The sequence below is a fragment of the Zea mays genome, chromosome 4 (assembly GCF_902167145.1).
Source record: "Zea mays cultivar B73 chromosome 4, Zm-B73-REFERENCE-NAM-5.0, whole genome shotgun sequence".
Taxonomy (NCBI): Eukaryota; Viridiplantae; Streptophyta; class Magnoliopsida; order Poales; family Poaceae; genus Zea; species Zea mays.
Genome location: NC_050099.1, coordinates 39,890,688 through 39,962,776, shown reverse-complemented (window position 1 = coordinate 39,962,776; position 72,089 = coordinate 39,890,688). Strand labels below are relative to the sequence as shown.

Below are 72,089 nucleotides of genomic sequence, written 5' to 3'. Positions count from 1 at the left end.
TAGCGGAAGACTTATTACAAAATAAAGATAAATATAAAATGAACTAAGGATCGTCGGCGCCAATGTCGACTGAGAAACGCCACCTAGATCAGATCAAACTCCTTAGTGTTAGACGGCTCCTCTTCGACCACCTGTTCTTCTCCTGTGGGGGGGGGTGTGAGACAGCAAGAGTGAGCTCACATACGTTCATAGCTCAACAAGTTGTGGGGAATAATGTGGCATGAACTCACAAAGGTGGGAGTTCATGAAGTGTAAGGCTGATCAATGAAATAAAGGCTGAAGCTGAGCATTGCTTTTATAAGTTGGTCAAAATTTTATTAGCAATTACTAAGTGTAAGTAAATACCAAACCTTAATAATAATAAAGTAATAATAAAATAATCCCAAATGCGATGCAAATGTCAAATTAAATTTAAGTTCCATAATTAATCATGTGAGGGTCCGAGCCGCTCATGACCGTGAGCACGGCTAGTATACCAGTTTTACACTCTGCAGAGGTTGCGCATCTTTACCCACAAGTCATGTTACCCATCTGCCAAGAGATGGCCAATCCCATACACCTCTACCGAGGAGGCGAGGCAGGGTAACACTACGAGGCCTTTACAAAGTTCCACTAGCTTCAGAAATCCCGCTACAGTTTATAAGAAGCTCCAATGCAGGGTTCTTGCCTGACCGCCATCGCAGCAAAATCAACCCAAGGACCTCCCTACACTGACCACTCCCCTACTGCCCTTGCCCCTTTCGGGTAAGGAAGACCTCCACTAGCTTTCCTAGTTAATCAGCCAAGGGCGTCCCATTATACCCTTGTGGTAGCACTGTTTTCCCGGGTGGTCGCTCCATGTTCCCATTAACATAATGATCTTAACATGAGCAGTAATAGTAAAAAGATAATAAAAGAGTAATCATGAATAGTGTATCTTTATACCCAAATCCACATAAAGCAATAGCAGGTACTACCCAAAAGTGTTTCAGTGGTGAACAAGGTATAAAGATAACCAAAACTGGGGTAACCTATTGGGTCCCATCAAAATTAACCTATGCAGATCATTATAATTAATAAGAACATGAATGGGAAAAAGTAAGTGATCAAGGGCACAACTTGCCTTCAATGAGCTCCTGCTCAGCTACTTCTACTTGCTGAACCTCAGAATCCACAGTGGCTTGCTCGTCTACTCGCATCAACACAATACATACATAGTATAGCATAAATTAACAACACATCAAACATGTAAATAAAATATACAGTAAAAATATACACATTAAAATGAGATCATAGGAACTAGAATCACTAGATTTGGAGTTATAGGTTTCAAGTTATGAATTTCCTAAGGTTTAATGTGATTAAAATAGGATTAAATGATAAATAATTTTTCTTACTGTTTTCATGCCAAAACAGAGCCACTATATGATAGAGAACATTATTACAAAATTTTAGAAACTGGAATGGCTCAATTTGGACTAAAAATGGATTTTCTATGATTTATACAAGTTCTAGGGTTTATTTTCATATTAAAAATCCAATTTCTAATTCATTTAATTGATTTAAAACAGTTCTGGATCGGGCCTCAATTATAGGTAAGTTCAGGGGCTAACCCGCAAGATCTCCAAGACACAGCGCTCCACTGGTCTGGACTGCGGGTTGTTTTTAAATAAACAGAGGGGCTCTTATGCAAAAGTGCACCGCGAAGGGTTATGGATGTTTTCTGGCCGTCGGATCGAGCGGCAATGCGCAAGATTAGAACGGTGAGCTGATGAATCGGTATACGACAAGAGCCCCTAGATTTGAATCCGACGCTCAGGATTTAATGAAGCCCAAAGGACCGATCTCCATCCGATTCCGATCGGACGATCTACAGCCCTTCCCCCAATCGATACGCCAACACCTAATCCAGACCGCACACAAGCAGATCGACGGTCCACGGTCGTTCTTCTTCTTCCCTCTCCCAGCAACTCATCTTCCCCGACGACACCCCTCCACCGCCGACGAACACGTGACGACGGTGATGGCCAATCGGGCCCGCTACTGCACTAAACCCTAATTAAAAGGTCCTACACGTTCGTAAGGGTAAAGCGAGCCAGTTGGAAGCTATCTCACCGGTGACTAGGCGTTGGTTGAAGCTGCTCACGTACCGCGCGGGTTTGCGGCCACGAACAAGCAACGGCGAGGAATTGCCGCTGAGCCGATGATCCCCGATCTCCTTGGTTGACACCGCTGCGAGCGCAACCCCACGTCGAAGCTCCCGAGTCCAACACCGGCGTCGAGTCACCGCCCAGGCCGAGGATGGCGGGGCGGTCACCTCAAAACTATCCTAACGGGAACTCTTACACGCAGGGACTTGGCTCGGTGGTTCAGGGTATGGTCAGCGCGGTCGGGGAACCCTCCCATCATATAGGCGCAAGGACCGGTTAGTTGAGCCATCCCCGAGAGCAGCGCGCCGGGTGGTTACGGCGGCGACTGTTCCAGCGCGGAGGATTCGCAGCTCGCGGACGAATCCGACTGATGGGGTCCACTGACCAGAGACAATGCCAGGTGCCATACCGACTGAAACTGAACCACGGGACCCACCTGTCGGCGCATCGGATCCCCGCTACGGGCGAGTAGCGACTGACAGTCGGGCCCCATCCAACAGGTAATCGCGTGCAGGTGTAGTGGTTGGGCTGGCGCGCACGTGGGAAAAGTGATGGGCCAGGAATGGGGCAGTCGGCCCATGTAACTCTTTTATTCTTTTTCTTTTTATCTTTCCTTCTTACTTTCTTCATTTCTAAATTTGGTTTGAATACGAATTTTAAATTCGAACATTGTGCAAATTTTTATTCTCCAATCATATTGTGAAATGAAAATACAAATTTTGGAAATAATAGTATATTATTTATATTTTTATACCCTTTCTCTTCTCCCATTTTCGAAAACCCTAGTTTTAATTTAGGGTTTGATTTAACTTCTAGTATTTATTCTCTTATTATCCTTATTATTATTATTATTTTATTTAATGCACAAACATAAAAACTCCACATGATGCATTTTTTTATTTTGGTATCATTGGTTTTAATTAATCACTCTCAATTATATGTGTGCTCTTTTTATGATGCAAATATGGCACATAAAATGAGGAAATCCTCTATGTATTTCTTGTACACCATTTTGAGTATTACAAATCCTACCCCCCTTAAAAATAATCTCGTCCTCGAGATTTAGGAAAGTCTAGTGGAAAGATGGGAAAAATCTATGCGAAGCTCCTTTTCTCTCTCTCCCAAGTAGCTTCATCTTCTCCATGATGGTTCCATTGTACTTTACACATCTTTATAACCTTATTTCTCGGGACACTAGGACACTTCTTAAGTTAATACACATGGAATACATTATGCCCATCATATAGATTATCAGGTAGTTCAAGTTGATAGGCCATCTTTCCAACTCGCCTAAAAACTCAGAATGGTCCAATAAAGCAAGGGAACAATTTGCCCTTGACTTTAACTCTCCTCATTCCACGAAGTGGTGAAACTTTGAGGTACACATGATCTCCTTCCTCAAATTCTGGTGGTCTTCCTCTATTATCAGCGTAGCTCCTTTGCCTGGTTCGAGCTACCCTCAAATTCTCTCGAATCATACGAACTTGTTCTTCTGCCTCTAGAATAAGTTCAGGTCCAAAGAACTGTCTTCCTCTAGTCTGATCCAATGTAGAGAAATCCTGCATTTCCTGTCATACAGAGTCTCGAACGGTGACATCTTCAGACTGGTCTGGTAACTATTATTATATGAGAACTCAGCATAAGGTAGACTCTTGTCCCAACTACCACCATGCTTAAGGGCACAAGCTCTTAACATATCCTCAAGCACTTGGTTAGTCCTCTCAGTCTGCCCATCAGTCTGTGGATGGTAAGCCGAACTAAAATTCAATCTTGTATCCAAGGACTCGTGCAACTTCTTCCAATACCGAGAGGTGAACTGTGATCCTCGATCTGACACGATTTTCTTTGGCACACCATGCAGGCAGACAATCCGTGCCATGTACAACTCTGCCAACTTGGCTCCTGAATATGTGGTCTTCACTGGAATAAAGTGGGCTACTTTAGTTAGCCTGTCCACAATCACCCATATCGAATCATATCCAGCAGACGTGCGGGGTAATCCAACAATGAAGTCTATGCCAATCTCTTCCCATTTCCACTCAGGTATCTTCAGTGGATGCAGTAGTCCGGCTGGCCTCTGGTGTTCAGCCTTAACTCTTTGGCATACATCGCACATAGCCACATGTGCAGCCACATCTCTCTTTAGTCCATACCACCAATACTTTTGCTTCAAATCCTGATACATCTTAGTACTCCCAGGGTGGATAGAATAAACTGAGTCATGTGCTTCCTTCAATATAGTTTCCCGAAGACTATCAATTTCGGGAACACAGATCCGATTCTTGAACCAAATCGTGCCTTGCTTATCCTCTGTGAATTCTGGGCCTCTACCTTCTGTTATCAGATCCTTGATATCCTGGATTTTGGCATCACCAACCTGACCTTTACGAATTTCTTGCTCCAAGGTAGGTTCCAATTCAATAGTCACTCCTTCCGTATGTGTAACAATTCCCAAGTTGAGCCTCTCAAAATCTTTAGCTAATTCATCAGGTAGCTGGACAACGAAAGCGGAGTGAACATGCTCCTTCCGACTCAAGGCATCTGCAACCAAATTTGCCTTGCCTGGGTGATAGTGAATCTCCAAATCATAATCCTTAATGAGCTCCAACCAACGGCGTTGCCTAAGGTTGAGATCCTTCTGAATGAATATGTACTTCAAGCTCTTATGATCCGTGTATACTCGGCACTTAGTTCCCATGATGTAGTGTCTCCAAATCCTAAGTGCATGCACAACTGTTGCCAGCTCTAAATCATGAGTGGGGTAGTTCAATTCATGTTTCCGCAACTGACGAGACGCATAGGCGATGACATGTCCTTCTTGCATGAGCACATATCCCAATCCTTGGCCACATGCATCACAATAAATGTCAAATCCTTTCTGTAGATCTGGCATAGTCAACACTGGTGGTGACATCAATCTCTTCTTCAATTGATCAAAACTCTCTTGGCATTTCTCATCCCACTTGAATTCTCTTCTCTTCTCCATAAGTGAGGTCATGGGCTTAGCAAACTTAGAAATTCCTTCAATAAATCTCCGATAATATCCTGCGAGTCCCAAGAAACTCCGAATATCTGTAACTGTAGTGGGTATGCTCCACGCCACTATCTCCTTAACTTTAGCAGGATCCACTAATATTCCTCCATTAGAAATAATATGACCAAGAAATGGCACCTCGCCAATCCAAAACTCACACTTGCTAAACTTGGCATAAAGTTGATTATCTCGTAGCTTCTGTAGCACCAACCTTAGATGTTGTTCATGATCACTTTCATTCCTAGAATAGATCAGAATATCGTCGATAAACACCACGACGAATCTGTCCAAATACTCCATAAACACTTTGTTCATCAAATTCATGAAATAAGCCGGTGCATTGGTTAATCCAAATGACATGACAGTAAACTCATATAATCCATATCGGGTTGAGAAGGCCGTCTTAGGAATATCCGAGGGTCTAATCTTCATCTGATGGTATCCCGAGCGGAGATCAATCTTCGACACCTCTCATCTGAATAAATCCTCAATACAGGGTAATGGACACTTGTTCTTCACCGTGACATCATTGAGTGATCTATAGTCCACACACATCCGTTGCGATCCATCCTTCTTCTGTACAAATAGAACTGGCGCTCCACAAGGTGAAGAATCCGAATGAATGTACCCAGCCTCTTGTAACTCTGTTAACTGCTTCTTAAGTTCCTTTAGTTCATCTAAGGACATCCTATATGGCCGTTTAGAAATAGGGGCGGTTCCAGGTAGAAGATCAATGACAAACTCAACTTCCCTATATGGTGGCATCCCTGGTAACTCCCCTGGAAAGACATCCGAAAAATCTTTAACTGCATGGATGTTGTCACCCACAAACTTCTCATCTACTAGGAATGCTACTAGTCTGATGGTGGTAGTTACTGCAACTTCAACTTCAAAGCTTTGTCCTTTGGAACTGGTGAGTTCTACGGTTCCTTTAGCACAATGTATGAACTGCCTTTACCTTTCTTAATCCATGACATACCAAGGATCACGTCTATAGTGCTCTCTTCTAACACTATAGGGGTAGCCCATCTAGGTTAGAAACACAGGGTAAGAAAGAAAGAATTGTAGACAAGGTGAGTAATTACAAGAAATGTTACTATGGGGGATTTATTAGCTAAGTAGATTAGTGTGTTATCCACTAAAGCTAATACATTACCTTATGGTGGTACATGCTAAGATGTCCAATATATAATACTTCAATCAATCAAAGAAGCAAATCAGGCATTTATCATCAGCACAATCAACCAATCATTTTTAAGTAAAGAAAATAGTTTTAAATTTTGTCTTAGGTTCCCTATCTCTTAGAAAGATCATAGTGGATAGAGAAGGTAAGAATGATCAGAGTTGAACAATAGAAGGTAAGACAGGATCAAGATGAGATAAGTATAGAATAAGTCAGAGTAAGGTAAGTATAGAATGAATCAGAATGAGATAAGTAGGTAAGGGTTGTCCATTTCTATCTAGGTTTCGTCCTACAGTCAACATTTCCTCTGATACCACTTCTGTAACACCCGGTTTTAAAGGACAAAGCCGGGTGCATCTCATACATGCGCCAAAGAAGACAACATATATAATAACAGAGTGTATAGAGATAAATGTCATAAACATCAGAGTATTTATTACATAGCGGAAGACTTATTACAAAATAAAGATAAATATAAAATGAACTAAGGATCGTCGGCGCCAATGTCGACTGAGAAACGCCACCTAGATCAGATCAAACTCCTCAGTGTTAGACGGCTCCTCTTCGACCACCTGTTCTTCTCCTGTGGGGGGGGGGTGTGAGACAGCAAGAGTGAGCTCACATACGTTCATAGCTCAACAAGTTGTGGGGAATAATGTGGCATGAACTCACAAAGGTGGGAGTTCATGAAGTGTAAGGCTGATCAATGAAATAAAGGTTGAAGCTGAGCATTGCTTTTATAAGTTGGTCAAAATTTTATTAGCAATTACTAAGTGTAAGTAAATACCAAACCTTAATAATAATAAAGTAATAATAAAATAATCCCAAATGCGATGCAAATGTCAAATTAAATTTAAGTTCCATAATTAATCATGTGAGGGTCCGAGCCGCTCATGACCGTGAGCACGACTAGTATACCAGTTTTACACTCTGCAGAGGTTGCGCATCTTTACCCACAAGTCATGTTACCCATCTGCCAAGAGATGGCCAATCCCATACACCTCTACCGAGGAGGCGAGGCAGGGTAACACTACGAGGCCTTTACAAAGTTCCACTAGCTTCAGAAATCCCGCTACAGTTTATAGGAAGCTCCAATGCAGGGTTCTTGCCTGACCGCCATCGCAGCAAAATCAACCCAAGGACCTCCCTACACTGACCACTCCCCTACTGCCCTTGCCCCTTTCGGGTAAGGAAGACCTCCACTAGCTTTCCTAGTTAATCAGCCAAGGGCGTCCCATTATACCCTTGTGGTAGCACTGTTTTCCCGGGTGGTCGCTCCATGTTCCCATTAACATAATGATCTTAACATGAGCAGTAATAGTAAAAAGATAATAAAAGAGTAATCATGAATAGTGTATCTTTATACCCAAATCCACATAAAGCAATAGCAGGTACTACCCAAAAGTGTTTCAGTGGTGAACAAGGTATAAAGATAACCAAAACTGGGGTAACCTATTGGGTCCCATCAAAATTAACCTATGCAGATCATTATAATTAATAAGAACATGAATGGGAAAAAGTAAGTGATCAAGGGCACAACTTGCCTTCAATGAGCTCCTGCTCAGCTACTTCTACTTGCTGAACCTCAGAATCCACAGTGGCTTGCTCGTCTACTCGCATCAACACAATACATACATAGTATAGCATAAATTAACAACACATCAAACATGTAAATAAAATATACAGTAAAAATATACACATTAAAATGAGATCATAGGAACTAGAATCACTAGATTTGGAGTTATAGGTTTCAAGTTATGAATTTCCTAAGGTTTAATGTGATTAAAATAGGATTAAATGATAAATAATTTTTCTTACTGTTTTCATGCCAAAACAGAGCCACTATATGATAGAGAACATTATTACAAAATTTTAGAAACTGGAATGGCTCAATTTGGACTAAAAATGGATTTTCTATGATTTATACAAGTTCTAGGGTTTATTTTCATATTAAAAATCCAATTTCTAATTCATTTAATTGATTTAAAACAGTTCTGGATCGGGCCTCAATTATAGGTAAGTTCAGGGGCTAACCCGCAAGATCTCCAAGACACAGCGCTCCACTGGTCTGGACTGCGGGTTGTTTTTAAATAAACAGAGGGGCTCTTATGCAAAAGTGCACCGCGAAGGGTTATGGATGTTTTCTGGCCGTCGGATCGAGCGACAACGCGCAAGATTAGAACGGTGAGCTGATGAATCGGTATACGACAAGAGCCCCTAGATTTGAATCCGACGCTCAGGATTTAATGAAGCCCAAAGGACCGATCTCCATCCGATTCCGATCGGACGATCTACAGCCCTTCCCCCAATCGATACGCCAACACCTAATCCAGACCGCACACAAGCAGATCGACGGTCCACGGTCGTTCTTCTTCTTCCCTCTCCCAGCAACTCATCTTCCCCGACGACACCCCTCCACCGCCGACGAACACGTGACGACGGTGATGGCCAATCGGGCCCGCTACTGCACTAAACCCTAATTAAAAGGTCCTACACGTTCGTAAGGGTAAAGCGAGCCAGTTGGAAGCTATCTCACCGGTGACTAGGCGTTGGTTGAAGCTGCTCACGTACCGCGCGGGTTTGCGGCCACGAACAAGCAACGGCGAGGAATTGCCGCTGAGCCGATGATCCCCGATCTCCTTGGTTGACACCGCTGCGAGCGCAACCCCACGTCGAAGCTCCCGAGTCCAACACCGGCGTCGAGTCACCGCCCAGGCCGAGGATGGCGGGGCGGTCACCTCAAAACTATCCTAACGGGAACTCTTACACGCAGGGACTTGGCTCGGTGGTTCAGGGTATGGTCAGCGCGGTCGGGGAACCCTCCCATCATATAGGCGCAAGGACCGGTTAGTTGAGCCATCCCCGAGAGCAGCGCGCCGGGTGGTTACGGCGGCGACTGTTCCAGCGCGGAGGATTCGCAGCTCGCGGACGAATCCGACTGATGGGGTCCACTGACCAGAGACAATGCCAGGTGCCATACCGACTGAAACCGAACCACGGGACCCACCTGTCGGCGCATCGGATCCCCGCTACGGGCGAGTAGCGACTGACAGTCGGGCCCCATCCAACAGGTAATCGCGTGCAGGTGTAGTGGTTGGGCTGGCGCGCACGTGGGAAAAGTGATGGGCCAGGAATGGGGCAGTCGGCCCATGTAACTCTTTTATTCTTTTTCTTTTTATCTTTCCTTCTTACTTTCTTCATTTCTAAATTTGGTTTGAATACGAATTTTAAATTCGAACATTGTGCAAATTTTTATTCTCCAATCATATTGTGAAATGAAAATACAAATTTTGGAAATAATAGTATATTATTTATATTTTTATACCCTTTCTCTTCTCCCATTTTCGAAAACCCTAGTTTTAATTTAGGGTTTGATTTAACTTCTAGTATTTATTCTCTTATTATCCTTATTATTATTATTATTTTATTTAATGCACAAACATAAAAACTCCACATGATGCATTTTTTTATTTTGGTATCATTGGTTTTAATTAATCACTCTCAATTATATGTGTGCTCTTTTTATGATGCAAATATGGCACATAAAATGAGGAAATCCTCTATGTATTTCTTGTACACCATTTTGAGTATTACAAATCCTACCCCCCTTAAAAATAATCTCGTCCTCGAGATTTAGGAAAGTCTAGTGGAAAGATGGGAAAAATCTATGCGAAGCTCCTTTTCTCTCTCTCCCAAGTAGCTTCATCTTCTCCATGATGGTTCCATTGTACTTTACACATCTTTATAACCTTATTTCTCGGGACACTAGGACACTTCTTAAGTTAATACACATGGAATACATTATGCCCATCATATAGATTATCAGGTAGTTCAAGTTGATAGGCCATCTTTCCAACTCGCCTAAAAACTCAGAATGGTCCAATAAAGCAAGGGAACAATTTGCCCTTGACTTTAACTCTCCTCATTCCACGAAGTGGTGAAACTTTGAGGTACACATGATCTCCTTCCTCAAATTCTGGTGGTCTTCCTCTATTATCAGCGTAGCTCCTTTGCCTGGTTCGAGCTACCCTCAAATTCTCTCGAATCATACGAACTTGTTCTTCTGCCTCTAGAATAAGTTCAGGTCCAAAGAACTGTCTTCCTCTAGTCTGATCCAATGTAGAGAAATCCTGCATTTCCTGTCATACAGAGTCTCGAACGGTGACATCTTCAGACTGGTCTGGTAACTATTATTATATGAGAACTCAGCATAAGGTAGACTCTTGTCCCAACTACCACCATGCTTAAGGGCACAAGCTCTTAACATATCCTCAAGCACTTGGTTAGTCCTCTCAGTCTGCCCATCAGTCTGTGGATGGTAAGCCGAACTAAAATTCAATCTTGTATCCAAGGACTCGTGCAACTTCTTCCAATACCGAGAGGTGAACTGTGATCCTCGATCTGACACGATTTTCTTTGGCACACCATGCAGGCAGACAATCCGTGCCATGTACAACTCTGCCAACTTGGCTCCTGAATATGTGGTCTTCACTGGAATAAAGTGGGCTACTTTAGTTAGCCTGTCCACAATCACCCATATCGAATCTTATCCAGCAGACGTGCGGGGTAATCCAACAATGAAGTCTATGCCAATCTCTTCCCATTTCCACTCAGGTATCTTCAGTGGATGCAGTAGTCCGGCTGGCCTCTGGTGTTCAGCCTTAACTCTTTGGCATACATCGCACATAGCCACATGTGCAGCCACATCTCTCTTTAGTTCATACCACCAATACTTTTGCTTCAAATCCTGATACATCTTAGTACTCCCAGGGTGGATAGAATAAACTGAGTCATGTGCTTCCTTCAATATAGTTTCCCGAAGACTATCAATTTCGGGAACACAGATCCGATTCTTGAACCAAATCGTGCCTTGCTTATCCTCTGTGAATTCTGGGCCTCTACCTTCTGTTATCAGATCCTTGATATCCTGGATTTTGGCATCACCAACCTGACCTTTACGAATTTCTTGCTCCAAGGTAGGTTCCAATTCAATAGTCACTCCTTCCGTATGTGTAACAATTCCCAGGTTGAGCCTCTCAAAATCTTTAGCTAATTCATCAGGTAGCTGGACAACGAAAGCGGAGTGAACATGCTCCTTCCGACTCAAGGCATCTGCAACCAAATTTGCCTTGCCTGGGTGATAGTGAATCTCCAAATCATAATCCTTAATGAGCTCCAACCAACGGCGTTGCCTAAGGTTGAGATCCTTCTGAATGAATATGTACTTCAAGCTCTTATGATCCGTGTATACTCGGCACTTAGTTCCCATGATGTAGTGTCTCCAAATCCTAAGTGCATGCACAACTGTTGCCAGCTCTAAATCATGAGTGGGGTAGTTCAATTCATGTTTCCGCAACTGACGAGACGCATAGGCGATGACATGTCCTTCTTGCATGAGCACACATCCCAATCCTTGGCCACATGCATCACAATAAATGTCAAATCCTTTCTGTAGATCTGGCATAGTCAACACTGGTGGTGACATCAATCTCTTCTTCAATTGATCAAAACTCTCTTGGCATTTCTCATCCCACTTGAATTCTCTTCTCTTCTCCATAAGTGAGGTCATGGGCTTAGCAAACTTAGAAATTCCTTCAATAAATCTCCGATAATATCCTGCGAGTCCCAAGAAACTCCGAATATCTGTAACTGTAGTGGGTATGGTCCACGCCACTATCTCCTTAACTTTAGCAGGATCCACTAATATTCCTCCATTAGAAATAATATGACCAAGAAATGGCACCTCGCCAATCCAAAACTCACACTTGCTAAACTTGGCATAAAGTTGATTATCTCGTAGCTTCTGTAGCACCAACCTTAGATGTTGTTCATGATCACTTTCATTCCTAGAATAGATCAGAATATCGTCGATAAACACCACGACGAATCTGTCCAAATACTCCATAAACACTTTGTTCATCAAATTCATGAAATAAGCCGGTGCATTGGTTAATCCAAATGACATGACAGTAAACTCATATAATCCATATCGGGTTGAGAAGGCCGTCTTAGGAATATCCGAGGGTCTAATCTTCATCTGATGGTATCCCGAGCGGAGATCAATCTTCGACACCTCTCATCTGAATAAATCCTCAATACAGGGTAATGGACACTTGTTCTTCACCGTGACATCATTGAGTGATCTATAGTCCACACACATCCGTTGCGATCCATCCTTCTTCTGTACAAATAGAACTGGCGCTCCACAAGGTGAAGAATCCGAATGAATGTACCCAGCCTCTTGTAACTCTGTTAACTGCTTCTTAAGTTCCTTTAGTTCATCTAAGGACATCCTATATGGCCGTTTAGAAATAGGGGCGGTTCCAGGTAGAAGATCAATGACAAACTCAACTTCCCTATATGGTGGCATCCCTGGTAACTCCCCTGGAAAGACATCCGAAAAATCTTTAACTGCATGGATGTTGTCACCCACAAACTTCTCATCTACTAGGAATGCTACTAGTCTGATGGTGGTAGTTACTGCAACTTCAACTTCAAAGCTTTGTCCTTTGGAACTGGTGAGTTCTACGGTTCCTTTAGCACAATGTATGAACTGCCTTTACCTTTCTTAATCCATGACATACCAAGGATCACGTCTATAGTGCTCTCTTCTAACACTATAGGGGTAGCCCATCTAGGTTAGAAACACAGGGTAAGAAAGAAAGAATTGTAGACAAGGTGAGTAATTACAAGAAATGTTACTATGGGGGATTTATTAGCTAAGTAGATTAGTGTGTTATCCACTAAAGCTAATACATTACCTTATGGTGGTACATGCTAAGATGTCCAATATATAATACTTCAATCAATCAAAGAAGCAAATCAGGCATTTATCATCAGCACAATCAACCAATCATTTTTAAGTAAAGAAAATAGTTTTAAATTTTGTCTTAGGTTCCCTATCTCTTAGAAAGATCATAGTGGATAGAGAAGGTAAGAATGATCAGAGTTGAACAATAGAAGGTAAGACAGGATCAAGATGAGATAAGTATAGAATAAGTCAGAGTAAGGTAAGTATAGAATGAATCAGAATGAGATAAGTAGGTAAGGGTTGTCCATTTCTATCTAGGTTTCGTCCTACAGTCAACATTTCCTCTGATACCACTTCTGTAACACCCGGTTTTAAAGGACAAAGCCGGGTGCATCTCATACATGCGCCAAAGAAGACAACATATATAATAACAGAGTGTATAGAGATAAATGTCATAAACATCAGAGTATTTATTACATAGCGGAAGACTTATTACAAAATAAAGATAAATATAAAATGAACTAAGGATCGTCGGCGCCAATGTCGACTGAGAAACGCCACCTAGATCAGATCAAACTCCTCAGTGTTAGACGGCTCCTCTTCGACCACCTGTTCTTCTCCTGTGGGGGGGGTGTGAGACAGCAAGAGTGAGCTCACATACGTTCATAGCTCAACAAGTTGTGGGGAATAATGTGGCATGAACTCACAAAGGTGGGAGTTCATGAAGTGTAAGGCTGATCAATGAAATAAAGGTTGAAGCTGAGCATTGCTTTTATAAGTTGGTCAAAATTTTATTAGCAATTACTAAGTGTAAGTAAATACCAAACCTTAATAATAATAAAGTAATAATAAAATAATCCCAAATGCGATGCAAATGTCAAATTAAATTTAAGTTCCATAATTAATCATGTGAGGGTCCGAGCCGCTCATGACCGTGAGCACGACTAGTATACCAGTTTTACACTCTGCAGAGGTTGCGCATCTTTACCCACAAGTCATGTTACCCATCTGCCAAGAGATGGCCAATCCCATACACCTCTACCGAGGAGGCGAGGCAGGGTAACACTACGAGGCCTTTACAAAGTTCCACTAGCTTCAGAAATCCCGCTACAGTTTATAGGAAGCTCCAATGCAGGGTTCTTGCCTGACCGCCATCGCAGCAAAATCAACCCAAGGACCTCCCTACACTGACCACTCCCCTACTGCCCTTGCCCCTTTCGGGTAAGGAAGACCTCCACTAGCTTTCCTAGTTAATCAGCCAAGGGCGTCCCATTATACCCTTGTGGTAGCACTGTTTTCCCGGGTGGTCGCTCCATGTTCCCATTAACATAATGATCTTAACATGAGCAGTAATAGTAAAAAGATAATAAAAGAGTAATCATGAATAGTGTATCTTTATACCCAAATCCACATAAAGCAATAGCAGGTACTACCCAAAAGTGTTTCAGTGGTGAACAAGGTATAAAGATAACCAAAACTGGGGTAACCTATTAGGTCCCATCAAAATTAACCTATGCAGATCATTATAATTAATAAGAACATGAATGGGAAAAAGTAAGTGATCAAGGGCACAACTTGCCTTCAATGAGCTCCTGCTCAGCTACTTCTACTTGCTGAACCTCAGAATCCACAGTGGCTTGCTCGTCTACTCGCATCAACACAATACATACATAGTATAGCATAAATTAACAACACATCAAACATGTAAATAAAATATACAGTAAAAATATACACATTAAAATGAGATCATAGGAACTAGAATCACTAGATTTGGAGTTATAGGTTTCAAGTTATGAATTTCCTAAGGTTTAATGTGATTAAAATAGGATTAAATGATAAATAATTTTTCTTACTGTTTTCATGCCAAAACAGAGCCACTATATGATAGAGAACATTATTACAAAATTTTAGAAACTGGAATGGCTCAATTTGGACTAAAAATGGATTTTCTATGATTTATACAAGTTCTAGGGTTTATTTTCATATTAAAAATCCAATTTCTAATTCATTTAATTGATTTAAAACAGTTCTGGATCGGGCCTCAATTATAGGTAAGTTCAGGGGCTAACCCGCAAGATCTCCAAGACACAACGCTCCACTGGTCTGGACTGCGGGTTGTTTTTAAATAAACAGAGGGGCTCTTATGCAAAAGTGCACCGCGAAGGGTTATGGATGTTTTCTGGCCGTCGGATCGAGCGGCAACGCGCAAGATTAGAACGGTGAGCTGATGAATCGGTATACGACAAGAGCCCCTAGATTTGAATCCGACGCTCAGGATTTAATGAAGCCCAAAGGACCGATCTCCATCCGATTCCGATCGGACGATCTACAGCCCTTCCCCCAATCGATACGCCAACACCTAATCCAGACCGCACACAAGCAGATCGACGGTCCATGGTCGTTCTTCTTCTTCCCTCTCCCAGCAACTCATCTTCCCCGACGACACCCCTCCACCGCCGACGAACACGTGACGACGGTGATGGCCAATCGGGCCCGCTACTGCACTAAACCCTAATTAAAAGGTCCTACACGTTCGTAAGGGTAAAGCGAGCCAATTGGAAGCTATCTCACCGGTGACTAGGCGTTGGTTGAAGCTGCTCACGTACCGCGCGGGTTTGCGGCCACGAACAAGCAACGGCGAGGAATTGCCGCTGAGCCGATGATCCCCGATCTCCTTGGTTGACACCGCTGCGAGCGCAACCCCACGTCGAAGCTCCCGAGTCTAACACCGGCGTCGAGTCACCGCCCAGGCCGAGGATGGCGGGGCGGTCACCTCAAAACTATCCTAACGGGAACTCTTAGGGACTTGGCTCGGTGGTTCAGGGTATGGTCAGCGCGGTCGGGGAACCCTCCCATCATATAGGCGCAAGGACCGGTTAGTTGAGCCATCCCCGAGAGCAGCGCGCTGGGTGGTTACGGCGGCGACTGTTCCAGCGCGGAGGATTCGCAGCTCGCGGACGAATCCGACTGATGGGGTCCACTGACCAGAGACAATGCCAGGTGCCATACCGACTGAAACCGAACCACGGGACCCACCTGTCGGCGCATCGGATCCCCGCTACGGGCGAGTAGCGACTGACAGTCGGGCCCCATCCAACAGGTAATCGCGTGAAGGTGTAGTGGTTGGGCTGGCGCGCACGTGGGAAAAGTGATGGGCTAGGAATGGGGCAGTCGACCCATGTAACTCTTTTATTCCTTTTCTTTTTATCTTTCCTTCTTACTTTCTTCATTTCTAAATTTGGTTTGAATTCGAATTTTAAATTCGAACATTGTGCAAATTTTTATTCTCCAATCATATTGTGAAATGAAAATACAAATTTTGGAAATAATAGTATATTATTTATATTTTTATACCCTTTCTCTTCTCCCATTTTCGAAAACCCTAGTTTTAATTTAGGGTTTGATTTAACTTCTAGTATTTATTCTCTTATTATCCTTATTATTATTATTATTTTATTTAATGCACAAACATAAAAACTCCACATGATGCATTTTTTTTATTTTGGTATCATTGGTTTTAATTAATCACTCTCAATTATATGTGTGCTCTTTTTATGATGCAAATATGGCACATAAAATGAGGAAATCCTCTATGTATTTCTTGTACACCATTTTGAGTATTACACTGCGGCAACGTACTCGGCCTCAGCGGTGGATAGGGCAACAGAGGTTTGTTTCTTAGAACTCCATGACACCAGGGACCTTCCTAAGAATTGGCACGTCCCCGATGTACTCTTCCTATCGACCTTACATCCAGCGTAGTCGGAGTCTGAATATCCAATCAAGTCAAAGGTAGACCCCTTTGGATACCAGATCCCGAAACAAGGCGTAGCGACTAAATATCTAAGAATTCGCTTCACAACCACTAAGTGACACTCCTTAGGATTGGATTGAAATCTAGCACACATGCATACGCTAAGCATAATATCCGGTCTACTAGCACATAAATAAAGTAGAGACCCTATCATAGACCGATATGCTTTTTGATCAACGGACTTACCTCCTTTGTTGAGGTCGGTGTGTCCGTCAGTTCCCATCGGAGTCTTTGCGGGCTTGGCGTCCTTCATCCCAAACCTTTTGATCAAATCTTGTGTGTACTTCGTTTGGGAGATGAAGGTTCCATCCTTGAGTTGCCTCACTTGGAACCCAAGGAAGTAGCTTAACTCGCCCATCATCGACATCTCGAATTTCCGAGTCATCACCCTGCTAAACTCTTCACAAGACTTTTGGTTAGTAGAACCAAATATTATGTCATCGACATAAATTTGGCACACAAAAAGATCACCATCACAAGTCTTAGTAAAAAGAGTTGGATCGGCTTTCCCAACCTTGAAAGCATTAGCAATTAAAAAGTCTCTAAGGCATTCATACCATGCTCTTGGGGCTTGCTTAAGTCCATAGAGCGCCTTAGAGAGCTTACACACGTGGTCGGGGTACCGTTCATCCTCGAAGCCAGGGGGTTGCTCCACGTACACCTCCTCCTTGATTGGCCCGTTGAGGAAAGCGCTCTTCACATCCATTTGGAACAACCTGAAGGAATGGTGAGCGGCATATGCTAGCAAAATACGAATGGACTCTAGCCTAGCCACAGGAGCAAAAGTCTCCTCAAAGTCCAAACCTGCGACTTGGGCATAACCTTTTGCCACAAGTCGTGCCTTGTTCCTTGTCACCACTCCGTGCTCGTCTTGTTTGTTGCGGAACACCCACTTGGTTCCCACAACATTTTGCTTAGGACGAGGCACCAGTGTCCAAACTTCATTCCTCTTGAAGTTGTTGAGCTCCTCTTGCATTGCCAACACCCAGTCCGGATCTAGCAAGGCCTCTTCTACCCTGAAAGGCTCAATAGAAGAGACAAAGGAGTAATGCTCACAAAAATTAACTAATCGAGATCGAGTAGTTACTCCCTTGCTAATATCACCCAAAATTTGGTCGACGGGATGATCCCTTTGAATCATTGCTCGAACTTGGGTTGGAGGTGCCGGTTGAGCTTCTTCCTCCATTGCATGATCATCTTGTGATCCCCCTTGATCACATGCCTCCTGTTCATTGTCTTGAGTTGGGGGTTGCACCATTGTTGAGGAAGAAGGTTGATCTTGTTCATCTTGTTCTTGTGGCCGCACATCTCCAATCGCCATGGTGCGTATTGCGGTCGTTGGAACTTCTTCTTCATCTACATCATCAAAATCAACAACTTGCTCTCTTGGAGAGCCATTAGTCTCATCAAATACAACATCGCTAGAGACTTCAACCAAAACCGATGATTTGTTGAAGACTCTATACGCCTTTGTATTTGAGTCATAACCTAACAAAAACCCTTCTACAGCTTTGGGAGCAAATTTAGAAGTTCTACCTTTCTTCACAAGAATATAACACTTGCTCCCAAATACACGAAAATAAGACACAGTGGGTTTGTTACCAGTTAGCAGCTCATACGACGTCTTCTTGAGGAGGCGGTGAAGGTAGACCCTGTTGATGGCGTGGCAAGCCGTGTTCACGGCTTCCGACCAAAATCGCTCAGGGGTCTTGAACTCTCCAAGCATCGTCCTCGCCATATCAATGAGCGTCCTGTTCTTCCTCTCTACCACACCATTTTGTTGTGGTGTGTAGGGAGCGGAGAACTCGTGCTTGATCCCTTCCTCCTCAAGGAACTCCTCCACTTGAAGGTTCTTGAACTCGGACCCGTTGTCGCTCCTTATCTTTTTCACCTTGAGCTCAAACTCATTTTGAGCTCTCCTGAGGAAGCGCTTGAGGGTCCCCTGGGTTTCAGATTTATCCTGCAAAAAGAATACCCAAGTGAAGCGGGAAAAATCATCAACTATAACAAGACCATACTTACTTCCTCCTATACTTAGATAGGCGACGGGTCCGAAGAGGTCCATATGAAGCATCTCCAAGGGTCTTGTTGTGGTCATCACATTTTTGGTGTGATGAGAGCCTCCCACCTGTTTCCCTGCTTGACAAGCTGCACAAGGTCTATCTTTTTCGAATTGCACATTAGTTAAACCTATCACATGTTCTCCCTTTAGAAGCTTGTGAAGGTTCTTCATCCCCACATGTGCTAAGCGGCGATGCCACAGCCAGCCCATGCTAGTCTTAGCAATTAAGCATGCATCTAGACCGGCCTCCTCTTTTGCAAAATCAACTAAGTAAAGTTTGCCGTCTAATACACCCTTAAAAGCTAGTGAACCATCACTTCTTCTAAAGACAGACACATCTACATTTGTGAATAAATAGTTATATCCCATTTTGCATAATTGACTAATGGATAGCAAATTATATCCAAGAGACTCAACTAAAAACACATTAGAAATAGAGTGCTCATTTAATATTGCAATTTTGCCTAAGCCTTTCACCTTGCCTTGATTCCCATCACCGAATATGATTGAATCTTGGGGATCCTTGTTCTTGACATAGGAGGTGAACATCTTCTTCTCCCCAGTCATGTGGTTTGTGCATCCGCTGTCGATAATCCAGCTTGAACCCCCAGATGCATAAACCTGCAAGGCAAATTTAGGCTTGGGTCTTAGGTACCCAACTCATGTTGGGTCCTACAAGGTTAGCACAAATATCCTTAGGGACCCAAATGCAAGTTTTGTCTCCCTTGCATTTTGCCCCTAATTTTCTAGCAACTATCTTCCTATCCTTTCTACAAATAGCAAAGGAAGCATTTAAAGCATGATATATGGTAGAAGGTTCATTAATTTTCCTAGGAATATTAACACCATTTCTCCTAGGCACATTTCTACCATGCATACTGTTGGGGACTTGTTCTCAAATGCTAAGAGTTAAGAACAAGGCAACATAAAAAGTGTTAAGTGTTAAAGTCCTTCGTCCTTCGAAGCATTATGTCCCTTCGGGAAATAATGAGTTTCGGACGAAGGTCATAAGAGACATACCTTCGTAAACATAACAAGTAATGACGAAGGATTCATATAAAGCATGAAATATAATATAAGCATCATCATAGAATCATTTCTATTTTATTAACATGGAAAAATAGAAATGATTTCAAATTACAAATGTACCTTCGGTCCTGAGAGAAGGTAAAAAGTACAAGCGTGACGCAAAAGCAAATGCCCAGTCAGCGTGAACAGTACGGGGGTACTGTTCACCTATTTATAGGCACGGGATACAACCCATACAAAATTACATACATGCCCTTTACATTTGGTGATAATTCCATAGCAATCTATCGAGGTCTAAATGACCTTTTCATCTTTAAGTCGGTTCCCTTTTCTGCGAACATGCCGAAGCTTTCCTGCTTCACAGCTTCGGCACTGCCAACCTTCGTATCTTTTGAGGTTCTCCCTCTTTGATATATGTCCGAAGGTACCTGTTCACACATTACACTCTAGAAACACTGTTAAATCATGTTTTTGAGGACCTTCGGAAGCCGAAGGCCCCCAACAGTAGCCCCTCGCAATATTAATTTGTTTGAAATAATAAATTCAGATTGCGATATGAACGAAGGCTTTATGCCGAAGGTCCGAAAAAACACCTTCCCTTTGCTAGAATAGCAACATTCAATGACAAGTGGGGTCTTTCAACTTTCAACGCATCAAGCGTATAAATACGGCCATACCGCAAACTTATTTTGCACGCTTTCTGGCCAACCACTCCTGCTCACTCATCTTTTAGCTCTTGTGCACTGTGATCTGCTAAGTTTTTAGCTTTGAAGCTTCGGCTTTTAAAAACAGTTTTTTAGTGTTTCCGAAGATGTCTGAAGCTGCTAAGAAGGCTGCTGCTGAGATGAAGCTGAGTCTTGATGAAGAGAAGAACTTAGGGTTTCTTATAGCAATGTCGAAGACCAACACAGAAAAGATCACCAGGGAAATTCTGGAAGGGCTGTCTGAAGATACTGGTGACAGTGAAAGTTATGATGTGGACAGCGGTGGCGAAGACCCCGAAGATCGCCCCTGGCGACCAAGCCATTCAGTTTATGGTAAATCAACTATCAAAGAGAATCATCTTGTTAATATGAAAGGAAGGTATTTCCGGGACCTGTCCATTGTGAGGGCGGACGAAGGGGAAAAAACTTGTCCACACCCTGAAGAAAATGAAGTTGTGGTGTATCGAAGCTTTTTGAAAGCTGGATTGCGATTCCCCTTGAGCAGCTTCGTCGTGGAGGTGTTGAAAATCTTCGAAGTCTATCTTCATCAACTTACTCCCGAGGCAATTATAAGGCTAAATATCTTCGTGTGGGCCGCGAGAAGCCAAGGTCTGAAGCCTGACGCAAGAAGCTTCTGTAATGTTCATGAATTATTATATGAAACAAAGCCTTGGGGCAAAGAACAGTACCATAACAACTTTGGCTGCTACAGCTTCGTCTCTCGGTCCGGGGCAAGCTGTCCCGTACCAACCTTTCGGAAGAGATGGCCCGGGGATTGGATGACAGAATGGTTTTATGTGAAGAATGACTTATCAGCACGAGAAGACATCAAAGGTATAATTATGCGTCCTATTTGGCAAAGCTTCGGCCTTCGGAGGCCGAAGGTTGAAATGAACGAAGCCGCCGAAGAGTGCCAAAGAGCCTTCGGCGTTGTCTGCTCTTTTATAGGAACAAGGGACTTAGTACAAGAGCATATTGCCTTCAGGGTGTGGCCGCTTGCGGAGAAATGGGAAATGCCACAAGAAACCATTAAAGAGGCCGACGAAGGTGGACTTGTCAGGTTTAAGTACACTTTTAAATTTGGAGATAAATTTATTGAGCCAGATGATGAGTGGTTGAAAAGCATTGACAATTTAAGTGATGAGCTGCTTGGGACATACTCGAAGGCCGAAGATACTGCAATGTCAGCAGCCTTCGGAGGCCGAAAAAAGAAAAGGCTGAATCGGGTATTTGATGCCATCGGGTTTGTCTACCCTGACTATTGCTACCCCATTCGAAGGCAGAAGAGAAAAAATACAACCTCTGCAAAAGAAGAAACTGCAGCTGCTCCTAGCGAGCCAGAACCGAAAAGGAAGAAGATAAAGGTTCTTTCTTATCGACCGCGTTATATTGAACCAGCTTCGGTGCCTGAGTTTACCGGAGAGACTTCTTCGGCCACCGAAGCTGAAAAACCAGCCGAGCCAACTTTGCTGCCAGAAGTCACAGAAACAGCCGAAATACCAACGAAGACAAAATTGGAGCAATCAAAAATTTTGTTACCAGAAACGAAAGAGAAGGCCGAAGCGCCATTCACAGAAAAAATGGAAGAGGTAAAGGAAGCAAGCGAGGACTCCAAAACATCAGGAGTTTTGAGTCCTGTGGCAAACATTGAAACAGTAAGAAATCAAAAAGTGCCAGCAGTGACTCCGAAAAGAAGGAGAATGGCTAATGTGCTAGATGTGCTGGAAACGATCAAATCTTCAAGCACCCCTCCGAAGAAGGCTGCCGTCACTCCTGAAACAACAGTCGAAGCTTCGGGTTCTAAAGCTCCAGAGCAAGATACTGAAGCCGAAGCTGGGCCCTCAGAGCCCTCAAAGGCAAAAACCTTGGAAAGTGAGGCAGAAAAAATAACAAAGCCAACTTTTGCTGAAGGAACTGGTGTTGTTGCCCCCGAAGCATCCAAAATTCGCGATTATATTTTTCGTCATGCTTCGGGGAAAAAATTAACAGAAAAAGAAGAACAAGAGGCCCAACACTATGCCCAAAAGTTGAAATATCCAAAGGGGGCGTTGATATTTAATGGCAGTGGAGAAGAAGATTTCTTGTATTGCCTCCCCGACAGCAAGGAAATTTCTGTCTGTCGGGAGATGAGCAGAAGCTTCGGATTTCCAACTTTAGAAGACGGACTTTCGGTGCTGTCAAAGAACGATCTGGCTGACAGCCTAGCTTACAACAGTTTAAAGGTGCGACAAATGGAATTCTTATATTTTTGTTGAATTCAAAATTTTTCGTTTGTTTAAAACTATTGACACAGACATATTCCTGTCTGCAGGGCCTGATACTCAGCAATGCCCTCAGAGCACAGAAAGATGCTGAGGACGAAGGATGTACTATAGCCCTGAGCAACCTTCGTTCCGAAGTAATTGAACTGAGGAACGAAGGTCTCGAAAAAGACAAAATATTATACTCATTGATAGATAAAATAAAGGAGGACGAAGCTGCTTTCAAAAGTCAAGCTGAAGCTCAGAAACGCGAAATTGAAGACCTTCGGAAACAACTGGCCAGAGCCAAAGAAGAACGTATACTTGAAGAAACAAAGCGTGAACTCAGCGATCAATGGGCAGATCATCTAGAAGTGACTGTTGAAGAGCTTCGTTCGTCCAAAAAGAAATGCTACAATAAATCTGTAGATTGTGTTAAAAAATTAAAGGCTAGCTTCGCCAAGGTCGGCGCATTCTCAAGTGAAGAAAATTTTTTGAGGGGCAATCCCGAAAGTGTCATTGAATGGATTGACCACGAAGCTGAAGCCTTCGAAGAAATTTTAAATAGCCGAGGAGATATATGTGCCTTCTCTGGCGCCAGAGGGATTGCCACCATTTTAGAGAAGAAGGGCTGTGAGCATGTGAAAATTTTAGCACAGTCCGAAGCTGCTTTGTCCTTTGAAGACACAAAAGATCCTTCGGCCGAAGCTAGCATAATTGGTGGAAAGTTTTTTACTGATATCTGGGATAACGGTGGCCGAGAAATGGCAAGAGAAATTATTCAGAGAAGTGAAAAGGGCATCCATGATGCTAGAGAAGTGGCAGAAGTTGCCGAAGGGCAAATAGGTATTAATTAGTCGCACTTATTGTGTTGTAATTTTTATTTCAAACTTTACTCGCAGTTTGTAATAGTAATGCAAAAATATTCTGTTTCCTCAGAACCTACTGGATCGTCTATTGACCCTCACATCAAAGAGGATGACGAAATCAAACAAATGGCCGAAGCTATCATGGATAAAGTTGTTGAACAACTTCTAAATGAGGCTGCCGAAGTAGTATTAAGAGAAGACTAGATGTTATTAGAAAAAACATTTGAAGTGTGATCTATGTAATATTTTGTACATTTGAATGTAATATATAAGTCCCTTTTCATTATTCAATTCTTTACGATGCATGAAATTCTACATACATACCATTTTTGAGCCTTCGGCGAAAAAACACCTTCCCTTCTTTTCATGCTTCGTGAAGAAGACATTCTCCGAAGCTGTACAATTTCGATATTACTCTGATGAGGCTCATCCATGCTTCGTAAAAACATTCTCCGAAGCTGTATTCCGAAGATTATCATTGTATTTCCTCATGACTTTACACAATTTTCACTTTCTCAAAGCGTCCTTTCAAAGGTTGATACGGTGTCCCCTTCTTTTGCCATATGCAACATGATGTATGATGCTTATGCTATGCAAAATGGTGTGATGATGTTATGTTATGCAAATGACGTTTGTTCCGAAGATACACACAAAATATCTCTGTAAACTCTGCATTCCCTTAGGAACGTCTTTGGAGTTTCTTCGCCTTTTACTTAGGCGGTATCAGCGTTGACTTTTCGCTGTAAGCCTCCCTTAGGAGCTTCTTCGCCTTTTACTTAGGCGGTATCAGCGTTGACTTTTCGCTGTAAGCCTCCCTTAGGAGCTTCTTCGCCTTTTACTTAGGCGGTATCAGCGTTGACTTTTCGCTGTAAGCTCTGCATTCCCGTAGGAACGACTTTTGAGCAGAAAACTTACACTGCGCTCCCTTTGGAACGGCTTTTTGTGACTTCATCAACTTACTCTGCGTTCCTTAGAACGACTTTCTGTTGCTTCGAAGGATTTTTAATAATTCGAAGGTCCTCCTTGTTAGCTTCAGGGACTTAAGCCTGTGAAGAAAATGGGTTTTCCTCGTGGGAAACAACGAAATTATTACATGAAAACTAATAATGTTCTTTGTTTCACAGAAAATAAAACTGCATAGAAAAGACTGCTATCAAAGGTAGGATATGTGTCAATAAATGTGCTTCGACTCTGGCACAGTGCTGTTGACTGTGCGAGCTTCGGATTGTTCTCTGAAGTCCCTTTGGTGTGGGGCATATTGACTCCCTTCTGGCTGTTGACCCTGTTGCAGTGGAGGTGGAGGCGGAGGCTGCTGCCAGGAAGCTTGAGGTTGACTTGCCGAAGCTACAGAAGCTGCAGGGTGGTTGTCTATGTATTGTGGGATGTAAGGTGGATGATACGAAGCAGTGTGCATGACCTGCTTCGGCTGAGCTTGTTGAGATGCAGCTTCGGCTATTTCCTTTTGCTTCTGGATTGTAATATGGCACGTCCTGGTGGTATGGCCCTTGCTTTCTCCACAGAACAAGCAAAACAGTTTCCTTGGTTGATCTCCGAATCTTCCGCCGAAGCCCCTGGCGCCTCTGCCTCTTGGAGCTGGTGGCCGGAAGAAAGTTTGTTGTTGCCCCGAAGCCTGTGAGGAGCACTGCGGTCTGTTCTGCTGACTCCCCTTATCATCATTCTGAGTGGAGTTATGGATGGACCTGACATGCCTCGGATAGGATCTTCCTCCGAAGCCCCTGGTCATTTCAGAAAATCTGAAGGCCTCCTCCCTTCTTTGGCGAAAGTCATTGTCAGCACGAATGTACTCGTCCATCTTTTGGAGCAGCTTCTCCAGGGTCTGAGGAGGCTTCCTAGCAAAGTATTGAGCAGCAGGTCCAGGACGAAGCCCCTTGATCATGGCTTCGATGACAATTTCATTGGGCACCGTTGGTGCCTGCGCCCTCAAACGCAAGAACCTTCTGACATACGCCTGAAGGTATTCCTCATGATCCTGAGTGCACTGGAACAAGGCTTGAGCAGTGACCGGCTTCGTCTGAAATCCTTGAAAGCTGGTCAATAACATATCCTTCAGCTTCTGCCATGAAGTGATCGTTCCTGGCCGAAGGGAGGAATACCAGGTCTGAGCAACACTCCTGACGGCCATAACGAAAGACTTTGCCATTACTGCAGCATTGCCACCATACGAAGACACTGTTGCTTCGTAACTCATCAAGAACTGCTTCGGGTCCGAATGGCCATCGAACATGGGAAGCTGGGGTGGCTTATAGGACGGAGGCCAAGGTGTAGCCTGCAGCTCAGCGGACAGAGGAGAAGCATCGTTGAAAACAAAATTTCCATGATGGAAATTGTCATACCAGTCATCTTCATTGAAGAAGCCCTCCTGATGAAGGTCTTTTTGTTGAGGCCTTCGGTTCTGCTCATCGTGGGTAAGATGACGGACTTCTTCAGAAGCTTCGTCTATCTGCCTCTGCAGCTCAGCTAGCCTGGCCATCTTCTCCTTCTTCCTCTGCACCTGTTGATGTAGCATCTCCATGTCCCTGATCTCTTGGTCTAGTTCATCCTCCTGAATCGTCGGGCTGACAGCCTTCCTCTTCTGGTTTCGGGCCTCCCGAAGAGAGACGGTCTCCTGGTTGGGGTCCAGCGGTTGCAGTGCTGCAGCCCCAGTCGCTGAAGCTTTCTTCGGCGCCATAGCGAGGGTCTATAGCTTCCGAAGGTGTTCAAAAAAACTCGAAGTGGAAGTGAGTTCACCGGAGGTGGGCGCCAATGTTGGGGACTTGTTCTCAAATGCTAAGAGTTAAGAACAAGGCAACATAAAAAGTGTTAAGTGTTAAAGTCCTTCGTCCTTCGAAGCATTATGTCCCTTCGGGAAATAATGAGTTTCGGACGAAGGTCATAAGAGACATACCTTCGTAAACATAACAAGTAATGACGAAGGATTCATATAAAGCATGAAATATAATATAAGCATCATCATAGAATCATTTCTATTTTATTAACATGGAAAAATAGAAATGATTTCAAATTACAAATGTACCTTCGGTCCTGAGAGAAGGTAAAAAGTACAAGCGTGACGCAAAAGCAAATGCCCAGTCAGCGTGAACAGTACGGGGGTACTGTTCACCTATTTATAGGCACGGGATACAACCCATACAAAATTACATACATGCCCTTTACATTTGGTGATAATTCCATAGCAATCTATCGAGGTCTAAATGGCCTTTTCATCTTTAAGTCGGTTCCCTTTTCTGCGAACATGCCGAAGCTTTCCTGCTTCACAGCTTCGGCACTGCCAACCTTCGTATCTTTTGAGGTTCTCCCTCTTTGATATATGTCCGAAGGTACCTGTTCACACATTACACTCTAGAAACACTGTTAAATCATGTTTTTGAGGACCTTCGGAAGCCGAAGGCCCCCAACACATACAGGAAGAACTAGAAGCAAACATAGCATATGAATCATAAACATGTGAATCAAAAGCATCATAACTTCTATTTGCATTTCTAGCATGTCTCCTATCATGATACATAAAAGCACGGTTCTTTTTAGCACTACTAGCCATAGGGGCCTTCCCTTTCTCCTTGGCGGGGATGGGAGCCTTATGGCTTGTTGATTTCTTGGCTTCCCTCTTGAAACCAAGTCCATCCTTAATTGAGGGGTGTCTACCAATCGTGTAGGCATCCCTTGCAAATTTTAGCTTATCAAATTCGCTTTTGCTAGTCTTAAGTTGGGCATTAAGACTAGCCACTTCATCATTCAATTTAGAAATTGACACTAGGTGTTCACTACAAGCATCAACATTAAAATCTTTACACCTAGTGCAAACCACAACATGTTCTACACAAGATGTTGATTTATTAGCTATTTCTAACTTAGCATTCAAGTCATCGTTTATGCTTTTTAAACTAGAAATAGAGTCATGGCATGTAGACAATTCACAAGAAAGCATTTCATTCCTCTTTATTTCTAACGCAAGGGATTTTTGAGCTTCTACAAACTTATCATGTTCATCATATAAGAGATCCTCTTGCTTTTCTAGCAATATATTCTTATCATTCAAGGCATCAATCAATTCATTTATCTTATCCACCTTGGTTCTATCTAGACCCTTGAATAAACATGAATAATCTATTTCATCATCATCACTAGACTCATCCTCACTTGAAGAAGCATAAGTACTAGTGTTACGAACGCTTACCTTCTTCTCCCTTGCCATGAGGCAAGTGTGATGCTCGTTGGGAAAGAGGGATGACTTGTTGAAGGCAGTGGCGGCGAGTCCTTCGTTGTCGGAGTTGGACGACGAACAATCCGAGTCCCACTCCTTGCCAAGATGTGCCTCGCCTTTTGCCTTCTTATAGTTCTTATTCTTCTCCCTCTTGTTCTCTTGTTCCTGGTCACTATCATTGTCGGGACAGTTAGCAATAAAATGACCAACCTTACCACATTTGAAGCATGAGCGCTTCCCCTTTGTCTTGGTCTTGCTTGGCTGCCCCTTGCGACCTTTTAGCGCCGTCTTGAAGCGCTTGATGATGAGGGCCATCTCTTCATCATTGAGCCCGGCTGTCACACCCGGTTTTGGAAGGCAAACCGAATGCGAACTATGTACGTGCCAGGATCAGAACTCACGTACACAGCGATTACATAAATGAACATCATCGCACAATGCTCGAATAATAACATAAAAGAGTATTAACTTATTACATCACAGAGTCATAGACATCCACATAGTCATCGTCTTAACAGGTGAATCAAAGTGCTAGCGAAACGCAGTAAAGATAAGGCCTTCACAGGCAGCTGACTGGGGGGTTGCCGCCAACCCACACCTAGAATTCGTCGTAGTCTTGGAACTCCTGGAAGTCTCCTTCCACGGCTTCGCCTTCTCCTGAGCAGTGATTACAATGCGGACAACCTGGTGTTTTGTGGTAAAGCAAGGATGAGTACACATCAACGTACTCAGCAAATGTCCCGTTTGGCTGAAGTGGACTAGCTTTATGTGGGGTTAGGCTCAAGCAGTTGCTTTTAGTTGGTCAGGTATTTATCATTAGTAGAAGCCAGATTTTAGCATTAACCAACCCGTAAACCATTCCCTCATCGAGGAACATCATCATCATAGTCGAACCGAAAACCATAACATAATCTTTGTATCTCGAACCATCTGTATCTCTAATCAAAGAGGATCCCAAGGCTGCTCATAACCGTGAGCACGACTGATATACCAGTTTCACTACCCTCTGCAGAGGTTGCACACTTTACCCATGAGTCATGATTCCCTTTCTACCCGGGGAGAGCTAATCCCCATTGACCACTACCTAGGTGGTCCGGCAGGGCATCACTACGTAGCTTTTACAAAGATTCCCTAGAGATCATAGCTGCCCGTTAGGTTTCTCCAGTTTGATAAACACAGTACTCCTCCCCGCAGGAGAGTGACTAACAAAGAGCAAAACGAAAGAACCTCGGCACTCAGCCTTGGCAGAGCAAGCACTGTGCCTGGACCCCATCGACGGCACGACGGCTAAGCAACTACACCTCTAGTTCATCTAATTAATCAGCTAAGGGCATCCCATTTCACCCTCATGGTTGCACTGTTATCCCGGGTGGTCTCTCAACGAACAAGTCCTTACGGAGAGGTACTCAGGAAACCGCCTGAGCCCCCTAGAGTATCACAAGATCATCAACATCATCAGGATAACAGTATCATAAATAGTCACATCATGTTCATTGATTAAGTTAAGGCAATACAAGAGTGCTAACCATAACAACCCAGAAGGTCATCAAGGACAAAGTAAAGTGTAAAGCTAGTCAATCCTTAGGTTTCGAGTAAGTAATGCGGGGTAGTAAGTTATAAATGAATGGGACATAATGGGACAGAGGACACTTGCCTTCACCAAACTGCTGATCAGGGACTTCCTCTGCAACTTCCTCGGGAAACACAGACTGCTCGTTGTCTACGTAAAGTAATCATTCACACTATGCACTTGGGAAGATAACAAACAAAAGCAACATACAAAACATATGCAGCAAAGAGATCACAAGTTCATAGTAGAAAAGAGATAGGCACTCTGGTGTTCCCTAGGTCTGGGGTAGAGGACTATACAAAGTGATTCATTATCCACTAATCCGGTTTAAGTCAGTGGTGGGATTAAATCACTACATGGTTTTAAGTTCCTAAACTTAGGTGTTTAAGTCCATAAACTTAAGTACTCTAACTTTTATTAAAGTCTACCAACTTCTAATTATCTCAAATAGGGTTCCAATAGCCTTAATCCTATCCTAATGATTAATTATTAATTGGTACATGGAAACAGCAGGGAAACATTGTTTAAATAGATAGACAAAAACATCATGAGCATTTTGCAATTTGAAGCACCTAATTTGGAGTTCATATGACAAAGTTATGGATTTTACAAGTTTAGGGGTTTAAAATATACCCTAAATACCTATTTTGAATTAAATAAAAGGTCTGAGGACCTAACTGTAAGAAACCAGGGATGGCGGGTTTAAATTTCAGAAAACCGGGGGGTCTCTTTAAGAAAACGCGCGGGCGAAGGGGTATCGGGCTCCTACGGCCGTCAGATCTAAGGCGGACGGCCAGGATTAGATCCTGCGGGCGGGCGCGCGAGCGCGCGGCGGCCTGAGAGGCTGACAGACGGGGCCGGGCGGGCAGCGCGAGCACGCGGCTGACAGGCGGGGCCGGCAGGCAGAGCGAGCGCGCGGGCGGGCTGACAGGCGGGGCCGGCGGGCAGAGCGAGCGCGCGGGCGGGCTGACAGGCGGGGCCGGCGGGCAGAGCGAGCGCGCGGGCGGGCTGACAGGCGGGGCCCAAACGGCAGGGAGACGGGGTGTGGGGGAAGCGGGCCTGGGCCGCTGGATCTCCGGCGGACGGCCAGGATTAGGCTTGACCTAATTAAAACGGGACCGCCCGATCTAGGACGGACGGTGGGGATCGGGTGGCCGGCCTGGGCTTCTCCTACGGCTAGTTGGGGCGGCGGCGCTCGTCCCCGCGGCGGAGGACTCGCCGGAGACGAGGGGCGCGGGCGCTTGGCGGGTCTCTGGGGCGACCTGAGTGGTCGGGAAGGTTGGGGAGGGCACGGGGAATCCTCTGGTGGGGTCTGGGTCGGGGCAGGGGCACCGGAGGGGGGCGGTTCACGGCGGAGCAGCTCGGCGGCGGCATAAATCTACTCCGGCGAGGAATTAAACGCAGCAGAGAGCAAAACAAAGGCCGATAGGGGGCGGGAGAGGTTCTTTACCTCAAGGCGGGCTCCGGGGACTCCTCGGCGGCGGCAATGGCGCGACGGTGGCCCGGGGCGACGGTGGCGGACCTCCGCGGCTGCACGGGGAACGGCGGGTGAGCGCGGGCAGAGAGAAATAGGGAGGGGGAGAGGGAATTGGGGCGCGTCCCGGGTTGCGGACGCCGGGGCGAAGCTCACCGTGGCAACGGACACGGCGGAGCTCCAACGGCGGCCGGGAAACGAGCTCGGGACGGCGGGGATTTGTGGCGGCGGCGCTCTGGCGTGCGCGCAGCGAGGGAGAGGTGGAAGAGGGGTCTGCTGGTGCGCAAAAGAGGGAGGGGGAGAGGGCGAGTGGGGCTCTGGGCTCAAGTGGCCAGGGGTGGGGCGGTTGCGAGCTCCACGCGCGACGTGGGCGCGGAGAAGGCGGCCGCGCGCAGCTCGGGCGGCAGTTACGCGAGGACGACGGGGCTGACAAGCCGGGCCCGCGAGCAGAGAGAGAGGGGAAAGCGGGGGCGGGCACGCGGAATGCGGCCGCGCTGACAGGCGGGCCCGCCAGGGCAGAGAGAGAGCGGGGGGGGGGGGGGGGGGGAAGAGCGCGCGCGCGGGATGGGCCTAGCTGGGCCGAAAGGCTGAGGGGGCGGCGGGGTTGGGCTTCTTTCCTTTTTTCCTTTTATTCTGGAATTGTTTTCTCTTTTCTTTTTATTTTCTCTATTTGATTCAAATCCAAATAAGCCACAAATTCAAATTAGATTTTCCAAGAATTATGCACCAAGCAAAAGTGAAATCTAGGGTTCAACATGATGCAACAATTCATACTCCCTTAGGGTTTAACCTATTAAACTATAATTACAAATAAAATAAGCACTTTTCTCCTATAGAAATGAGAAAGAAAAGAATGAGGAAGGATGAGAAAAGGAAAGTAACACCTGAATTTGTGAATATGAGCAAAGAAATTTTATACCCCCAAATTCAGGGTGTTACAAACCTATCCCCCTTAAAAGAATCTCGCCCCGAGATTCAAGGTTGGTCAGCAAAGAGTTCAGGGTATTTGGCCTTCAGATCATCTTCTCGTTCCCAGGTTGCTTCTTCCTCAGAGTGGTGACCCCATCTGACTTTGCACATTCTGATGGTATTCCTCCGGGTGACTCTGTCTGCAAACTCCAGAATCTGCGTTGGCTTTTCTATGTATGTCAGATCCTCCTGGACCTCCAAACCCTCCACTGGCAACTGTTCTTCTGGTACTCGCAGACACTTCTTCAATTGCGACACATGGAACACATTGTGCACTGCTGACAAGCTCTCTGGTAGGTCAAGCTGGTAGGCCACTTCTCCACGCTTTGCTTGAATCTGATATGGTCCGACGTACCGGGGCGCTAACTTGCCTTTAACTCCGAACCTTCTGACTCCCCTGATAGGTGACACCTTCAGATAGACGTAGTCTCCCACTTCAAAACTCAGTTCCCTTCTCCTTCGGTCCGCATAGCTTCGCTGTCTTGACTGGGCTGTCTTCAGGTTCTCCCGAACCATTTTGATATTCTCTTCGGCTTCAAGCAAGATGTCGGGGCCAAACACCTGTCTCTCTCCAGGCTGGTCCCAATGCAGCGGAGTCCTACAACTCCGTCCATAGAGTGCCTGAAACGGCGACATCTTCAAGCTGGCCTGATAACTATTGTTGTAGGAGAATTCTGCATAAGGTAACCTTTTGTCCCATCCTGACTTGTCTTGCAACGCACAGGCTCTCAACATATCTTCTAGGATCTGATTAGTTCTTTCAGTCTGACCGTCAGTCTGCGGGTGATAAGCTGAGCTGAAGTTCAAATGTGTGCCCAAAGCTTCTTGTAGCTGTTGCCAAAAATGAGATGTGAACTGCGTTCCTCGATCTGACACTATCTTCTTCGGCACACCATGAAGGCAGACTATCCGTGACATGTATAACTCAGCTAACGTTGCTCCGGTGTATGTTGTCTTCACGGGTATGAAATGGGCCACCTTTGTTAAGCGGTCCACAACCACCCAGATGGAACATAGCCGGCCCGGGTACGAGGTAGGCCAACTATAAAATCCATCCCGATTTCATCCCACTTCCACTGAGGGATCCGCAATGGCTGCAACAATCCGGCAGGCCTCTGATGCTCTGCTTTGGTCCTCTGACAGCTATCGCAGATGGCGACATATTCTGCGATCTCTCTTTTCATGCCATACCACCAAAACCTCCTTTTTAAATCCTGGTACATCTTCTCGCTCCCTGGGTGTATGGAGTAGGCTGTCTCATGAGCTTCCTTGAGGATCAGTTCCCGAATAGGTTTGAGGTCGGGAACACACAATCGGTCCTTGAACCATATTACTCCCTCTTCATCCTCTCGAAAGTCTTTGCCTCTTCCTTCTAAGATCAGCTGCCAGATCTTGTTGATGTTTTCATCGTCCTTCTGCCCTTCTTTGATCTCCCGCTCTAGGGTGGGCTCTAATTCCACTGTTACTCCTTGCGTACTGTTCAGGAAACCGAGGCTCAGTCTGTCGAACTCTTTGGCTAACTCGTACGGCATCGGGTATGAGGCCAACATATTAACTTGACTCTTCCTGCTCAGAGCATCTGCAACAACATTGGCTTTGCCTGGGTGGTAATGTATCTCTAACTCATAGTCCTTGATCAATTCCAACCATCTTCGCTGCCTCATGTTTAACTCTGACTGGGTGAATATGTACTTCAGACTTTTATGATCTGTGTAGATGTCACACTTCTGCCCATACAGGTAATGTCTCCAGGTCTTTAAGGCATGAACCACTGCTGCCAACTCCAGGTCATGGGTGGGGTAATTTTTCTCATGGATCTTCAGCTGCCGAGATGAGTATGCTACAACTCTTCCTTCTTGCATTAGCACACATCCCAATCCGGTGTAAGAAGCGTCGCAATACACTAAGAATGACTTGTGAACATCAGGCAGGACTAACACAGGAGCTGTAGTCAATCTATTCTTCAGTTCTTCAAATGCTTCCTGACACTTTTGAGTCCATTTAAACTCAACTTTCTTCGCTAGTAACGCTGTCATTGGTCTAGCAATCTTTGAGAAGCCTTCAATGAAACACCTATAATATCCAGCCATTCCAATGAAGCTCTTGATCCCACGAACATCCTTCGGTGCTTTCCAGTTCAGGATATCTGCTACTTTCTTTGGATCCACTGCTAACCCATCTTGATTTATGATGTGACCCAGAAATAAGACTTCATGAATCCAGAACTCGCATTTGCCCAGCTTGGCATACAACTGATGCTCTCGAAGCCTTTGCAATACCATCTTCAAATGCTCTACATGATCTTCCTCACTTTGAGAGTATATGAGAATGTCATCGATGAACACTACCACAAACTTGTCTAGATAGTCCATGAACACGCTGTTCATCAGATACATAAAGAAGGCTGGCGCATTTGTCAATCCAAAGGACATAACTGTGAACTCATATAACCCATACTTGGTGATGAATGCTGTCTTCGGTATGTCCGAGGGTCGGATTCTGAGTTGATGGTAACCTGACCTCAGATCTATCTTCGAGAATACGCTGGCACCTCTGAGCTGGTCGAACAAATCTTCTATCCTTGGCAGGGGGTACTTGTTCTTGACAGTGACTTCATTCAAGGCTCTGTAGTCTATGCACATCCGTTTGGTACCATCTTTCTTCTCTACAAACAACACTGGAGCGGCCCAAGGCGAGGTGCTTGGCCTGATGTAACCCTTCTCTAACATCTCATCTATCTGCTTCTTGAGTTCCACCAATTCTGGTCCAGACACTCGATAGGCTCTTTTGGAGATGGGGGCGGTACCAGGGATAAGCTCTATGGCGAATTCAACCTTTCTCTCGGGTGGCATGCTCGTTAGCTCCTCGGGAAACACATCCGGAAAGTCTGACACAATCTTGATAGCCTCAAGCGGTTTGGCCTCCTTACTATCAACTGAAATCTGGTGACAGACTCCCTCTTCTGACTTAGGCATCCTTAGCTTGGCCACTACCTCTTCTCCTGTCGGGGACTTCAATGTTACGGTCCTCTTGTCACAACTAACATTTGCTTCATACTTCATTAACCAGTTCATTCCTAGAATAACATCTATCCCAGGGGTGTCTATTACTATTAAGTCACTGGGGAACCCTATCCCCCTTATTTCCACCATTATATTTGAGCATATTTTATCTGTTTGCACCTTGCCACCAACCGAATTAATCCTCATGGGCGGCATCATTGCCTCTACTGAGATGTTATGCAATTCTACCCATGTTGCAGTGACAAATGAATGAGTTGCACCAGTATCAAATAGCACTTTCGCGGGATGAGATTCGACTGAGAACATACCTACTGCCACATCTGGTGCATCCTGGATTGCTTCGGCCTCCAAGTGGTTCACCTTTCCGCGGTTGTACGCTTGGCTACGATTGCCTGCTGCTGGCTGCAGTACACCTTGCCTTGTTGGAGCATTGGGGTTGGCCTGCTGCTGAGCCATCTTCTTTGGGCACTGCATCGCCCAGTGGCCTTGATCTCCACAGTGGAAACATCCTATGCCTCCTCCTTGTGCTGGGGCTGCTTGGTTGCTCTGATTTGCTGCTGGGGCAGGAAGGCGAGGTGCCTGGTTGTTCTGCTTCTGATACTGATTACTTCCCTGCTGGCTGTGCTGGCGATACTGCTGCTGCTGCTGTGGGTACTGCCTCTGAAACTGCTGCTGATGCGGACGCTGATTCTGATTCTGATATCCCTGTGGGTGACCAGGTCTTCCTTGCTGAGATGAACTGCCTGAGAAACGTGGACGGCTGATGCCTCCGGACTGGGGTCCACTCATCTTGCGCTTCCGATCTTCCATATCCTTACGCTTCTTCTCAGTCATAACTGCCCTATCGATCAGGTGCTGGAAGGTTGGGAAGGTATGATTCATCAGCTGGTAATGCAGGGGATCCACCAAACCTCTCATGAACCTGTACTGCCTCTTAGCATCAGTGTTGACGTCTTCAGGTGCATAACGGGATAGCTGCAGAAACTTGTCTCTGTATTCACTAACGGACAGGGGTCCCTGTTTCAGAGCCAGAAACTCCTCCTTCTTCACGATCATCAGTCCCTCTGGCACATGGTACCTGCGGAAACTCTCGCTGAATTCCTCCCAGGTGATGGCTTCGGGGTCAGCATGGGTGGCGAGGTAGGACTCCCACCAGGACTGGGCTGCTCCCCTCAGCTGACGGGGGCCATACAGAACCTTCTCCCTGTCGTCACATTGGGCGGTGCGCAGCTCCCTTTCCACTGCGCGCAGCCAGTCTTCTGCATCCATGGGGTCAGCAGAATGGGCGAAGGTAGGAGGGTGCCCTCTCATGAACTCACCACGCTTATCTCGTGGCATCTGGGGCATCTGCACTTGCAATTGGGGTTGGGGTTGCTGTTGAGCCTGCTGCATGGCTGCCAGAGTCTGCCCAATGGCCTGCACTGCCTGGGTCTGCATCAAGAACATCTGCTCCACTGACATCGGGGGTGGTGGGGGAGGCTGCCTCTATTGTTCCTCCTGCTGGTCATGCTGCTCTTGCTGAGCACGCCTGTTGCATCGGCGCCTGTTGTCAGACATCTGTGGAAGACATTCATACATCAGCATTGATCTTACAATCCTTCAGCATAAGAAAAGAGAATACAGAGTTCTTCATGACACTGAGTGAACAAAGAGCTTCACTGATCCTCATTCATGATTCAACACAGCTTCTCAGATAAGAAAGGAAAGTAAGAGTAAAGGGTTTCCCAACTAAACAACTGACTTCATTAACATTACTAGCTAAGCCAAACTGCAGGGGAAACCCACATGTTGGCTACAGTCATTACAAAGATTCAAATCCAGCACAAGTTCATCATAACAAGCATGAAAGCAACTGATAAGCAAACTAAACTAAATGGAAGCAACTGATAAGCAAACTGACTACCTAAGACCGAGACATCTGACTTAAGAATTATTACAAACTCCGATGCTAACGATCTAAGGTTCTAGATCTATCCGGGTCTTACAGACAGGGGAACCATAAGTGTGGTGACCACGTGGCAGTGAGCGGTAAGGGTGCTGAGTCCCAACAGGTGCGGGAGAACCACCCTCCTGGTGATGGCGCTCTGCCAACTCAGCACGCAACTCCGCAATCTCCGTTCGAGCCCTGCTTAGCTCGTCCAGAGAGTGATCCAGCTCAGTGTTAAGCACTGCGACTAGGTTGACTGTGCTGCTCAACCTAGGATTAGCCTCACCAACAGGTGAGACAACCACACTCTCCATGCTGCCAGTAGGTCGGCGGGGGTAGTACCGAAGGTTAAGACCGTCGGCCACGCCACCGAACAAAGAACAGTACTGGGAGAGTGCCCGCCGCGCTGCATCCTGCATAGCCGCCTCTGCAGTGTCCCTCTCGGAGATGGAATAGTGCTCCGAAACGGCCTCCGCACCCCGGAGGTCATCCTCTGGACGGCGAACTAGGCAGGTAGCCTCCCAGCGGTCCGGGTACCTCCCGCGACTGTGCTGGTAGACTACACAACGATACTCGATCGACCAGGTGTGCCGGTCGAAAGCCTGGCGCAGCAAGGTGTCGAGTGCGTCGTGGAAGTGACAACCGCGAGCGGCGTCACGGGTGATGGGTCGGGCGACCCATCCTTCCGCCTCATGCGGCTCAGAGGACTCCGTGCTGTGGTCTGAGTCGTCGTCGTCGGGGTCTCCTCCAGGACCTCCTCCAGTAGCTCCTCCAACAGCCAGGGCATCCCGCGGTGGTGCAGGGGGCGCCTCCAGCTGGGCAACAGAGGAACGGGGCCTCACGGACTCCACCTCTTGCTGGGGTGGGGAGGAAGAGCCCTGCTGCTCTCTGTGCTGACGCCGACGCTCCTGCTCCTCACGCAGGCGGTGGTGTAGCCTCTCCAGGTGACTCGACTGACCGGACACGGTGCGGTGCAGAGGACGCTCCGCAAGTCGAGACGGCAGGAAAGGAATCACCGACTTACGTGCAGTGTGTCTAAGACGAGCCATCTACAAAAGACACCGTAAGCACAAGAGTAAGAACAGAACTAATATGACAAGTGAATAAACCATAGACAGAACAAGATAAAAATTTTAACAAGGTATAATATAATATATATATGTAGTAAAACATAGGGTTGGTCGAGGTGACCGACTTTTGAAGTAACAACAGAGGTCAAGGTGAGAGGGAAGGTCAATAGTCCTTAGTACGACCAGTGCTACTCTAGGTCAGCGGTCCTACAGTCAGCACGGCTTTGATACCACTTATGTCACACCCGGTTTTGGAAGGCAAACCGAATGCGAACTATGTACGTGCCAGGATCAGAACTCACGTACACAGCGATTACATAAATGAACATCATCGCACAATGCTCGAATAATAACATAAAAGAGTATTAACTTATTACATCACAGAGTCATAGACATCCACATAGTCATCGTCTTAACAGGTGAATCAAAGTGCTAGCGAAACACAGTAAAGATAAGGCCTTCACAGGCAGCTGACTGGGGGGTTGCCGCTAACCCACACCTAGAATTCGTCATAGTCTTGGAACTCCTGGAAGTCTCCTTCCACGGCTTCGCCTTCTCCTGAGCAGTGATTACAATGCGGACAACCTGGTGTTTTGTGGTAAAGCAAGGATGAGTACACATCAACGTACTCAGCAAATGTCCCGTTTGGCTGAAGTGGACTAGCTTTATGTGGGGTTAGGCTCAAGCAGTTGCTTTTAGTTGGTCAGGTATTTATCATTAGTAGAAGCCAGATTTTAGCATTAACCAACCCGTAAACCATTCCCTCATCGAGGAACATCATCATCATAGTCGAACCGAAAACCATAACATAATCCTTGTATCTCGAACCATCTGTATCTCTAATCAAAGAGGATCCCAAGGCTGCTCATAACCGTGAGCACGGCTGATATACCAGTTTCACTACCCTCTGCAGAGGTTGCACACTTTACCCATGAGTCATGATTCCCTTTCTACCCGGGGAGAGCTAATCCCCATTGACCACTACCTAGGTGGTCCGGCAGGGCATCACTACGTAGCTTTTACAAAGATTCCCTAGAGATCATAGCTGCCCGTTAGGTTTCTCCAGTTTGATAAACACAGTACTCCTCCCCGCAGGAGAGTGACTAACAAAGAGCAAAACGAAAGAACCTCGGCACTCAGCCTCGGCAGAGCAAGCACTGTGCCTGGACCCCATCGACGGCACGACGGCTAAACAACTACACCTCTAGTTCATCTAATTAATCAGCTAAGGGCATCCCATTTCACCCTCATGGTTGCACTGTTATCCCGGGTGGTCTCTCAACGAACAAGTCCTTACGGAGAGGTACTCAGGAAACAGCCTGAGCCCCCTAGAGTATCACAAGATCATCAACATCATCAGGATAACAGTATCATAAATAGTCACATCATGTTCATTGATTAAGTTAAGGCAATAGCAGAGTGCTAACCATAATAACCCAGAAGGTCATCAAGGACAAAGTAAAGTGTAAAGCTAGTCAATCCTTAGGTTTCGAGTAAGTAATGCGGGGTAGTAAGTTATAAATGAATGGGACATAATGGGACAGAGGACACTTGCCTTCACCAAACTGCTGATCAGGGACTTCCTCTGCAACTTCCTCGGGAAACACAGACTGCTCGTTGTCTACGTAAAGTAATCATTCACACTATGCACTTGGGAAGATAACAAACAAAAGCAACATACAAAACATATGCAGCAAAGAGATCACAAGTTCATAGTAGAAAAGAGATAGGCACTCTAGTGTTCCCTAGGTCTAGGGTAGAGGACTATACAAAGTGATTCATTATCCACTAATCCGGTTTAAGTCAGTGGTGGGATTAAATCACTACATGGTTTTAAGTTCCTAAACTTAGGTGTTTAAGTCCATAAACTTAAGTACTCTAACTTTTATTAAAGTCTACCAACTTCTAATTATCTCAAATAGGGTTCCAATAGCCTTAATCCTATCCTAATGATTAATTATTAATTGGTACATGGAAACAGCAGGGAAACATTGTTTAAATAGATAGACAAAAACATCATGAGCATTTTTCAATTTGAAGCACCTAATTTGGAGTTCATATGACAAAGTTATGGATTTTACAAGTTTAGGGGTTTAAAATATACCCTAAATACCTATTTTGAATTAAATAAAAGGTCTGAGGACCTAACTGTAAGAAACCAGGGACGGCGGGTTTAAATTTCAGAAAACCGGGGGTCTCTTTAAGAAAACGCGCGGGCGAAGGGGTATCGGGCTCCTACGGCCGTCAGATCTAAGGCGGACGGCCAGGATTAGATCCTGCGGGCGGGCGCGCGAGCGCGCGGCGGCCTGAGAGGCTGACAGGCGGGGCCGGGCGGGCAGCGCGAGCACGCGGCTGACAGGCGGGGCCGGCGGGCAGAGCGAGCGCGCGGGCGGGCTGACAGGCGGGGCCGGCGGGCAGAGCGAGCGCGCGGGCGGGCTGACAGGCGGGGCCGGCGGGCAGAGCGAGCGCGCGGGCGGGCTGACAGGCGGGGCCCAAACGGCAGGGAGACGGGGTGTGGGGAAGCGGGCCTGGGCCGCTGGATCTCCGGCGGACGGCCAGGATTAGGCTTGACCTAATTAAAACGGGACCGCCCGATCTGGGACGGACGGTGGGGATCGGGTGGCTGGCCTGGGCTTCTCCTACGGCTAGCTGGGGCGGCGGCGCTCGTCCCCGCGGCGGAGGACTCGCCGGAGACGAGGGGCGCGGGCGCTTGGCGGGTCTCTGGGGCGACCTGAGTGGTCGGGAAGGTTGGGGAGGGCACGGGGAATCCTCTGGTGGGGTCTGGGTCGGGGCAGGGGCACCGGAGGGGGGCGGTTCACGGTGGAGCAGCTCGGCGGCGGCATAAATCTACTCCGGCGAGGAATTAAACGCAGCAGAGAGCAAAACAAAGGCCGATAGGGGGCGGGAGAGGTTCTTTACCTCAAGGCGGGCTCCGGGGACTCCTCGGCGGCGGCAATGGCGCGACGGTGGCCCGGGGCGACGGTGGCGGACCTCCGCGGCTGCACGGGGAACGGCGGGTGAGCGCGGGCAGAGAGAAATAGGGAGGGGGAGAGGGAATTGGGGCGCGTCCCGGGTTGCGGACGCCGGGGCGAAGCTCACCGTGGCAACGGACACGGCGGAGCTCCAACGGCGGCCGGGAAACGAGCTCGGGACGGCGGGGATTTGTGGCGGCGGCGCTCTGGCGTGCGCGCAGCGAGGGAGAGGTGGAAGAGGGGTCTGCTGGTGCGCAAAAGAGGGAGGGGGAGAGGGCGAGTGGGGCTCTGGGCTCAAGTGGCCAGGGGTGGGGCGGTTGCGAGCTCCACGCGCGACGTGGGCGCGGAGAAGGCGGCCGCGCGCAGCTCGGGCGGCAGTTACGCGAGGACGACGGGGCTGACAAGCCGGGCCCGCGAGCAGAGAGAGAGGGGAAAGCGGGGGTGGGCGCGCGGAATGCGGCCGCGCTGACGGGCGGGCCCGCCAGGGCAGAGAGAGAGCGGGGGGGAAGAGCGCGCGCGCGGGATGGGCCTAGCTGGGCCGAAAGGCTGAGGGGGCGGCGGGGTTGGGCTTCTTTCCTTTTTTCCTTTTATTCTGGAATTGTTTTCTCTTTTCTTTTTATTTTCTCTATTTGATTCAAATCCAAATAAGCCACAAATTCAAATTAGATTTTCCAAGAATTATGCACCAAGCAAAAGTGAAATCTAGGGTTCAACATGATGCAACAATTCATACTCCCTTAGGGTTTAACCTATTAAACTATAATTACAAATAAAATAAGCACTTTTCTCCTATAGATATGAGAAAGAAAAGAATGAGGAAGGATGAGAAAAGGAAAGTAACACCTGAATTTGTGAATATGAGCAAAGAAATTTTATACCCCCAAATTCAGGGTGTTACACCGGCCGCCTCGACTTGTGCCACCTTGCTAGGTAGCGTTTCCTTGCTCCTCGTTGCCTTGAGAGCAATGGGTTGAGGCTCATGGATTGGACCGTTCAACGCGTCGTCGACATATCTCGCCTCCTTGATCATCATTCGCCCGCTTACCAATTTCCCAAGAACTTCTTCGGGCGACATCTTGGTGTACCTAGGATTTTCACGGATATTGTTCACCAAATGTGGATCAAGTACAGTAAAGGACCTTAGCATTAGACGAACGACGTCGTGGTCCGTCCATCGTGTGCTTCCGTAGCTCCTTATCTTGTTGATGAGGGTCTTGAGCCGGTTGTATGTTTGGGTTGGCTCCTCTCCCCTGATCACTGCGAATCTTCCAAGCTCGCCCTCCACCAACTCCATTTTGGTGAGTAAGGTGACGTCGTTCCCCTCATGTGATATCCTGAGGGTGTCCCAGATCTGCTTGGCATTGTTCAAGCCGCTCACCTTATGATACTCGTCCCTGCACAAAGAGGCTAACAACACAGTAGTAGCTTGTGCATTTCTATGAATCTGTTCATTGATAAACATAGGACTATCTGAGCTATCAAATTTCATTCCACTTTCCACAATCTCCCATATGCTCGGATGGAGAGAGAACAAGTGACTACGCATTTTGTGGCTCCAAAATCCGTAGCCCTCTCCATCAAAGTGAGGGGGTTTGCCAAGTGGAATGGAGAGCAAATGAGCATTTGTACTTTGCGGAATACGAGAGTAGTCAAAAGAAAAGTTCGAATTAATCGGTTTCCTTCTCTCGTAGTCGTTGTCGTCGTTGTCCTTTTGGGAAGAAGTGGACTCGTCGCTGTCGTCGTAGTAGACGATCTCCTTGATGCGCCTTGTCTTCTTCTTCTTCCCATCCTTTCGTTTGTGGCCCGAGCCCGAGTCGGTAGGCTTGTCATCCTTCGGCTCGTTGACGAAGGACTCCTTCTCCTTATCATTGATCACGATTCCCTTCCCCTTAGGATCCATCTCTTCGGGCGGTTAGTCCCTTTCTTGAAGAGAACGGCTCCGATACCAATTGAGAGCACCTAGAGGGGGGGGGGTGAATAGGTGATCCTGTAAAACTCGAAACTTAACTCACAAAACTTGATTAGGAGTTAGCACAAATAATGCCAAGTGGCTAGAGAGGAGTCTCAACAAAACACAATAACCACAAGAGATCAATCACAGAGATGGCACAGTGGTTTATCCCGTGGTTCGGCCAAGACCAACGCTTGCCTACTCCACGTTGTGGCGTCCCAACGGACGAGGGTTGCAATCAACCCCTCTCAAGCGGTCCAAATACCCACTTGAATACCACGATGTTTTGCTTGCTTTACTATATCCCGTTTGCGAGGAATCTCCACACTTTGGAGCCTCTCACCCTTACACTTAGATGATCACAAAGAAGCATGGAGTAAGGGAGTGATGATCAACTCACACAAGACACAAAGATCACAGCAAATACGCACACACAAGACCCAGACTTGAGCTCAAGAGACTATCACAAGTTTCACACTAGAATGGAGCTCAAATCACTAAGAATGTCGAACAAGTGCGCAAGAATGGAGTGTGAGTGATCAACAATGCTCAAAGGATGCTTGGTATACTCCTCCATGCGCCTAGGGGTCCCTTTTATAGCCCCAAGGCAGCTAGGAGCCGTTGAGAGCAATCCGGGAAGGCAAATCTTGCCTTCTGTCGCCTGGCGCATCGGACAGTCCGGTGCGGATTTCCTTCCTTATTTAGCGAAGCCGACCGTTGGCAGCCATGGAGCCGTTGGCGCACCGGACAGTCCGGTGCCCCCTACTAGCCGTTGGCTCGACCACGTGTCCCGCGCGGATCGCGCGGCCGACCGTTGGCCCGACCGACCGTTGGCTCACCGGACAGTCCGGTGCACACCGGACAGTCCGGTGAATTATAGCCGTACGACGTTAAATCCTTCCCGAGAGCAACAAGTTCGCCTGAGCCAGCCTGGCGCACCGGACACTGTCCGGTGCACCACCAGACAGTCCGGTGCACCTAGACAGAGCTGGCTTTGGCAGAACAGAGCCATCTCATTTCCAATTCAATCTTTCCTGTTTCCAGCACTTAGACACAATACATTAGTCCTTAAAACAAAGTACTAAGTCTAGAAACATACCTTTTGACATGATTTGCACTTTGTCCACCACATTGCATAGATCAACACAAAAGCACTTGCGTTGGCACTCAATCACCAAAATACTTAGAAATGGCCCAAGGGCACATTTCCCTTTCACGCTCCTGGTGAGTTATGAATCTATATGTTATCAATAATTTGTACAACTGCTATTTACACTGTTCCCATTTGGTGATTTCTGGTTCGGAGTATTTCTATGTTCTGATCTGGCAGTCGGTATATGTACCTTCATCATTTGTGTTACCTGAAATATTATTTTTACGGACCTTCAGTTAAACAAGTTTTCTTTAAAACAAAAATGTTGTCATCACCGATGTCATTTTATTTATGCTCACTTATTTTTTATTTCATACACTCACAAGTTTCATGTGCCCCTGTAACTGACAGTGGAGAGTTCGTTTGGCAGATTGTGGCCGAGAGATTCCTACCAAGCTACCAGATGGAGCAGAAGAAAAAGAAGTCGTGGGTGAACACTACGCCCGGCATGTCCTGCAGACGCCTCACATCGTTCTGATCTCGAGCGCAGACACCCACAACAGCGAGCAAGGGTAACAAAGTTCCACGTCCTACAGAGGGATGAACCTGGAGGAACCTACGACGTAGACCAGAGCTAGGCATCATCCCTCGCGCAGCAGCCGATAGCCAATGTGTCCAGAATGACATTGTTTGAGGACCTGAAGATGACCGAATTCGGATCATGAGCGCACTGCCGATAGGGCGCCCCATGTTCTAGTCATTATTTAATACAAAGAGTATGAAGCATTAATTAAGATACAAGACCTTAGATTATCCATTTGTACTAAACTGTGTCTTAGATATGTGTTATGCTTGAAGAACCGTGTCGTGGTACCTACATTGTACACCTCTTAGACATCTAATAATGTGTTTTCCCAGCTTTGCAACTTTCTCACAATTCTTGAATTTATTCTGAAACACTCTATTTTGATGACAGGTTTGCAACAAGTGAAAGATAGTGTATTGAAGCATAGGTTGAAAATAATAAACATCATGCTATTAGGTAGTGCCTCTTGTTTTGAACCGACTTTGTAAACCTTAGACCCACGGTCATTCTAACCGACCTTGAACCCACAGTGTATTTTGATTGGAAAAAATTCTTTGCATCCAGGATGAAAAGAATCTCTTTTACAGCCCTTCACAACCACCGCTTGATAGTCCATATAAATAGAAGAAAAACAAATTATTAAGGGGTTAAGTTGCAAATTTTGATATATTTTTGTGGGCCTCTAAGTGGTAGATGTGAGGGGCTGTAAAAGAAGGCGTTTGCATCGGTGATGTACAAATTTTTTTCATGATTGCTAACAATCTATATTGAAAGCACACGCGTCATTCTCACCGACCTGTGACCCATAGTTTTGAACCGACTCTGTAAACCCTCATAATAAGGGAGTGCCTGTTGTAAGCGTATTGTGGATTTCTCTTACGCGAGATCAAGAGGTAAACCAAAAAGAAATGAAAAGCAAGCATCTCGTTGTATCCCAGGCTTTAGCAGCAGGTAAATTCTATACATGCGCCCATCTGTCGTTTCTTTCTTTTGTGGCGTCACTGTCCTTCTGACGCGGATCAATCATTTTCTTTCATGTAGTTTCTTAATCTGCAGAAAGGATGCCGAAAAAATGATGGCCAGTAATAACAAGACGGTGTCGAAGCTCGTCGATGTAACACTCCAAAATCGCATTCTGAATAAAAAGAAACTCATTTCGTGATTTAATAAATGTGTTTTCAAAGATCTATTCTGCAAAAAAATTAAGTTAAACTATCTTTTAATATAGATTTTACATAAGAAATTATATTATATTAAATAAATATGTGAAGATTATAAAATTATTTTATTGTACTTCTAAAATTTGGCTGTGTCTGAATTGTTTTTTAATAATTATTATGATAGAATATCTTACATAAATTATTCTTATTGAGTTTCATTTGTTTAAATGGATAAATTAATTAATAAAAAAGGCTTTGCACTTATGTTTAGTTTTTATTTGTTGCAATTTTGTAATTGAAATAGAAAATTTAACTTAGCTCTAAATTAGACTGATATTTTAAATTTAAAATAAAAAGAAGAAAGCGTAGAAGCCCCTTGTGTAATCATAAAGGTGTTCTTGTTATAAGTTTCTTGACTATGTTACAAAATTCATATTTACTTAGTGCATAAGTTGTGACCTACCCAAAGAATGATTTTCTGCCTTCTGGGATCACAAGTCTTTATCTTTATATAGGCACTCACCCAGAAGTAAGAATGGATGGCTCAATCACCTATAATTAGAAATAAAATATGAGCTAATATAATGTATCGATGTATATTTGGTTGATTTATCTTGTTTGTTTGAATGTGGCGTCCTCTAGGCATAGTCGACTTAAATTAAGATATCATAATAAGGTATGTGAGAATACCCTTCTTCCAACTCATGTATAACTCCCAAAATTCTAATTTAAAATAAAAGTAAAAATATCTGCTAAGATTTATTTAAATTGAGTGACTTTTATATAGATTATACTTTAAAATATTATTCTCTTAAAATAAATATTTTGTTTCTGCAATGCATGCTCAACATTATTTTTGTCTGTGTGAATTTGAATTTACATTTAAAATTTTGCATTTGAATTGAAACTCTTTTCTAAAAATTCAAAAAATATATTTTTTGTATTTTCTCTAGTTTGTGTGCAGATCTCCTGACTCAATCGTTAGAACTGTCTTCGTCAAGTTCGATCAGAACTTTGTTCTGTGTAATCACTAAATCCTAACAAAAATCATAGTCGCTGATGAATAGGGTCCATTCATCAGAGTCGTATCTTGCCTAGAATCCCGTTTAATGACTATGTTTCGTAAGTTTCTGGACCCAATAAATTTTATAACCATCGCCCTTAATACGTGTATATTAATCTATACTACCTATTAAGGCTGTAAGGGGTAGGCTGCCTCCCCTGGTTCTGCCTTCAGCCAATCTGCACCGTCCATCTATATACGTCAAATCATCACCGTCCGTCTCGTCGCCTCCTCTTCAAGCCTCCTCCATCCCTCGATCGCAACTGCTCCTCTCTCCGCTCCCCTCTTCGTCGACAGCAGGCTTCATTCGCGCCGGCAACGGCTCCGGCCTTCCCACACCGCCGTCCACCTCCCCCACACCGCCGCCGCTCGCATTGTGGCGGTTTGGTTGGCCGCAGAGCCCCCGCTCTAGGTGCCTCTAGCTCCTCCTCGGTTTCGTTCTCGCCCCCGTCTCCTTCCTTTTCTTCTTCCCCAAGTTCTTCGCCCCCATCTCGTCGCTTCCATGGCCAGACCTCAACGCCTGGCGCCTCCCAGCGACCTCCGCACGTGGGGCCCAAACAGTCCTTGCGCCTCTGATGTTGATGAGCCAGCGGCTGACGACGACGTGGCCTCGTCGCTACTGGAGATGGGGGCGCTCGTGCTATCCACCGCCGACCCTCTCACCAAGGAACGACGCACCCACGTCGCCTTCTCCCGGTGGGCCGTCGGGCTCCCTGTCGGCCAGGCGACGGCCCCCTACCACCCCAAGCGCAAGGACCGCCTCGTCGAGCGCGCGCCCTACGCCCGCCCGTCGTCCCCCGCGGAGGAGCCGGAGAAGAAGACGGTCAAGCCGGCCTCGGCCTTGGCCTCCTGGCTCGGGCTCGGCAGCACGGAAGCCGACCGCCTCACCATCGCTACCTGGTCTGCCCCGCCGTCTTCCCCCAGATCGTGCGAGACCTGGGTCTACCCAGTCGCCGCTCGCCCGCTCGCCCCCTCAACCTCCAAGCCCAGGTAACCTCCGCCTCACGCTCTCCAGCTCCGCCTCATCCACTGCTAGGAAGTACACACCAGAGCGCCGCCAGAAGTTCATCGGAGGGCAACGAAGCAACCACGAGAAGATCCACACGGCCACAATGAAGGTCAACGCGGTTTCCTGCCCTTCCTCCTCCATCCCAACGCCCTGCACGCCAGGTGTTTGTGCGAATGTCTAATCCACGTTTGTGTCCGCAGATCCTGATGTACCAGCTTTGCAACAGTGTGGCCTTCGTCCACGACCCCAAGGTGCTGCACCGGGAGCTCAAGTTGCACATCCTTCTCAAGGACCACAAGACCATGGTGCTCAAGATCGTTGAATATGTTGAGGACATTTACAGATTCTACAAGAGCACTGAGGTAAAAATTCCAAGCGGTAATTTTTATCATGCTGCAATTGCTGATTCAGTGGATTGTCGAAGTGACCATTTCTGATGATTGTTGATCTGTGGCATGTTTTGCTTGTGCAGGGCACCTGCCTTCCTCTCAGCAGCTACATGAGCTCACAGGCTGAAATCAGCGAGAGAATGAGAGCTATCCTTATCGACTGGATTATCTAGGTACAGTACAGGCTTACTCTAATGCCAGAGACACTTTACTTGACCGTCTACATCATCGACCAGTACTTATCTATGGAGAGTGTACCAAGAAAGGAGCTGCAGTTCGTCGGCATAAGTGCCATGCTGATAGCAAGCAAGTACGAAGAGATATGGGCTCCACTGGTAGGCTGGCTGATTTTGTTTCTAAAACATGCTATAGTCCATTCTTCGATTAGCTTACACAACAAGCAGCGATATTTTACAGGTTAAGGACTTGATGTGCCTCTGTGACAACGCATTTACCAGAGACCAGGTTCTGACCAAGGAAAAGGCCATCCTGGACAGGCTCCATTGGAACCTGACGGTTCCAACAATGTACATGTTCATTGTTAGGTACCTGAAAGCTGCAATGTGTGACACAGAGGTATAGTTGTCCAAGTAATGTTGTTTTAGCACCACACCACACATTTAGATATTGAAATTTTCTTCGGTGCTTTTGGCGCAGCTTGAGAACATGGCATTCTTCTACTCCGAGCTGGCATTGGTCCATTACTCGATGCTGGTTTACCCTCCATCGGTGACCGCAGCCGCTGCCGTCTATGCTGCCAGGTCTACACTTGGGATGAATCCACCGTGGACTGATATTCTGGAACATCACACTGGCCTAGCTGAGCCACAGTTACTGTACGTCCTTCGATGACTATCTCTCTTGCCTTCGAAATCCAGTTCTAGCGCGAATCATTGACTGATGAAATGTCTCATCTCCCGTCCTAAAATTCACATCGGTGGAATATTCTGAAGTACACCAGAGAAATATTCTGAAATACACCAGAGTTTATAGAGGGAATTCCTTTAAGACTTTAACAGGTTACGAGGTTCCTGATAACTTTCTTGCATCGATGTTAGGGATACGATTTATACTGGTCAAATAACAAATGAATGCATTATTGAAAGAAATCCTATGCTTAATATAATATCAACAATGATAAGAAAGCTTAATATACAAATCACTAATGAATTAATGGGCGAACCTGTTTCATATGTCCTTGGATGTGGTCTCTTTTCCGAGTCTATGTCATGTTGCTTTCTGACATGCCTATTGAAAATAGGGATCCACAAATATGTTCAGGTAGTTATTGTGCAATTCTAACATGGGTACTAACCATCCTACTGAATCAGTAATCCTAATCGTTTAGATGGGCTTGAATTGTGAATTATAATGCTTTCTTTAAAAAAACATATGATAGGTGCTATCTGGAGTTAAATGGTTACGACTTTAGATAATATATTGTAATAATATAATATTTCTGCAATTATGCAGGCTATGGCAGACATTGGAAAGAAGGATGGGCTTAAGGGTTACTGGAAAGGAAACCTTCTACACGTGCTTGATGTTCCCTATCATCCATTGTTTATCTTGCTGTGCTGTGCAGATTCCTATCCATCTCCCATTAACTTGTCCAGGTCATTCGCATAATTCCTTACAGTGCAGTGCAACTCTTCCCGTATGAAGTTTACAAGGTCATAGTTACTCACGGTTACACTTAGTCATCAATTTATTTTTACATTCTTTGTGATAGTGAGTTCTTCATTTCTCTCTCTCACAAGTCAGTAAGTCACAATGTTACTGCTTTTAATTCAGAAAATTTTCCGGAGAAAGGATGGAGAGCTTTCTGTATTTGGGAGACTTGCCGCTGGTGCTTGCGCGAGCATGACATCTAACTTGACCTGCGAGGGGTAAGACAGCCCCCGGGTATTGTATTAAGAAGAAGACCTTCTCACACAGGTCAAGAAAACCCCCGAACCCCTGCCCCACCCATACACAACGACATCGAAGCCCATGTGAGAACGACCACGACCGGGGCTGAGCCTTAGACCTGTGCTTTGGTATGGGACAGACGAGGGGATTTTTTTAACCACAGCCTGAAATTCGCTCCCACGGGGAGTCAAACCCAGGACCTGAGGAGTGCTACTCAGACCAACTAACCAACTCAGCTAGAGGCCCTTTCGCCGAGCATGACATCTACACTTGTAATTTATTTTATTTGCTTACTCACTAGCAAATGTCCCTGTATTTTTGTTTTTGTTGGATATGGAATTTGAATATAGTTGGTTTCTTCTTTGGTCTATTTTTTCATGATACATATTTTTTATCGAAATCCACAGAACACCATTTTTAGCACATTCAGAACTTTCTACTTGTACTTGCTTATAGGTAACTTACCCACTGGATGTTCTCCAGCTCAGGCTAGCAGTTCAATCTGGACACAACACTTTATCTCAGGTAACCAGTCTTGTAAGTGCAAATTTCTGTACTTTTTTTTCTGGAAACTGGCATAGCCTGATGATTTTGTAGGTTGCTCTTAACATGCTGAGAGAAGAAGGGCTGGCCTCCTTCTATGGAGGCTTGGGTCCATCTCTTGTAGCAATTGCACCTTACATTGCTGTGAACTTCTGTGTTTTTGACCTGTGAGATTCCTTCTACTGCATATGAATACTATGACACGCGAAAGCTTTACACAAATCTAAATATTTACCTCACATTTTTTATATTGCATTCTCTTTTGGTGTACAAGGATGAAGAAATCTGTACCAGAGAAGTACAAGAATAGACCAGAAACATCTCTAGCAACCGCTCTTCTTTCAGCAACATTTGCAACTTTGATGTGTTATCCGCTGGACACTGTTAGGAGACAGATGCAGATGAAAGGCACACCATACAATACTGTTTTTGATGCTATTCCAGGTAGTTATGCTAGCATTGCATGAGCTAATGGCTAATACATAACATACACTTGATCTTGATAAATCTGACCTATGTTATTTGCACTTCAATGTCTTATATGCCAAATTCAACATCTACAATACCAGCTCAAACGAATATATGCAGTGTCAAGTACATTAAATCTTATTATGGAAATTGGGTATTTGTTGTCCTCATTTTCTCAGGTAGTCCACGACCTCTGTTCACGAACTCTCTAAAACAGAAGCACAATATTTCTTAGCTTAGTTCTGTATCATTGGACCCCTGAAATAAATAAGAAAACAACCACTATAAAACAGTTTGTCAGGTTCATCTCTTGTCTCCATGGTTGTGTTGCCAAACTTCTTCACCACACTATAGGAGCCGGAGGTTTGTTCAATTATATTATTGCATTGAATGGCTTCAAACTCGCCATTTTCTCTTCTCACGTGTGTATAGAACTGCCAAACTAAATGTTTGCACGTGACTTGGATGCGTAGCTTCCTATAAGTTACAACAGGAATAGTTCGTGGTCTCACCAATATATGTTATTTCTTGTAGTCGTTGATTACGCATTTCAGCGGGCAACACAACGTCAGTAAAACAATTGTTACTGGAACTGTACTCCACTGAACTTCAGCTATTCCAGGATCTGACCGTGCAAAGTTCCTGCTGGTTGGTACAATATACATCCTAGAATCCTTGTCATGTATTTTTAGAAGTTTTATTTGCTCTTTATTCTTTTCGAACATCTTATGAACAGTGGTAATAAGCTAGAGCTAAGCATATCTTTTGCAGTTTTTCATTTTGTTAGAATTATAGGGGGAATTAATGTCACTGTGATTACAAAACAGCCACAAGTCAGGCCGACTACTCATGGGACTACCCACACACAAAAGTTACAAACTGGCTGGCAGTAGAGGCACAAAGATAAATTAGTTCTAAGTCATAAGCGAAAGCAAAATAAAATAAGCAACCATGCATGTGCAGTAATGGGGCCGGTATACTCAAAGTCAATGTTTTCCTCATTGGTTAAATTGGGGCAGCATTCTCCTGGTCAGACTCAAAGTAAATGTTTTCCTCATTGGTTGGCTCTTGTTCAGGCTGAAATTCATCTTCACTAACATCTCTCATTTTGGGACAGCCTTGAACTTTTATGAAGTTTCTCATATTCCTCAACCCTACATGCCAAATCTTTTGGTTCTTTTTGGCTTTTTATTTTTTCCCATTCATCCTGTTATTGTATTGCACAAACACTTGTTAGCCTGTTTCTTTTCTTTGTATGATTCTATAAAAATACAAATGCAAATCTAAGCTTGTTGATACTTCACAAATGACAAACCTGAAATAACAAGTGATGTATATTAATAATATAACTTGGAGCTAGAATCTTAACCATACAAAATAGCTCCAAGTTCTTTCACAACCGGAATATATCTCTACTAATCCTTAAGGGTGGACGGAGGGCGTCCACCAGCCTCACCACGCCCCCGCCCGCGATGCTATGCCCCCTCTCCCGCGGCGCCGTGATGCCCGCTGCCGCACACGTCTTCCTCCTTCCTCCCTGCATCCCGCATTCCGCCCGCGAACTGCTCCCTCCCCCGCGAACTGCTCCTCGCGAACTGCTCCCTCCCCCGCGGCGCGTCTTCCTCCCCGGATCCGACATCCCCACACCAAACGCGCGCCCCCTGCCCTCGCCCTCGACGGCGCTGCCCTCTCTGATGGCGGGATCCGCGGACGCGCCCCCACCAACCCCGACCCCGAGCCAGCCCGCCACCAAACCGCGCCCGCTCCATGCGCGATGGCCACTCATCCCGTCACTGTCCCCGGCGCGACTCGGACCGAATCTTAGGCCCGCCTGCCGCCGCCGCCGGCTCCAGATGGAAACGGTAAAACCTCCCTCCCTCCTCCTCCTCCTCCTGGTCCATGTCGCTGGGTTCGGGTCCCAAGGGGCCGCACGGTTTCGCTGCCGGCGCCGATCTTAGCACCAGCGGCGTTGACCCCGCCCGATTCACCCCGGGCTGCTGCTGGGCCGCGCTACCTGCTCCTTCGTGACTAATTACTCGGAATTTCTATCCGCTTGTGGGATTCTCGAGCGGATCAGCTGAGCACATCAACTTCTCAGATGTGGAGCTCCTCGACCCCCAGAGTATACCGCAGCTGGGTTCGTATCCAAAACAAGTTCAGAGGATGGAAAGGAAGAAAAGAGTTTATGTTTATCCGGCAGAAAATTGTGAAGATACTGGTAATTTCTATTTGCATGTCTACTTTTTTGGGTCTGAAATCTCATATAACCTATAATAGTTTGGTTACATTGGTACTCTGTCTACCATCTTTTCACATAGTTAATTTGAGAAATCACTGTTTGTAGTCATTTACACCAAACTAATGACCTACTCCTGTCGTTTTTTCTTTGTTACAGAAATCTTTCCAAGCTCCAATTCCATGGTGAAGCAAGGTTTTCCAGCCACTGGCAATTATAATTTTGTATTTGATGAAACAACAGGCGAAAATCAAAGTATGTGGTGGTGGTTGTCGTAGTTATTTGAGGCGCACTTCTTTTGGATATTGGGCCTATCACTTACCTGCAAAGTTCTTAACGTTTCAGTTTCAGACGTTACATTTATTTGATGATGATTTAAAGCCATCACATTAAATTAGGCTGTCAAGTACAGCTGTAGCGGTAAAATTCCCATCCCTTGTTTCTTTCCAGTATCTAAGAATACTCTTTTGTTTGTTAGGCCCATGTACGTGGACATCAGGTAAGGAAAAACTATCGGAAGGTAGTCTGGTCTGTTGGCATCATGGAGAAAGTCATACTGAGGTGGAGGAGAAAGGGAAGGGGTCTGCGAGGTTTCCAACCTGAGAAACAACTTGAAGGTCCATCATGGCAGATCCAACCTGCAAAGGCTGAGGCTGAGGATGAATATGACTTCTTGAAGGATGGCAGGAAACAGGCTACAGGCAGGTTGGATAGAGCACTGGCTCGTGTGCGTTCCATGAATCAGTATCCTGAAGCAAGAGACCAGTACCGCAGGCTGCAAGCCTGTGTTAACAGCCTACGAGAGTCCCAGGTCCTCCCTAACATATTAGTCACCCTTTTTTCAAACCCTGGTTTGAGGAAGCTTGAGTAGTGACCATTCTAACACTGTTTGTGCTGGTTGATGTTTGGACAGGCGATGCAGGACAGGATGCTGGCTGATTCAGCTGGCACCGATGGGGGTGATTTCATGACTGAATTGGAGGAGCTATGCCGGGATGATGGCGATGCCCCGATGTCGACTATTTCTTGACATGGAGCTTACTATAGATCAGTTAGACAGTGACATGTTCTTTACCAGACTAGATGTAATTTGTTGTTACTAAATGGTCTCTACTCATCGTTGAACACCATAATATAATGATATAACAGCTAATACATGGACTTCTACAGATTATGATAATTGATCAGTATAATTTGTGGAATAATTATATTTTAAAGCAACCTGAACATAGAGTTGGCCAGTAGCTTATGTCGTAAGCAACCTGAACATAGAGTTCAACATAGAACTCTTTGTTTGACTGTAAGCATTACAGTAGATTTTTTTCTCAAATTTGTATTGCAGATTGAGATGATACACAGAGTTCAACATAGAAATCTTGGCTGCTCACTCTTTGTTGCTGCGTCTTGGCTGCTCACTTATTAAGAGCCTGAACTATGCTTACTGTTTCTTCTGTGATTATATGGACTACCATTGCTGATTCATGTGGTGGGACCGCAAAGGAACTCCTTGAGCTAGCTGGCAAGGTACGAGCGTGTTACTTTATTTAGTAGTTTTGGACTTCTGATGTTGGTTTCTAGAGGGATTATGTATTAGGGTTGTTTGCTCTATTCTGAGAATTGTAATCTGCATGACCCAATAGTCACCCCAGAAATTAGTGATTCGGGACAGTTGATGTTCTTGATATTTGGCCTACTTGTCCAATTACTTTATGTTTCTTGTGGTCCTTCCAGGGGTTTGTGCTAGAGGTTTGTTCTATGCAAAAGATGACACTGGTTGTTGGTTTTAATACTGAAATGTCATCCTAACCATTTGACTAGCTATGTCCAACACATTCTATTTTCATTTCTCTAAATGTTGGCAGCTGCTCTCCAATACGCATTACATGGTTGCCTCATGGTCTATGTAAGGAAACCTTGAACCTGAATGCGCACAACTTTAATTGCTCTACCTGTTTTTAGAGGAATCATATTTAGATGGGTTGAATATTGTCAAAATATATGTCCATATGTAAGTAATGTAGAAATCATGCCACAACATATTCCCCACAACATATAAGATAAGAGCGCCATATTTGTGAGCTAAAATAATTTTGATAGATAAGAGGGTCATATTTGTAAGATAAAATAATTTTGATAGCCACAACTTGACATCTCCTTTTTTATACTTTTCACCCTGCAATGCAAAATTGTTCTAAGGAGGCCATGGTACATCACCATATCATGTATTATCAACTTTTAGGATTTGCCTAATTCAATTAATAATGATATTGAGCCAAATTTTGGTTGTTCGAAATGTCAGACTTCAACATTTGTTAATTTTGTTGAGTTAAGTATTGATAGCACCACTAAATAAAGACTTATGCATGCACAAACGTCCCCGTTGCAACGCACGGGCATATACCTAGTAATAATACTAAGTATGATAATATATAAAATACTACAAATAAATACTTAGTACATATTATTATTATTTTTAAATATGATTAATTCTATATTAGAGCCATGGTCACGTGTGAAGACTTTGGAATTTCCCTCTGATCTATGCCTATCATTTGGTCGGTGAAAATTTTGTCTAATGTAATATCCAAATTAATCTCTAAATAATGGCCCTGTTTGGATCCTTCAAGCCCGGCTAGAGCTAGAGCTAGTTTCTAGCTCTAACTCTAGCCCAAACTAGCTCTAGCCCTCTACGTGTTTGGATCCAAGGGCTAATTTACAATAAATGCTATTTTATAATCATTTGTCTCATTTAAACCTTTCCTTATCCGGATTTAGTGTGGCAAACTCTTGTGTGGCTTCTCCCACACACAAATAACACAAATAAATTTATTTTCACAAATCAAACATCCAAATCACAATAAGTTTAATTTCTGCATACAAATGCGATGTCCCATACGGACATACAAGTCCTTAATCAATATTAAAAAAATTACACTCCATGAAACAAAGCATGAGCTAAGTCATCACGGAAGGCATTCATGTTGACATCTTCAACAAGAGGTTCGTCTTCTGGCCATGTTGATGCTGCAGAACTAGGCATTGGGTTATAATTTTCATCGGCATCACATGCTTCGAATTCTCGATCCGCAATTCTACTCTCTCGAATAAAATTGTGAAGAGCCATACATGCAACAATAATTCTAGTTTGCTTGTCCTCTGGAAATCTTTGCATGTTCAACAAAATCCTAAACTTCATCTTTAACACTCCAAAACTTCTTTCTATCACATTTCTAACTTTGGCATGTGCATGGTTGAAGACTTCTTTCATACCTTGGGGCGGTGGGCCGTTATGCCATTGCTCGACATGGTACCTTGTAAACCGGTATGGTGAAAGGTATCCCAGACGATTTGGGTAACCCGCATCAACCACATAATACTTGCCTACATATTTTGAAAGGTAAACGATGAGACTTAGATGAACTAGTTTAATTGGTTTAAAATTGTTGCAAGAAAGGTGAAGTAAGAAAACCTGGTGGTGGATGTGGAAATTTGTGGTGATGAGTAGTTATGGCATCTTTGAAAACTCTCATGTCATGTGCTGAACCAGGCCATCCCGACAACACAAAGGTAAATCTCATGTCAAAATCACAAATAGCAAGCACATTTTGACTGGTCTCATTGTGCCTGTTCAAATATGGAATCCTCTTACTCTGTACTCCTGGGTGCCCTCTGTGTCCTCGGAGCCCTCTGTGCCCTCGGTGGTGGCGGACGCGGTGCGCCTTGGCTGTTGGTGCGACGACGCGCTGTGTTGTTGAGCTATTGATGACGGACGGGTGCTGCTGCGGCCGAGTTCGCCTGCTGACGAACTGTGTTGCCTGCCGCCGAGGTGGAGCGTCGAAGAGCAGCTGCCGGGCGTAGGGTGCCGCTGCAGCTGCCCGCGCGTCTCCGCCTTCGGCACACGGTGGGCGATATGGAGGAAGCACAGAGCCGCTGGCACGACCATCGAACAGACCATCAGAGTCGGACAGGATGTTGCCGTACAGCTGAAGCCCCGGGAAACCATCAGTCTCCGGCGCCTGCGAGTTGAGGTCGAAGGCATCGCCGTCCATGGCAACGGTGAGGCTGCATATGCAGTAACAAAATGAGCCAATCATAGTAGATAAATTAGTAAATTACAATAGTCGAAAATGCATTCAATAAGAAATTAGCCAAAACAAATTCGTTGTTTTCCTGTTCTTTCCAATGTGGCCAGCCGTGCCCCTCCACTACCTTTCCATGGATCAAGAAAAGAGGGAGGAGGAGGCTGAGGGAACGGAGGGAGGCGACGACTGACCTGCTCGAGGACGGCGGCGTTTCTTCGGTTCGAGGACGGCGGCGCCGGTCCTTCCCTGTGTATCGAAGAAAAGAAACGGACCCAGGAACGTGCGGATCCCGTGCGGAAGGATAAGAGAGAAAAAAGGGTTTTGGTGGGCCTTCCAACAAACTAGCCCCAATAATCACCCCTTGGTGGGGAGAGTTTTTTGGGGTGGGCTAGTTGCAAAAAACTGGCTCTAGCCCTCCTGTTTGGCTACTTTTGGGCTAGTTTGGCACAAACTAGCCCAAACTAGCTCTAGCCCTTGGATCCAAACAGGGCCAATGATCTATGTGTTGCGTTGTTTTTTTAACAAAACACAACTAGACCATGTATGAGGGGCTAGGGCTTCGATCGTGATCTCGTATTTATCTGTTGGATGGATAAGATTAGAAACGAGCTGGATCTCATCCTACAGTTAGAATCATTGTCTCCTATCCCTACTGCCTATAAAAACGAGGCCGCCAACCAACACGGAACACGCATGCCCACATATATCACCGTGTAGCAGTCGCTCTAGCCACGCAAATGAAGCGAGAAGCATGCAACCCTCTGCCATAGTGTCGTTCAGCTAGCAACAGATCACACAGGGGTAGGAGTTAGCACAACACACGACCAGTACATATCTCATCTAGATGGCGTTCGCTAAATCTATGGAAAAGCGAGGTTGCGACCCAATTAGAGAAGTATATGGAATCTTAAGTCACAGGCAAGTTATGCCCTTGATCACTTCTATTTACCCAATAATATTCATGTTAATCATTATGATCTGCATATGTTAATTTTGATGGGACCCAATAGGTCACTCCAGTTTGACTATCTTTATACCTTGTTTACCACTGAACTTTTGGGTAGTACCTGCTATTGCTTATTGTGGTTTTGGGTGTTAAGCTACACGTTATTCATGGTCATGCTTTTCTTATCAATTTGTTATTTACTATTCTTGATAAGATCATTATGTTAATTGGAACATGGAGCGACCACCCGGGAAAACAGTGCTACCACAAGGGTGGTATGGGACGTCCTTGGCTAACTAATTAGGAAAGCTAGTGGATGACTACCTTACCCGAAAGGGGCAAGGGCAGTAGGGGAATGGTCAGTGTAGGGAGGTCGTTGTGTTGATTTTGTTGTGATGGCGGTCAGGCGTGGGATCCCTGCATTGGAGCTTCCTAAAACTGTAGCGGGTTTTCTGAAGCTAGTGGAACTTTGTAAATGCCTCCTAGTGTTACCTGTCTCGCTTCCTTGATAGAGGTGTATGAGAGTTACGATCCCTTGGCAGATGGGTAACATGACTTGTGGGTAAAGATGCGCAACATCTGCAGAGTGTAAAACTGGTATATCAGCCGTGCTCACGGTCATGAGCAGCTCGTACTCTCACATGATTAACTTATGGAATTAAACTTAATTGGTCATATGCATTGCATTGTGGGTGTTGTTATCAATTTTGATCTCTTACTTAATTGGGTTGATATCTACTTATACTTAGTAACTGCTAATAAAATTTTGTCCAACTTTAAAAGCAATTCTCAGCTTTAATCATCCTCTTTGGTAAGCCTTACACTTCACATGATCTCCCATCTTTGGTGAGTTCATGCACATTATTCCCCACAACTTGTTGAGCTATGATCTTTTGTGAGCTCATTTTTGCGATATATAAACCCACCACAGGCGAAGAGCAGGTGGTCCAAGAGGAGCCCTACAACGAGAAATATGAGCTTATCTAGGTGACGTCTCCCAGTCAGCTTGATGGCGCCAAGAAATAATATATAGTTCGTTTTATTATTATCATTTATTTTTGTAAGACTTACGCTATGTAATAATGATACTTGTGACATTTATCTCTATACATTTTGTCATTATATGTGATGTTCTTCTTTGTCGCACATGAAAGCATCTAGGCCCCTGGTTGGTTTTAGTGATTAATGACAACGTAATGTTATATGTGACTAACGTGTGTTTTGCAGAGACAAATGGTAAGTTAGGCCGCATTACAGGTAGAAGTACTACAACGGTGAAAACAATCCCGGAGATAAGAACTCGAAGTGACGGCTAAACGACGAAACAAAAAGTGAAGGACTACTGAGTCCGAGTGTCAAGGAGTTGTGGATACTCGTGATTTAGTTAGGTCTTTTATTCTCTTTTAGCCGTACTATAAAGAGGGGTTGTCGATGAGTAGTTTGACCAAGAGAATTCTAGTGTAGTGTTGGTGCACATTCACACTCACATATAGTGCTAGGTGTCACTCTAGAACTCACTCACAAGTTAGAACGAAAACCGATTTGGAAAACAGCTGAAAACAAGAAATATGGTTTGTGGCCTTGAGGCACGGGACTGTCCGGTGCGCACCGGACTGTCCGGTGCGCCCTCTGCCAGGTGGGGCCAGGCTGGCCCAGGGGAAGGCTTTCCCCGAGCAGAAAACCCGAGAGCGCCAGTTTCAGAAATGAATTTTAGTGGCGCACCGGATAGTGCACCGGACAATGATTGTTCACTGTCCAGTGTGCCATCAGCCCAACAGCTAGCTGTCAGAACTAGCCGTTGGAGTCGACCGTTGGCGCACCGGTGGCGCACCGTTGGCGCACCGGTGCGCCCATGCGCAGAAGAGTGCTGGTAACAGCTAGTTGGTGGGTGAGGGCTATTTATACCCCCTCCACCCACCATATTCAATGTCTTGCTGCCCACATTAATTCCAGCACATTGGTAGAGCATTGCAAGCACCAAAAGCCTAGTGAGGAGATTAGAGAATCTTAATCTTGCATTTGTTCCTCATTAGCGCTAGCGAGAGCCACCTAGAGCACACACCACTTGCATTAGGCTTCTCTTGGTCAAGCGAAAGTCTACGGCTTGTTACTCTTGGTGATCGGCATCACTAGACGACTTGGTGGCGTTGGGAGCTCGGTGATCACCGTGAAGATCTTGTTGGTGACCTGACTCAAGTTTGTAAGCGGTCTCGAGGGATCCACCGTGCCGGAGTGGCAATAGATCATCTCGTAGTGAGCACTTGGTTCTTGCGAGGACCAAGGGGGAGCGATACCCTTGCGCGGGTGCTCCAACAAGGACTAGTGGAGAGTGCCGACTCTTCGATACCTCGGGAAAAATTGGAGGAGTCTTTTAAACCTTGCTTTACATTTCGCACTTAATTTAAGCACTTTACATTGTGTATTTGTTTAGCAAGTATTTGAAGTATTGTCTTAGCATTGTTGTATTTCTAGTATTATTATCTTAGTGCTAGTTGTTGGGGTGAAGTTGGGCTCTTGCTTAGCTCTTGCTTAGGTTTTAATTAGTGTTGATTTTTAGAAAAGCCCAATTCACCCCCCCTCTTAGGCATCATGATCATTTCAATTGGTATCAGAGCCTTGTTGCTCTTAGATTAGCTTAACCACTAGTGTAACGATGTCCGGTGGGGATGGACCTCCTCTCGTTTTTTATGGTGACGATTTTCCATATTGGAAAATTCGTATGGAAGCATATTTAGAGGCTATAGACATTGGTGTCTACAAAGCCGCCACACAAGGATTCCCCGCACCTAGAGATCCCACAAATCTTGTAGGTTATGAGTTCAATTATGAGAAATGGAATGCTAAGGCCAAAAACACCCTTTTTAGAGGCCTTTGCAAAGATGTGTTCAATAGAGTTAGAAATCATAAAAATTCTCATGATTTATGGATGGACATTTGTGCTCTACATGAAGGAACTAGAAGTGAGCGTGAGGAGAGATATCACATTGCTATGAGAAAGTTAAATTCTTTTGAAATGCTTGCTAATGAAAATGCCAATGCTATGTACTCACGTCTCAATATTCTTGTAGAGGAAGTAAATGGATTGGGGCTTACTCAAATCTCACAACCGGATGTTATGAGGAAGATTCTCATTGTCCTCCCAATAGACAAATATGGACACATTGTCACTGTGCTACATCAAATGGATCTTTCAGTTACCACACCAACACAGATATTGGGAAAGATCAATGCTCATGAGATGTACATGCACATCAATGACAAGGAAGAGTCATCTTCGAAGAGAAAGGATTTGGCTCTCAAAGCAAATCAAGAAAGAAAAGGAAAAGCTAAAGTACAAATTGAGGAAGAATCCTCAAGTGATGATGACCTTGATGCTAACATTGCCTTGATGGTGAGGAAGACCACCAAGATGTTAAAGAAGCTCAACAGAGAAGGCATCAAATTTGATTCAAGAAAGAAGAAATTCTTTTCCAGCAAAAGAAAGCCCATTTCTGAGATGGATTGCTACAACTGTGGAGAGCTTGGTCATCTTGCTCATCAATGTAACAAGCCCAAGAAGAACAAGTGTGCAAAAGTTCAACAAGGGACAATACCTCCAAAATGAGTTGCTTATGAACACTGTCATGAAAAACAACAAAAGTGGTATTGGATACAATGCTTTTGTGCAAAAGAAAGCTACTACTCAATACAAGCCAAAGCAAACTCACAAGCCTATCAAATGCTTTGAATGTGGAAATGAAGGTCACTTTGCCCACAACTGCAAAGCCAAACCACCAACTCCCTTGCCTAAGCACTCAAGACCATTTGCTTTCAATGCTCATTATGTTCTAAAAAAAGTAGCAAATGGAAAGGTCAAAGTTACATTCCTAGGTCCACCAAGCAAGAGTAGACCTAGACAAATTTGGGTTGCAATGTCCTTGATTGAGAGAGTCACTGGTCCTATGCAATATAGGGCCCTCAAAACTCAAGCTTGATTTGTCTGTGGATGTAGGTGAACTACAAGGCCAGTGGGAGCCATTAGGTTATTGAGTGGATGCACACAACATATGACAGGCAACCCACGGATGTTCACCTCACTTGATGAGAATGTTGATGGACAAGACAAAATCACATTTGGAGACAATTCAAAAGGGAAAGGGCAAGGACTTGGCAAGGTGGCAATTTCAAATGATTTATCAATTTCAAATGTTCTCTTGGTTGCACCTTTGAGCTTCAATTTATTATTAGTGGATCAACTCTGTGATCTTGGACTTCAATGCTTATTCACTCCAACAGAGGTTATTGTATCAAAAATGGATGATGAATCAATGGTGTTCAAGGGATTTAGATACAACAATCTCTACTTAGTGGATTTTACCTCAGAAGATGCAGACTTAAGAACTTGCCTCTTCACCAAAGCTTCACTTGGATGGCTTTGGCATAGGAGGCTTGCACATGTTGGGATGAGCACACTCAAGAAGGTATTAAAGAAGTACATGGTTAGAGGATTAAAGGATGTGGTATTTGAAAAGGACAAGCCTTGTAGTGCATGTCAAGCTGGGAAGCAAGTTTCTAACACACATCCTACAAAAGCTTTCATGTCAACATCAAGGCCACTGGAACTACTTCATATGGATTTATTTGGACCTACAAATTATGTAAGTGCTGGTGGCAACCTCTACTGTCTGGTGATTGTTGATGATTTCTCAAGATACACTTGGGTGTTCTTTCTCCATGACAAATCTGAAGTTGCATCTATATTCAAGAAGTTTGCCAAGAAAGCTCAAAATGAATTTGATTGCAAGATCAAGAAGATTAGAAGTGATAATGGTAAAGAATTTGACAACACCAACATTCATGAGTACTGTGATGAAATTGGGATCAAGCATGAAGTTTCTGCAACATATACACCTCAACAAAATGGAGTTGTTGAAAGGAAAAACAGGACCTTGATCACTCTTGCAAGAACAATGATTGATGAGTATAACACACCGGAGAGGTTTTGGGCCAAAGCTGTCAACACTGCATGTTATGCATCAAACATGCTATTTCCTCACCGGCTACTTGCGAAGACTCCCTATGAACTGCTAAATGGGAAAAAGCCAGACGTCTCCTTCTTCCGGGTGTTTGGATGCAAATGCTACATCTACAAGAAACACCATCATCTAGGGAAGTTTCAAAGACGTTGTGATATCGGTTTTCTTTTGGGTTATTCATTAAAGTTCAAAGCTTATCGAGTATTCAATCATGCCACTGGCGTGGTAGAAGAAACATATGATGTGGAATTTGATGAGACTAATGGCTCCCAAGGAGCACTTGAAAATCTTGATGATGTAGGTGATGAGCCACTTAGGGAAGCAATGAAGAACATGCCAATTGGAGCTATCAAACCAAAAGAAGATGAAGAAGAGGTGCAAAAACATTGACATGCCTTCTTCATCAAATGTACCACAAGATGATGAAAAAGATGAGAGGCATGCAAATGAAGATACATTTGTCTCTCATGAATAATCAAGGGTACAAGCCGAAGTTGATGCTCCAGGATCTTCTTCCCAAGTGGTTGACAGGAGAAACTCATCACTACTTCAAGCTCATCCTCAAAACCAAATCATTGGGAGTCCTTCACAAGGGGTTATTACTCGATCACATAGACATGCTTCTTTTATTGAACATCACTCTTTTGTTTCTTGTGTTGAGCCTACATGTATAGATGAGGCGCTACAGGATCCGGACTGGGTGAACGCCATGCATGAAGAACTAAACAACTTCCCCCGTAACCAAGTTTGGACCCTGGAGAAGCCTCCACAAGGTACAAGAATCATTGGAACAAAGTGGGTGTTCAGAAACAAACAAGATGATCAAGGCGTGATTGTAAGGAACAAGGCAAGACTTGTTGCAAAGGGATTCTCTCAAGTTGAAGGCTCGACTGGAAGCCATCCGTATCCTACTTGCATATGCATCATGCTATGATATAAAACTTTATCAAATGGATGTAATAAGTGCATTTTTAAATGGCTTCATAAATGAACTTGTATATGTTGAGCAACCACCTGGATTTGAAGACCCTAGATATCCTAACCATGCTTACAGGTTGTCCAAGGCGCTATATGGGCTAAAGCAAGCTCCAAGGGCTTGGTATGAGCATCTTCGCGACTTCCTCATCGAAAAGGGCTTCAAGATCGGGACCGTCGACACAACTCTATTCACAAAGAAACATAACAGCGATATTTTCATTTGTCAAGTATATGTTGATGACATAATCTTTGGCTCGACAAATGACTATCATTGCAAGGAATTTGGTGAGTTGATGTCGAAGGAGTTCGAGATGTCAATGATTGGTGAGCTAACGTACTTCCTCGGCTTTCAAGTCAAGCAAATGAAAGATGGTAACTTTCTCTCACAAGAGAAGTATACCAAAGACTTGTTGAAAAGGTTCAACATGGAGAAGTGCAAACCAATCAAGACACCTATGCCAACTAATGGACATCTCGACCTAGATGAGGGAGGTAACCCGGTTAATCAAACTCTCTACCGTTCTATGATTGGTAGCTTATTGTATCTTACCGCATCTAGGCCCAATATCATGTTTAGTGTCTGTATGTGTGCTAGATTTCAATCTAATCCTAAGAAAGCTCATCTTCACGCTGTTAAAAGAATTATTAGGTATCTCAGGCACACCCCAAGCGTTGGTCTGTGGTATCCCAAAGGAGCTACTTTTGACTTAATTGGCTATTCCGATTCGGATTATGCAGGTTGCGAAATTGATAGAAAAAGTACTTTTGGGGGGTGCCATTTGCTTGGGAGATCACTAGTTTCATGGACATCCAAAAAGCAAAATAGTGTTGCCTTGTCAACCGCTGAAGCGGAATACATTGCCGCGGGTGCTTGTTGCACACAAATTTTATATATGAAACAAACTCTTCTAGACTATGGCGTAGTTCTAGAAAATGTACCTTTGTTGTGTGACAATGAGAGTGCTGTTAAAATTGCTAATAATCTTGTACAACACTCATGCACCAAGCACATTGATATCCGTCATCACTTCCTTAGAGATCATGTTGCTAAAGGAGACATCCTTTTAGAAGGAGTGAGGTCGGAAGATCAATTAGCGGATATTTTCACTAAGCCACTTGATAAGACCCGCTTTTGCATGTTGAGGAATGAACTAAATATACTTGATCTCCGAAATTTTATTTAAGTTGTCAAATGGTTTTGTCAAGCTTGCATTGCATATTTAACTTTCCTGTATTGCATCTAGGGCTTGTCTAACCAAGTTGAGATAACCGCCAACAAAGCGAGTGAAAAAGCTTAACTCGGATCAAACTTGACAAGTCTTAGTTTTAAGCTTTTTGCACTTAAATTCTTACTTTCTATGCAATTGTTGGTTCTTGAAATATGCATGAGGTACTGCACTTAGGGGGAGTATTCAAAACTCAAATCACTTATGAAAACCCCTAGTGCAAGGCCAAAATGCAAATTTCACCATTTGCCTATTTTCTCTAAAAATTATCTAGCCTATGGCAAAATATTTTGAAAATTATAAGAAAATATATGAGGGTGCCAATACCTGTCCCAACAAGTGTTATTTTGTGTGATTATAAGTTGGGATTTGGTTTGGTTGAAAACTAGATAGAAAAATTCAAAAATTTCAGAATTTCCCTCTGTCTGGGGTCACCGGACAGTCCGGTGTGCACCGGACACTGCACTGTGCACTGTCCGGTGCAACGGCCGCGCGCGCGCAAGAACTCCTTCTCCTGTGCGCTGTCCGGTGTGCACCGGATAGGCACTGTAGACTGTCTGATGCGCCCATAACTCGTTTTTAAAAAAATTCTTTTCCCCTGCTCGCGCCCGAGGCCAGGCATTTCTTCTCTATTCTCTGTTTCTCTCTGCTCTCTGGCGGTTTGCCACCCCTCTCCGGCGATCTTCTCACCGGTGGTTGCCCTCCGGCGACCTCACCACGGTGCTCACTTCCTCTCCCCTCTGGTGAGTAGGTCTGGCTCCCTCTCCTCTCTCTCCGTTCAAATGACCAGTGAGCACCCCTATTTCCACCCTTTGTGCCCTATTCAAATTCTTGTCAATTCCAGTGAATCCAAGTGGTGGAATGTGTTCTTTTGTGTCCCCTGAATATCCCTGCAGGTTTCTAGCTCCCTTTGGGAGGGTTTCAATCCTCAAATGGCCATATCTCCAAAAACCTAACTCACCGCATACCACGTGTTCAGTGAAATGTCCAAACCAGCCAAAAATGCTCCGATTGAACCCAAATTTTCAGGCACCTTCACAACACCTCCAGTAACATTTTCGCCAAATTTCACGCCAATCCGATATACAAGCTTCAATTTCACTCAATTCCCCGTTTCGAGCGATCGTTTCCGAATCGAGTGCCCAAATTCCATTTTCTTCGCCTAAATTCAAACCAAGCACACACTTCACTCATATTCACCCATATAAACCTATTCATGAAGTATCGGCTCAATTCCACATCATTTCATACCTCAATTCGAATTCCAAACCTCCTATGGCACTATTTCTCGTTCAAACGCCGTTTTCACGTCGTTTAACCTCTCGATCGCCATATCTCTCGTTTTCTGTGCCATATTTCTTTGTGTATGTATTTATTCACATTTCATGTACTTATGACTATGTGACTAATACGTGCTCACCTCTTCTATCATTTCAGTGACCTTGCCTGCCCGTGAGCCGTCTCCTGTCCTGCCTGGATTTTCACCTCTCGTGTGAGCTTTCCAGGTAGACATCTCCTCTTTTGATATTCTATCGGCCATTATCGACTTGTGCTTAGCTTCTCTCTCTCTCATTTGCAGTCGTCAGGTCAGGATGCCGCGCACGAAGAATGTGTCGGCGCCAGGGGGAGGCGATGATGAGGATCCTCGTTGCCCCTTCAGGCAGGTCAAGGGAAAGACCGTGTACTTGGAGCAGCAGGAAGGCTGCAAGAAGCGACGTATGGACAGAGAAGCCCGAGCAGTGGCAGCAGCCGCTGAGCAGGCCGAGCTAGGAGATCAGCCACAGACTCCTTCAGATCAGATTGCGTACCGAGTTTGTCGCCTCGCCTCCCGGCCTCGCTCCACTCCCACCACTGCTTCCACTCCACCACCCACTTTGCCTGCTCCCGTCACCCCTGCTGCGCCATCCACCACCTCCACTACACCAGCTTCCACTGCTCCTCCTCCCGCTCCCGCTTCCGCTCCTCCTATCCCACCTGCTCGCTTCCGAGAGCGCGATGAGACTGAGCTACGACCACTTGCTGCAGATCCCAGGTTATTTGATCTTCAGCGTGCTACAGCGACACAGGTACGTCGGTTCAGACACGTACCCGTGGAGACCTGGCTACCGGCTCAGAGGGACCCTGCTGTAGTCGATCTCTTCAGCACCAGGATTCAGGAGTCCTTTTTCAGGGCCTAGATGTCTGCACAGATTGCTCTACGAGTGCACCGGCTTTTGGACCTTCCCGCTTTTCTGCTAGCCGCCGGTGCTGACTCTGAGGTTCACCTCTCCTATCTGCCTAGACTTCTCACTCTTTTGACTACCAGCGGCAGATATGTTGAGGAATGTGTCCGAGTTTTCTATGCTACTGTATGGATCGACCCTGATCACCACTAGATGAGATTCCATTTTGAGTGAGAGGATGTCACTATTCATGCTAGCCAGATTCGCCAGCTATTTGGATTTCACGAGTCATCGACTCGTCTTCACAGCTTATGCTATGGCACCTCTGACCCTCCTCGTCGCCCTCATGGTGGTGTTGCTCCTGGTACTGCTCACGTCGTGGCTCTGTTCCGACCGCCCTCTCAGATGGGTCGCGACGCTCTCCGACAGACTTCACCACAACAGCAAAGTTTTTATATCAGCTTATGAGACGGACACTTCTGCCGCGGATGGGGTACAGGGAGGCTGCCACTCATATCCAGCTCTGGCTCCTTGGTGCCCTGGTCTCTCACTCAGAGTTTGATGTTGTGGATTTCCTTATTTGTGAGATCGAGGACACCGTACTGGATGGTCTGCGTGCTCGTCGACAGCTGCCTTATGCTCACTATCTGTGTCACATTTTTGCTCAGCTGATTCGGCCTCCACAGTTCCAGGGCACACTTGAGGCCTCACGCGTCCTCTTTGGGTCCTACCGTCCAGCGCCTGAGGATCCTGTGCCAGCACCTGCTCCAGTATTTGACACTCAGGCCGAGGATACTGCTCTTCATCAGTTCGAAGCTCAGGATGCAACAGTTGATGATGATGATGATGATTTTGGGATTCTGCCTCCGCCTCCTATGCCTCCATGCTCTCATGATCATGAGGTTGTGAGTTCCAGTGGTGCTGCCCCTGCTGCCCCTCCTGCCATTGACCCTGCTCTTGCCGCGATTCTCCAGACTCTCACTCAGCAGCAGGCTCACTTGGCAGCGGTCCAGCAGCAGATGTCCGAGAGAATGCTCTCGATGTTTCAGACGATTCAGGACAGGCAGGGTTCTTTGCAGCAGCAGCTTCTTCAGGACCGGGCTGAGAACCTAGCATTCATGACTCTTATGCTTCAGCACACCAGTGTGTCGATTCCCCCAGTTCAGTCAGCACCGCCTCCACCTCTTCAGGCTCTTGTTGTGCCAGCGATTCAGCTAGGACCCCCTCTTCCTATAGTTGGTCCTTCTTCCTCTCCGCTCCGGCCGGTCACCCTGGTTTCCACGTCACCGGTCTTCAGCTCTGTCTGCCCTCAGCCGCCAGTGCCACCAGCTTCTGCTGTTACCACTATTGCTGTGGCGGTGTCTGTGACCACTCCAGATCTAGCAGCTCCTGCAGCGTATCCTCAGTCCGAGTCAGTACCAGCTCCAGCTTCTACAGCAGATCCTGGATCTGAGACTGACTCTGACCCCGAGCTGGCGTTCGCTCTACTGCCACGACCGCGACCGGATGCGCCCCCGCCACCTTCTCCCTCTTCTGCTGTGTAGGTTTGGGTTCCCTTTTGGTGTTTGACGCCAAAGGGGGAGAGATATGAGTTGTGAGAGCTAGGGGGAGTTAGGGAGTTAGTAGAGAGTCATTTTGATGTAATATATGTGCTTGTTACTCTCTGTACTAGCTTCACTTTTGTATGATGCTTTTGGCTCACAAACTCTATTATATACTCTCGATGCTTATGTTGAATGTGTGTGTATTATATGCTCTAGGTGGCTGACAAAGGCTTTCCCCGAACAGAAAACCCGAGAGCGCCAGTTTCAGAAATGAATTTTAGTGATGCACCGAACAGTGCACCGGACAGTGCACCGGACTGTCTGGTGTGCACCGGACAGTGACTGTTCACTGTCCGGTGTGCTATCAGCCCAACGGCTAGCTATCAGAACTAGCCGTTGGAGTCGACCGTTGGCGCATCGGTGGCGCACCGGTGGCGCACCGGACTGTCCGGTGCGCCCATGCGCAGAAGAGTGCTGGTAACGGCTAGTTGGTGGGTGAAGGCTATTTATACCCCCTCCACCCACCATATTCAATGTCTTGTTGCCCACATTAATTCCAGCACATTGGTAGAGCATTGCAAGCACCAAAAGCATAGTGAGGAGATTAGAGAACCTTAATCCTGCATTTGTTCCTCATTAGCGCTAGCGAGAGCCACCTAGAGCACACACCACTTGCATTAGGCTTCTCTTGGTCAAGCGAAAGTCTACGACTTGTTACTCTTGGTGATCGGCATCACCTAGACGGCTTGGTGGCTTTGGGAGCTCGGTGATCACCGTGAAGACCTTGTTGGTGATCCAACTCAAGTTTGTAAGCGGTCTCGAGGGATCCACCGTGCCGGAGTGGCAAAAGATCATCTCTTAGTGAGCACTTGGTTCTTGCGAGGACCAAGGGGGAGCGATACCCTTGCGCGGGTGCTCCAACGAGGACTAGTGGAGAGTGCCGACTCTTCGATAACTCGGAAAAAATTGTAGGAGTTTTCTAAAACTTGCTTTACATTCCACACTTAATTGAAGCACTTTACATTGTGTATTTGTTTAGCAAGTATTTGAAGTATTGTCTTAGCATTGTTGTATTTCTAGTATTATTATCTTAGTGCTAGTTGTTGGGGTGAAGTTGGGCTCTTGCTTAGATTTTAATTAGTGTTGATTTTTAGAAAAGCCCAATTCACCTACGTCTTAGACATCGTGATCCTTTCAGCATATATAATATGCACCCGGCTTTATCCTTTAAATCTGGGTGTGACAGTCGAGGGCATTACGTGTAAGCTTTGCGGAGCCGACGCGGGATATACGCTGGCCGCTATGAGTTTCCACCGGGAATGGTGAGCAAACGCGCGCAGGAAGAATGAAATTGCCACAAAAAAGAAGGCCGCCAAAGCTCATTGCAAGCCGAAGCGGCGTTAGAACAGGTTTTTGTTTTCTTTTTTGCTAGCGCCTAGAACAGAAGGTTTTTCTGCTATATGCCGAAGCAGCGTTAGAAACGGTGATTCAGTCGAATAAACAGTCTTTAACCGATGTTGGAATATGGGTGTTGCTGATTTTCCCAAGTCAAGTGGATAGGTTTTCTTGAAAGCTTTCTGGCCCCCACCATGTCCAGAGAAGGCTGGTAGAACTTTCTAGTTCTCGCTGGCATCTTTTTTTGAGCACTTATCTAGACATGCACATTTGAAGCTATCAGGTTTTGATGAAATTTCCATACAGATTTCAACCACCAGTACTTAATCTTCTGGTTCCATCTACAAGTTGCTGAGAAATGGTAAAAATGAAATATATAATAAGATATGGCATGGACCATCTTTATAATTACGAAGCTAGAAATATCTGCTTTATACTGAAGGGACAAGGCAAATGCCATTATTATTATACCAATAAATGAACATACATTCCTCATTTGTGATGCTCTGTCCACTTCCATAGCAAATTGTGCCAAAGTAAGGCCCTGTTTCAATCTCACAGGATAAATTTTAGCTTCCTACTAAACTTTAGCTATATAAATTGAAGTGCTAAAGTTTAGCTCCTTAGGGTGTTTGGACTACTCTAATAAAGTTTAGCACATTGAAATAAAAAGACACATATGCCCCTAATGTGGAGAGAGAGGGAATGAGGTTGGAGGGCATGAGTGGAAAATAGGGTTCCCTGGCCCACGTTTAGCTACTTTTAACACCCCTTAAGCAGCTTATAAGATAATATGTGCTAAATTTTATCACACTACCATTAGCTCTCCTGTTTAGATTACTAAATGGCTAAAAGTAGCTAAAAAAGCTGCTAAAGTTTATCTAGTGGGATTGAAACAGGGCCTAAGTAGGCTATCTTTCACGAAGATAAAAGAGCTCTCTCCTAGAAGAAAAAAGTGATTTAAACAAAATTAGTCACATGGCGATTGGTCTAGATTCCAGATTCATAGTTGTGCCACCTGATTCAACGAGGAGAAATTCATCATTGATCTTTGCGGCAAAGTCTTCATCAACCTCCATCCTAGTGCACAACTCTAGGACGGAGTAAGACCGTGCTACTGCTGCTGCAGCTGACTCTTGATCGCTCGGCTTCATCTCCATTCCAGTTGACCTGTCAACCCTTCTCCTTTCCAAACAACTTCTCAATAAGATCACAACAAGGCTTCAGGTCGTCCTTGATCCGTATCCTAGCCAGCTTACCAAGCAGCTCATTTAAGCTTGAGCTTCTCTC

The 72,089-nt window shown here is 45.3% G+C and overlaps 3 protein-coding genes across 3 annotated transcripts; all 3 read left to right on the top strand.

Annotated features, from left to right (window-relative positions):
• Window positions 1-48,139: 48,139 nt before the first annotated feature.
• Window positions 48,140-49,900, top strand: LOC103653130 (cyclin-B1-3). The gene is made up of 6 exons (XM_020552033.1): window positions 48,140-48,266; window positions 48,377-48,628; window positions 48,711-48,869; window positions 48,951-49,129; window positions 49,767-49,838; window positions 49,879-49,900. The coding sequence occupies exons 2-6, from the start codon at window positions 48,488-48,490 to the stop codon at window positions 49,898-49,900; spliced, it is 573 nt and encodes a 190-aa protein (XP_020407622.1). The 5' UTR covers window positions 48,140-48,266; window positions 48,377-48,487.
• Window positions 49,901-50,461: 561 nt separating this feature from the next.
• Window positions 50,462-51,235, top strand: LOC109945705 (thylakoid ADP,ATP carrier protein, chloroplastic-like). The gene is made up of 4 exons (XM_020552032.3): window positions 50,462-50,476; window positions 50,661-50,729; window positions 50,802-50,914; window positions 51,022-51,235. The coding sequence occupies exons 1-4, from the start codon at window positions 50,462-50,464 to the stop codon at window positions 51,212-51,214; spliced, it is 390 nt and encodes a 129-aa protein (XP_020407621.1). The 3' UTR covers window positions 51,215-51,235.
• A 2,697-nt stretch (window positions 51,236-53,932) lies between these two features.
• LOC103653129 (calmodulin-binding transcription activator 3) lies at window positions 53,933-54,662 on the top strand. Its single transcript, XM_020551823.3, has 2 exons — window positions 53,933-54,262; window positions 54,365-54,662. The coding sequence occupies exons 1-2, from the start codon at window positions 53,993-53,995 to the stop codon at window positions 54,479-54,481; spliced, it is 387 nt and encodes a 128-aa protein (XP_020407412.1). The 5' UTR covers window positions 53,933-53,992; the 3' UTR covers window positions 54,482-54,662.
• The last annotated feature ends 17,427 nt before the right edge of the window (window positions 54,663-72,089 follow it).

What these genes read in the sequence shown, in the direction of transcription:
- LOC103653130 (XM_020552033.1), top strand. Translation starts at nt 48,488, where the DNA reads ATGCCAGAGACACTTTACTTGACCGTCTACATCATCGACCAGTACTTA. An exon ending in AAGAGATATGGGCTCCACTG is followed by an intron (nt 48,629 to 48,710) that starts GTAGGCTGGCTG and finishes GATATTTTACAG; the next exon opens with GTTAAGGACTTGATGTGCCT. An exon ending in ACCTTCTACACGTGCTTGAT is followed by an intron (nt 49,839 to 49,878) that starts GTTCCCTATCAT and finishes TGTGCTGTGCAG; the next exon opens with ATTCCTATCCATCTCCCATT.
- LOC109945705 (XM_020552032.3), top strand. An exon ending in GACACAACACTTTATCTCAG is followed by an intron (nt 50,730 to 50,801) that starts GTAACCAGTCTT and finishes ATGATTTTGTAG; the next exon opens with GTTGCTCTTAACATGCTGAG. An exon ending in AACTTCTGTGTTTTTGACCT is followed by an intron (nt 50,915 to 51,021) that starts GTGAGATTCCTT and finishes TTGGTGTACAAG; the next exon opens with GATGAAGAAATCTGTACCAG.
- LOC103653129 (XM_020551823.3), top strand. Translation starts at nt 53,993, where the DNA reads ATGGAGAAAGTCATACTGAGGTGGAGGAGAAAGGGAAGGGGTCTGCGA. An exon ending in ACAGCCTACGAGAGTCCCAG is followed by an intron (nt 54,263 to 54,364) that starts GTCCTCCCTAAC and finishes ATGTTTGGACAG; the next exon opens with GCGATGCAGGACAGGATGCT.